The sequence below is a fragment of the Macaca nemestrina genome, chromosome 8 (genome assembly GCF_043159975.1).
Source record: "Macaca nemestrina isolate mMacNem1 chromosome 8, mMacNem.hap1, whole genome shotgun sequence".
Lineage (NCBI taxonomy): Eukaryota > Metazoa > Chordata > Mammalia > Primates > Cercopithecidae > Macaca > Macaca nemestrina.
Window position 1 is genome coordinate 115,673,642 of NC_092132.1, and position 71,848 is coordinate 115,745,489.

The 71,848-nt window shown below is 46.2% G+C and overlaps 2 long non-coding RNA genes across 5 annotated transcripts in view; one reads left to right on the plus strand and one right to left on the minus strand.

The window, feature by feature from the left end:
• Positions 1–1,040: 1,040 nt before the first annotated feature.
• On the minus strand, positions 1,041–44,921 carry LOC105476563 (uncharacterized). 2 transcript variants are annotated; one of them, XR_011607085.1, is made up of 6 exons: positions 44,610–44,921; positions 39,588–42,775; positions 37,353–37,482; positions 32,975–33,183; positions 31,587–31,687; positions 21,824–21,953 (listed from the first exon to the last, which is right to left on the minus strand). It is a non-coding gene; the product is annotated as an uncharacterized lncRNA (long non-coding RNA). The 2 variants fall into 2 exon arrangements; XR_011607084.1 differs by lacking the exons at positions 21,824–21,953; positions 31,587–31,687; positions 32,975–33,183 and adding an exon at positions 1,041–1,270.
• Positions 44,922–58,940: 14,019 nt separating this feature from the next.
• LOC105476562 (uncharacterized) overlaps positions 58,941–71,848 on the plus strand; it is an 18,054-nt gene continuing 5,146 nt past the window's right edge. Inside the window, exons 1-4 of one of the 3 annotated variants that reach the window (XR_011607082.1) lie at positions 58,950–61,889; positions 65,687–65,859; positions 68,247–69,181; positions 71,746–71,848. The exon at positions 71,746–71,848 is cut by the window's right edge and continues 1,452 nt beyond it. This is a non-coding gene — a long non-coding RNA (uncharacterized lncRNA). Of the gene's footprint in view, positions 61,890–65,686; positions 65,860–68,246 lie in introns of all 3 variants that reach the window. The other 2 variants (XR_011607081.1, XR_011607083.1) reach the window with 2 other exon arrangements.

Sequence of the window (71,848 nt, forward strand, 5' to 3'; positions counted from 1 at the left end):
ACTGTGAGCTCAAGGAGAGCAGAAGCAAGTTTGTTTTGCTCACTCCTCCATCTGCAGAACTAGCACAGGAAATAGCGCAGGATCTGCACATAGGACTCAATAACCACATGTAGATGGATTAGTCAGATTGTCTGTCTCTCTTGCTGGAATATGAAGGAACTGATCATGTTCTACTAATTTCTGAATCCCCATCTCCAAACATAATGCCTAGCATATAGTAGGCCCTCAGTAAATATGATATGATATAGTAATATATAAACAAAACTATTTATATTTTTAACCTAACTGCTTTTGAAATTAAGGAGTTCCATTAATTTCATGCCCACTGTGAAAAGATGTCTTTTTTAAAAATTCATCCTAAAATTAATAATAGACAATAGAGATTCCAAAAGGTGGAAGATGGGAGGGGGTGGGATGTGATGGGATGGGATGAGAAATTACCTATTGGGTACAATGTAAACTATTTGGATGATGCTTACATGAAAAGCCCAGACTTAACCACTACACAATGTATTCACGTACAAAACTTCACTTGTATCCCCTAAATCTATAAAAATTAAAATTAAAAAATTTGCCCTAAAATTGCCTCTTTCAAGCTTGGAGTCTTCACCCTGATCCTCAGTTTTGTAATTCTCAGCCTTGGGAGCCAAGTCTGTATCCAACATGTTTCTGCAGGCTTCACTTCTGCCACCTCACATTTGATTTTCCAATCCAAATGGACCACATCTCTGCAGTCTCTCTATATTTGGCCAGACTTCAGCCCCTAGAATACTTTATTTCTGTCTTCCAAAATTTTTCAAACCCCACCATGTATTACTAATTTTCCAGTATCAGAATGTCCATTACACTGTACTTGTCTGTTAGGTTCTTAAACCAAAGAAGGACATGGCTTTCTTTTTCCATCCCAGTCCTTGTCCTGACGTGCAAGTCAATCAAATTCTTGGACAGTCAGTTTCTTCATCTATAAAATAGCTGTGATATCTGATAAACCAATTATGTATTGCTGGGTAACAAACCATCTAAAAACTTAGTGGCTTAAAACAACCGTTTTATTTGTTCATGATTCCGTAAGTCAGCTATTTGGGTTGGGCTCAGTTGATACCTCTTCTGCTCGTCTTGCCTGGGGTCACTTATGCAGCTGCAGTCAACTGGCAGTTCAGCTGGAGGTTGATTGGTTTTGAGGACCTCAACTGAGACAGCTTGTCTGCTCCATGAGGCCTCATCCTCTGTAGGCTAGTCTATGCTGCTTCACATGATAGCAGGAGAGTTCCTGGTAGCAAGAGAAGTCAAAACACCAATACACAAGCACTTTCAAGCCTATGCTTGCATCACATTCACTAATATCACACTGACCAAAGCAAGCCACATGGCCAGGCCCAGAATCATTGTCAAAGGGGCTACATAAAGGCATAGACACAGGGAGAATGATTCACTGGGGACTGTTACTGCAACAATCTACCATACGTGTTTGCTTCACAGAGCTGTGGTGAGGAACCAGTAAGATAGTGCTTGCATATCACAGTGTACAATGCCAGTGCAAGTTAATATATTATTGACATATGTAGTCCCATCATTCTACTTTTATTCATGATATATCTGGAGTCTTTCAATGTCCCCTATTAGATTCAGGTCCCTTTCAGATGGTGTTATGGGTTGAGTTGTATACCCCCAAAAAGATATGTTACATTAACTTTTTTGGAAATAGAGTCATTGCAGGTGTAATTAGGTATGTTAAGATAAGGTCATACGGGAGTAAGGTGGGGCCTTTATCCAATATGACTGGTATCATTGTAAGAAGATAGTGTCCTTGTAACAAAATGGCCATGACACAGAAATACACAGGGAAAACGTCATGTAAAGACAGAAGCAGAGATTGGAGTTATGCTGCCACAAGCCAAGGGACATCTAGGGCTACCAGAAGATGGAGGAGGAAAGGGAGCATCCTCCCCTAGAGGCTTCAGAGTGAACAAGGTCCTGTCAATACCCCGAGTTTGGACTAGAGCCTTCAGTACTGTGAGACAAAACATTTCTTTGTGTTAAGCCACCCAATTTGTGATGCATTGTTACTGCAGCCCTAGGAACCCTAATTCAGATGGTAGATATCTTTTATCCTCATCAGCTTCATCTAAAGAGTTATAAAATAGAATAAACCAAGAGACTTTGGTTGGGAGTCAAGAGTTTAGGACCCTCACCATCGTGGAACTTGAGCAAGTCACTTCACCTTTCTGGGTCATCGCTCTCAAATCTGTTTAGGAGGAGCATTGCTGTGGATCCGTTTCCAAAGTATGGTGTGGATGCACTATGATAAGGTACTTAAGATGCTTTTACATGGGTAAATGGGCAAACATTTTTAAATTTTAATGTTTATATTAATCATGGCTATCTTAAATGTATGGTAAGGCTGGTTTTCAATTTATGTTGGTAATATAAAAACATGCAGCATTTTGAAAAGTCTCAATTTAAATAAAACCTTGAGTAAATAATAGAACAGTTGGCATATGTATATGGCAAAACTGTGAAAGACTGACATTTGGGGAAACATTGAACTACATATTCTTAAAAAAACCTTCCAGATCAGAAATGTTAGGATTCTGTCGATCCATAAGGATGCCTATTAGAATGGAACACAGAGAGGTCTGGAAGAAGACAGGTGGGCAGTTGATGAAGAAATGAGAGAAGCTTAGGCTGCTCTGCAAGAACCCAGGAGGGGCAGTAAGCCCTTGTCACTTTCAGAGAGTGTCCTCCAATTGAGTAGCTGTTTGCTCTGTATCCATCATATATTCTTACCTCTACAAGCCCCCATCTCACTAGCTGTCTTTGCAAGATATATCTTACCCTATTTCGGCTTCCATGACCAGAAGACCCAGGTCCTGAGACAAAAACCACTCCACTACTCAAGAGGCAAATGGTAATAGCTATCAAGTTGGGAAGCTGGAGAATCTTACAGTTTGACTTTGCTCTACGCCGTGTTCTGATTTTCATACTAGGGTAAAATATGGGGTCACATTTGAGTATAAGTGGCTAATGGGTGGCTGAAGACAGAGCAGGGAGCATAGACACATGAGTCATCATCTTACAGAAGACCCTTAGTGCTGGAAATGACCTCAGAGGTCATCTCTCTTCTAGTGTGTCTCACTGGATGCCTTCCAGCTCCTACAGAAACAAATCCATTGGCGAGATACCCCTTCCATGTCCAGTGGCACTTAGGGTTAGAAATGCTCTCTGTGATGGACTGCAGCCTTCCTCCCTGTAACTTAGGTTAGTGGATCTTTAAGCTGGAAAGACTCTCAAACAATTATGTGGTTTGCCCTTGCCCTTGAACTGTGCAGGTGTTGTTTTCCACATTTTTCATAGGAGACAATTGAACCCCAGAGAGGTGAATTGATTTGTAGAAGGGTCCCATCTTCCAGTTCAATAACTTTCCATCATTCCATGGTACTCTATGCACATTCTGATTGACCCCTTAGAGCTGACTGGACCAAAAACCCATCAGTCCTTGCTTTTCCCCGGTGCTGGCATCTCTTCCCCAGCATGTTTGACATGTGACCACGTGTATCATCCTCCTCCCAACCCCTGAGCAATCATCCTCCACCAATCCTAGGGGAAAGTCTAATTATCAAGTATAGCTGCCTGACTTCTGTCCCACTGTTGGCACTGACTTGCTGGGTTTGGGATTATTGCCGATCAGTTCTTTTTCTGCATTCAGTGTCTCCACACAATAAGCCCTTCTAGCAATCCTCCATCTAGTGGAAAAGATCCCCTTGCACAGCCGTACAAATCTTTTCTTTTTTGGGGGGGTTGAGGGGAGACAGTGTCTTGCTCTGTTGCCAGGCTGGAGTATGGTGGCATGATCACAGCTCACTGCAACCCTGACCATCTGGGCTCAAGCAATCCTCCCACCTCAGCCTCCTGAGTAGCTGGTCCATAGGCATGCCACCCTGCCCAGCTAGTTTTTTAATTATTGTAGAGAAAGGCTCTCACTATGTTGCTCAGGCTGGTCTTAAACTCTTGGCCTCAAACAATTCTCCCACCTTGGCCTCCCAAACTGCTGGAATTATAGGCATGAACCACCATGATTGGCCATCTTTTGTTCTCTAGACTAGATATTGCCGGTTCCCTCAACTATTCCCAGGCACGTGGTTTCCAAATCTCAGCCTCGCTGTTGTGGTCTGGAGTGGTCTTATGCAGTGCTCAGAACTGTCTAGATATGCAACAGTCTGGATAGAGGAGGCATCTATGCAACATCCTCTGAGTCTATACAAAAGTCTGGATACAGTTGGAATATCACTACCCAATCTGTCTACTATACTTCTGTTCATGTATCATTCACTTTCTGAGTAGCCACAGGATGCCCAGGACTCTTGGTGAACTTGCAGTCAACTAAATCCCTAAATTACGAACCAATGTTAGACTTCAGTTTCCATACCTTTTACTTGTACAATGGATATTTTTAGTGTAATTTTTAAAATCTCAGATATTCCTGTGGATGACCTGCTTACCTCCTTTAGGTCTTTGCATAAATGTCTCTTGGTGAGGTCTTCTAGACAAACCCATCAGGAACCCAGGCCTTGCCTCAACACACCTCTCTAGCACTCCTTGTCTCCTTCTCAGCTTTATTTTTCTCTGTAGCACTTATCACCATTTGACATACTATTATTTTACTTCATTTGTTTTTAATCTGTCTTCCCCTGTTAAAATGTGTAAGCTTCATGAGGAAAGGGCCTGTTATCTGTTTGTTCACGGCTACAACCTCAGTACAGGTATGAGTTCCTGGCACACAGTGAACACTCTTGTATTAGTCAGCTTAGGCTGCCATAACAAAAAACCATAGATTGGGTGGTTTAAACAAGACAATTTTATTTTCTCACAGTTTTGGATGCTACAAAGCACAAGATCAAGGTCTAACAGGGTTTGACTTTGGGTAAGGGTTCTTTTCCTGGCTTGCAGACGGCCACCTTCTTACTGTGTACTCTTGCACCCTTTCCTCCATGAGTGTACTCAGAGAGATTTCTTTCTTTTGTTTCTGTTTTTGTGGTTTTTTTCTTTTTTTTCAGACGGAGGCTTGCTCTGTCACCCAGGCTGGAGTGCAGTGGCACCATCTCAGCTCACTGCAATCTCTGCCTCCTGGGTACAAGCGATTCTTCTGCCTCGGCCTTCCAAGTAGCTGGGACTAGAGGAGCAAGCCACCACGTCTGGCTAAGTTTTTTTCTTTTTTTTTTTTTTTTGTATTTTTGGTAGAGACGGGGTGTCACCATATTGGCCAGGCTGGTCTCAAACTCCTGACCTCGTGCTCTGCCCACCTCAGCCTCCCAAAGTGCTGGGATTACAGGCATAAGCCACCGCACCCAGCGAGAGAGATTTCTTATAAGGCCACCAATCCTATTGGATAGGACCCCATTTTTATGATCTAAATTAATCTTAATTATCTCCTAAAAGCCCTATCTCCAAATACAGCCCCACTGAGGATCAGGGCTTCATCATATGAATTCTGGGAAGACACAATTCAGTCTCCCCAAAATTGAGGTCACCTACTGAAACCACTCATACAGATAAGGAAACTGTGGTCCTAAAATGCTAAGGCAACATCTTGTCCACTCTTCCCCTAACAAATCCTCACAAAGGGGCTACCAATGGCGCCTTGGGATTGGCGTGGGACTATGCAATGGCCCCCAAACCAGGCCCCATCCAAAAGGATACATCTGTCACCTCAGTTCTCCTTCCTGCTGGGGCCTCACCTCCAAATTTCAAGACCAAAGACCCTCCTTCCAATGTGCCCCGTGGTCTGGTAGGCCCCAGAAAACGGGTACAGTGACCATCATCCCCGGCTGCTGGAAGAACTTGCCATCTTTCTGGGAAGTCGTTGTCAATCTGTACTTACTGAGCCCATCCCAGTATCCATCTGGGCTGTGCTCACTATACAGTGACAAGGTGCTGAGAGGACAGATCTAATTTTCACAAAACTGTTAGACAAAAATTAAGTGCTAACCACGTGTGTGGCACTGAATCCAGGGCGACAGGAGTTCCAAGAAGACAGAAGTCAGAGTAAGCAAAACACATCTCATGGAAGTCGTGGGACTTGAATCAGATCTCGAAGGGTGTGTGGGACCTAGACAGAGAGAGCGAAGGAAGGGAAACTTTGCAAATAGTGACAAGGGCTGGGGGTGGTGACAGCACATTATGAACAAGGGATTGAGTCAGGATCGACCCCGAGTATAGGGCTGGGAGGGTGCTGAAGGCTCCAGCATCTGTGTTGAGATGGGTGAGCAAAGCACTGGGAAATACAACTTCTTTTGCCAAGTTATTTTGTGCTTTCTTCTTCCCTCCTCCCTCCTGGATCAGCTTAGGTGAAAAGGCTCAGAGCTTCCCTACAAGAGTTGATAGGGAGCTTCCCAAGAATGCTTGTTCAAAGCAGACCTTCTATTTTCCCAACAGAACAGGCAGCTCCTTGGATTTTCTTACCATCCTTCCTACGCAGGGGTTTCTTCCATCAACAACCAGTTCTGGGAGGGTGAAGAGCCCAAATCACTCACTTGAGCAGACTCCAAGTTCCTTGGGATCTGATGTCCAGTGGGAAAAAAGGGGTTTGGGCAGCAGGTCCCTTCCTTCTTGGATTTGACAAGAAGTGGGCAGGTCATAGGCAGCTGTGCTGAGTATTTATGTTACGCAAAAGGCCGACTCAGCCCTTCTTCCTGCCAAGGTCAGCAAACCACGTTCCCAGTGGTTTGGGTGTGTAGGTGTCTTCTGGGCTAGTAGGAGAGTCTGCCAGGAGCCCAGGCCTCAGCTTGTGCAGACCCCAAGAAGCTAGGCAGCTTCTATTCCCCCAAGGCTGCATCAGGTCTCCCTGGGAGATTTTCTCTCACCCCAGGCCCTCTGCCTTCTTTTCACTGAGCTCTTTGTTCACCAATGAACAGTACTCGGGGGATAACCTGTCAATGAGGACCCAGGCCTGGACTGAGTTGGGGTGGTGGGAGGCTGTGGCAAGGACAGGGGGCCCTGGAGAGAAGGCAGGGACAGAGCGACTACAGTTGCATATTTGTCGACACAACTTCAGTCAAAGCCCCCCTCACAGCCCCCGTCAGCCACATCCACACACGTCTTCATTTTATACTGCTGAAATTAGACTGAAATGGACATGATTTAAAGAGAAAAATAAGTAGCCACAGGATAACCTAATTGCTGAATGTGGAAGGGGAGCAGAGTTGTTTCAGTTCTTTGCTTTGGGAATTAGCAGAATCAGACACATTTGAGAATTAAGGATGTCTGATGTGCCAATAAACCTCCTAATTTACTTTGTTTATTTATTATTTATTTATTTATTTTAGAGTTGGAGTCTTGCTCTATCACCCAGGCTAGAGTGCAGTGGTGCAATCACAGCTCACTGCAGCCTCCACCTCCTGGGCTCAGGCGATCCTCCCACCTCAGCTTCCCGGTAGCTGGGACTAAAGGCAGCACCACCATGTCCAGATTTGGTTTTTTTTGTTTTTTTATTTGTTTGTTTGTCTTTGTAGAGATGGGCGTCTCCCTATGTTGCCCAGGATGGTCTTGAACTCCTGGCCTCAAGCAATCCTCCTGCTTCAGCCTCCCAGAGCTCTGGGATTTATAGGCTTAAGCTACCTCACCCAGCCCTCCAATATTATTTAATATATGTAAAGCAGATATGTCCTTGTCGCTCAGGCTTCCTCTCTGCCTATGCAAATTCTACCCATCCCTCAGGTCAGCTCTCTGGAAAGCACCCCGTTCCTCATCCAGCTCTCAAGAGTCGGGGAGCGGGCTGCTCAAAGCTCACAGTCCACATGGTACTCGGTTGGACACTGCTGAATGAAACCCCTCCCATTTGTCCCTTGGTGAAGCTCGGATGAGAGGATTCCACCACCCCGAATTTCCCTGGATCCCTGAGCACCTAAACCAACCACATTCACTGTGAGGAAAAGAGATGACCGTAGACAGAAAATAGCAGCACAGAGAGCAGGGGCAGCATCTGCAAGCCAAGCCCCTGGATGATCCCAGAGCCCAGCGAGAATTTTCTCTAAACATCTGTTTGAGTCAAAGCTCAGGGCCCATCCCAAGCATCAGCACAGGCCCTGGCCCTCCACAGCCCACAGCAGCATGAAACAGAGATTCCCTGAGCTGCATATCACTGCAGGTTGCACGAAAGAGTATGTCCAGCTGGGTGGGGCCCCGAAAGCAGGGTCTGGGGCTGAGCTCTTTGTAAGTGAGACCCAGGAGCCCCAGTTTAATTAGAATTCCTGCCTAGGATGAAGGCTCACGGCTGCCAGCCCAGGCCTTGAGCCATTGGTCACGGCTCATAAAGGCCACACACGAGTCACAGAGCCCAGGCGAGGCCGGCATCCCTTGTGGACAGAGCCTCAGAAGTGTCTGTGATCCCGCCTTCCACCCTGGGCTCCCCTGAACCCCATCAAAAGCCCCTACTCTGCAGGCCACAGGTGTAACGACACCTGATAAGGATCCAGACTGATTGTGTCCACTCAGTGGGGTCTCTGTTCTCTCCCTAGCCTTCCAAGAGGCTGTGGCTGTCACCAGGGCGCCCCCACCCCTACCCTTGAATCCCAGCTGCAGGGACTGCCATTCAAACATCCACGTGTCCAAGACGGCTGCGGCGTTGGCATGAGGACAAACCAACCTGCCTCACAAGGGCGAGTAGTTTGAGAAGATTTATATCAAACAAACACTTTTAAAACTGTGAAATGTGCTATAAACCTTGTGCCCAGTTTTCTAACGATGGCGTCGCTGGTGGCTGGCAGCTGCTCTTTTCCATGATGCTCCCCCCGGGGTTCCAGCAGAGACCACCAAGGAGAGAGGGGCAAGGCCAGGGCTGCATTCCACTCCAGCATCTGGGAGGCTGCACCCCCAGAGGAAAAAGCACTTGCCTGCCTGCCAGCGGGTGTACTCTGACCCTGAGCCTCTGAACACCCATCCCACAGCAGACACCCCAGAAGCTGCTTCAGATTCCACCTTTGAAGAAACTTCATCCCTTCCTTTAACATTCTGGATGCTGTTTACCTGTTTTCCCAGGGAGGCTAGCCCTTTAAGGGATTCATAGTCATTTACCCTTTAGTGTGAATTAGGGCGCTAAGGACAAATTAATTTAGAGACTTAGGAGTGGGGGCGCCTAGGATACCAGAGTTCTGAGGGGAAGGGAAATGAGAAGATCAGCAGAAACCGGGCTCTGAACTGAGTCAAAGGCAAACCCGGTCATTTAAGTCAGGGGAAGTTCTGCTCACTCATCAGTGATATCTTGGTTAAAGGCATGCTTTTGGGGCCAGATTTGCTGGGGTTTGAATCCTAGAACTGCCACTAACTAGCTTGGGTAAGTTACTTAGTCACTGTGTGTCTCACTTTCCCCAGCAGTAAAAGAAAGAAACTCTTAGCACCTTCCCCCAGTGTTGCTGTAAAAGATTCAATATGTCAACATATGTGTGAAGCAGTTTAAGGACAGAGACTGGCAACTGTGCTATAAGTAAATATCACAGAAGTGTCATTACAGGTTGAGTATCCATTATCTGAAATGCTAAAGAACAGAAGTCTTTTTTTTTCCCCCCCAGATTTCGGGATAGTTGCATTTATACTAATTCAGCCTCCCAAATCCAAAAATTTGAAATGTTCCTGATATGGTTTGGCTGTGTCCCCACCCAAATTTCACCTTGAATTGTAGCTGGCATCATTCCCATGTGTTGTGGGAGGGACCTGGTGGGAGATAATTAAATCATGGGGGTGGTTTCCCCCATACTGTTCTCGTGGTAGTGAATAAGTCTCACGAGACTGGATGGTTTTAGAAGGGGAAAACCCTTTTGCTTAGTTCTGATTCTCCCTTCCCTGCCTCCACGTAAGATGTGCCTTTTGCCTTCCACCATGATTATGAGGCCTCCCCAGACACATGAAACTGTGAGTCCATTAAACCTCTTTTTCTTTATAAATTACCCAGGCACGGCAGCTCACACCTGTAATCCCAGCACTTTGGGAGGCCAAGGTGGGCAGATCATTTGAGGTCAGGAGTTCGAGACCAGCCTGTCTAATATGGTGAAACCCATCTCTATTAAAATACAAAAATTAGCTGGGCATGGTGGCGGGTGCTTGTAATCTCAGCTACTCAGGAGGCTGAGGAAGGATAATCACTTGAACCCAGGAGGTAGAGGTTGCAGCAAGCTGAGACTGAGCCACTGCACTCCAGCCTGGGCAACAGAAAAAGATCCGCTCTCAAAATATATATATATACACATACACACGCGCGCACACACACACGTATATATACCCATATATGTATATATGGTAATTTATATATGTATAAATATATACATATATGGGTATATATACATATGTGTGTGTGTGTGCACGTGTGTATATATGTGTGTTTATATATATCTATATAGATAGTTAAATAGATGAACACACACACACACACTTACACACACATATAAAAATTAACCAGTCCCGGGTATGTCTTCATCAGCAGTGTGAAAATGGACTAATACAGCTCCAATTAGCATTTCCTTTGAGCATCGTGTCGGCTCTCAAAAAGTTTTGAATTTTGGAGCATTTTAGATTTCAAAATTTCAGATTTGGGATGCTCAGCCTGTATTGTTATCTACAAAATGAGGCGGGAGCCTGGCCTGCCCTGGTATTCTGCTGACAAAGTCAGGAGGCCGTCTTTGAGAGTGGCCTCTTGCTTGGAAGGAGAGTGCCTCATTCCTCCCCCAAGGAAGGCTCCTGGAGTGGGTAGGAAGAGAAATGTTTTTAAAAATCCCCAGATGGCCAGGCACAATAGTTCATGCCTGTAATCCCAGCACTTTGGGAGAGAGAGGCGGGTGGATCACCTGAGGTCAGCAGTTAAAGACCAGCCTGGCCAACATGGTGAAACCCTGTTCCTACTAAAAATGCAAAAATTAGCTGGGCATGGTGGTATGCCTGTAATCCCAGCTACTTGGGAGGCTGAAGCAGGAGAAAGGCTTGAACCTGGGAGGTGGAGGTTGCAGTGAGCCAAGATCGCGCCACTGCACTTCAGCCTGGGCGACAGAGCAAAACTCTGTGTCAAAAGAAAAAAAAATCCCTGGAGAGAGGACCCCAGCAACCCTGAACCCTCCATCCCACTGCCTGCAAAACTCTGCTCTGCACTGTTACCAGCTTTCCAACTCACATGCAAATGTGGTGCCACACTAATAAATCACTTCCCAGCCATTAGGAGCCTATAATAATCCCTTTCACTCAGCTCGTCCAACCTGTTTTACAGAGCACCTAATTAACTAAGAGCTGAGATTTGGGGCTTCTTTCTCCTGGGAGACTCCTCACCGAATCCCTGCCCCCAGAGCCCATCCCTGTCTGGCTGATGGAATCTTACAGCGTGGATTGGCCTGGCTGGGAGATGGTCAAGCAGTTAGAACGTGGGAATATGGGGCTGCTATGCTAATGGAAATGAGTGATAAATAAATACATTCAATTTAATTAACTAAACGATCCATCATTACTCAGAGTTAATGTCCTCCTCCAAGATCTAATCTTCATGTTACTGTTAAGAAAAGTCAATGCATCATAATGGTAAACCATAAAAGAGAATCTCAGCTCATTCCATCTCCCTACTTGCATATTTTCAAAATATTCATATTCTTGGAGATCTTGCCCTAATGCATTCATTTGTTATTCATCCATCCCACGGAATTATTTACTGGACACCTACTGCTTGCCAGACACCGAGCTAGGCATGAGGGATACATATATGAACCGAGAGCAGTGATTCCCAAAGGGGGTGTATGCCTTAGGGGGGGAACCAGGTGATCTGTTAAAAGTCAATAAGAAAATATTAGAAATTCCATTTCTATTTATTTTTAAGCCTGCCCCTGTTGAACTACATGTTTGTGCTTCCTTTATGATGACTAATATATGAATACAGAAGTATATGAGAGGTTTTTTTGGTTTTGGTTTCATTTGTTTTGTTTTGAAACAGGGTCTTGCTCTGTTGCCCAGGCTGGAATGCAGTGACACAGTCATGGTTCTTGACCACCTGGGCTCAAGTGATCCTCCTGCCTCAGCCTCCTAAGTAGCTGGACTATAGGTGCACACCACCACACCCAGCTAATTTTGTATTTATTTATTTATTTATTTATTTATTTTAAATTTTTATTTTTTGTAGAGACAGGGTCTCCCTATGTTGCCCAGGCTGGTCTCAAACTCCTGGGCTCAAGCGATCCATCCGCCTCTGCCTCTCAAGTGTTGGAATTACAGGTGTGAGCCACCATGCCCTGCTGGGTGCTATTTTTAAATAAATAAATACCCAAATATTGAAGGCACATACCCTAAACATTTTATCCATGGAATGCCTCATCAAAAAAGCTTCGAGACCACGAGTGTAGAGCAGCAGTTCTCAGAGAGATCTGTGTGGAGTAGATGAGAGAATCAGAATCCCCTGGAGAACCTTTTCAAAATAAATTCTCCCATCCCCTTGGAGGAACTGTCAGAATCTCAGGGGAAGAGACCGAAACATTTGTAATTGTTACAAGCTCCAAGTAGTTCCAATATTAATCCTGCCTCCTCTCTCATCCCTAGTGAGAACTGCCTGTTCACTGACTTCTAGGAAGCCCTCCTTCTAGGAAGCCTGCACTGTAACACCCTGGGGTTGCCAGTAGCATATAGGGTTCAATGCAGATCTTTCAAGACTGATTTGTAACTGCCTGCATTATTCAGCACAGTCATGCACACCACATAATGACGTTTCAGTCAACGCCAGCCCATGTATACAATGATGATCCATAAGATTGTAATACGGTACTTTTACTGTGCCTTTTCTATGTTTAGCTGTGTTTAGATCACAAATACCGTTGTATTATACTTGCTTACCATATTCTGTACACATGCTGTACAGGATTGTAGCCTAGGAGAAATAGGCTATATCAAATAGCTTATATGTTTAGTAGGCTCTGCTCTCTAGGTTTGTGTTAAGTGTGCTCTATGATGTTCACGTAACAATGAAATCTCTTAAAGATGCACTTCTCCAAATGTAGCCCCATCATTAAGCAACATATGACAGTACTTTAGAGATGACTGATATCTCAATTCTGTTGGAAGCTCCTTGGGGACAGATTTTATGTCTCCCTCCTAAATATCGGAGCTAGACACATGCCAGCACTTTCATACCTGGGTTGATCCAAGCCGAGGAGAGCCGTGGTTTCTCCTGTGTCCAGGTCTATAGGTAGGCTTACTGTCAGATACAGCACTACTGGATTTGTTGACATTGTACCTCTTTTCAGAAGGGTGGGAGAAGGGGTTGGGAGCCCTGGAGCCAAGCCAAGGAGGTGACCTGAATGCTGGCCTCCACACATCACCTTTGGCAGACATTAAGTCACTCCCCTCATTGGGCATGGGCGGGAGGGGGATTCCTGGGACTTTGTCATCATGAAAGTGCCCATGGTCTCACCTCTCCAGGCAGGACAAAAAGAGCTGAGTTAATCGTCAGCCCTTTCTCCCAACTTCCAGCCCCTCCATCTACTTCTCCAGCACTCATTGCCCTCCTAATGCCTCTTGTCCCCCAGTCCCAGAGGAATTTACACTGAGGAAAATTATAGCCTTAGCCCACCAAGGGCTGATTTAGAAAGAAAAGGAGAAGTTAGGGAGGGATGCAGAAATCACTGCAAAGCAAACCCTTAAACTGGACGTGTCTGCTATGATGCTGAGCTCATCCTGCCTGCCCATGGCCTCAGCTCAGGGAGGGGCCAAGGATTGCTGCTGTTTGCCCAGGGTGGTCTATAATCGGACCAGAGTTGAACATGTGACCAAGGGCATCCCACCCACCGGCTGGCTGGCAACTCTGGAGCAGGCCTGGAATGAAGAATTCTGCCCATCTGACGAGCTTCCTCCACATTTGGCAAAGACAGAGAAGGTTGGGAAGCTGGTCAGAAATGAGACACACCAGAATAGGAGAGGCCAGCCTGCCAGGACCGGGACACCACATGGCCCCAGAGAGCTCAGGGCGGGAAGCCAGTTCCCAGAGCCCCCTCACAACTAGCAGCTCTCTGATTCCAGAGCTCAGGCACCACATGGTCTCTTGCTCCAGGTGGTCTGGGAAAGCATTGATTCTTTGCCAATGACAGAGGCAAGCAAAAACATTGATTGTGCCCAGACAGAGTCTCTAGATATTGTTACCAAACCAAACTTGGGCCCAACTGCTCCACGCAGCAAAGCCAAACACTGACATGGGTCTGCAGCAAGAGAAAGCAAGGCATTTATTGCAGGGCACCAAGCAAGGATAATTGGGCAGCTCAGGTTTAAGACCCAAAATCCCCAATAGCTTAGAGCGAACTGTTTTTGTTCTTTTGTTTGTTTGTTTGTTTTGGTTTTGGTTTTTGATTTTGCTTTTTTGAGATGGTGTCTTGCTCTGTTGCCCAGGCTGGAGTGCAATGGCACCATCTTGGCTCACTGCAACCTCCGCCTCCCAGGTTCAAGCAATGCTCCTGCCTCAGCCTCCCAAGCAGCTGGGATTACTGGCACACCCAGCTAATTTTTGTATTTTTAGTAGAGACGAGGTTTCACCATGTTGGCCAAGCCAGTCTCAAACTCCTGACTTCAAGTGATCCACCTGCCTCAGCCTCCAAAGTGCTAGGATTACAGGCATGAGCCACCACACCTGGCCAGCTTAGAGGTAAGCGTTTTTAAAAGCGAACAGGCAGAGGTTACAAGTACAGTCATCAATCAAGTATTGGAAGCTATACATTGATTTGAGCTTAAAAGGTGGGACATCTTGAAGTAGGGGGGGCATAGATCATAGGTGGATTTAAAGAAATTCTGATTGGCTATATGAAATAGCTTATGTGTGTAGCAGGCTCTAGTATCTAGGTTTATATAAGTGCACTCTATGATGTTCACATAACAAATCACCCAAGACGCACTTCTCATAACGTGCAAGAAGTCTTTTGTCAAGGAGGAAAAGCTTTGTCTAAAACTTTAGGGTCAGCAGACAAGAATGTTAGCTCTGGCCCAGGGGCATGACCTCCTCCAGGCCCCTCAGGAAGAACTTCAAGACAAAGAACAGCAGTCAAAGTTCAGTCCTCAGTTCCCCCTTATCTGAGGTCTGTGTGCCAGCGGGATCCACTCGGTAGGGGTACAGGTTTCTGAAAAACAGCTCAGGGACATATGCTTAGATGTTATCTTTAGTTTCTGTAAGGGACAAAACATCTCCTGCCTCTCATTTCTTGGCTATTGTTTTAGGCTACTACCACCTTCTTGCTTATCGAGTTGCTCATCTACTCTCTAGGCCAGCTAGGTGCCTGGAATTTCCCTTGAAGAAACTCAAGATTTTTCTTTATTCCCATGCGGCCAATGTGGCCTGCTCAAGCCCCCACAGGACATCAGATGTTTGTCTCCATGGTCTTCATGGTGGGCCTGGACAACAGAGCTATCTAGGGGCCTCAAACCATAAGCCCTACTCTGAAAAATAAGCAGCCCCTCAGAGAGGAATCTGTGGAGCGCAAGGGTGGGAAGCTGTGAATCCTCAGAGGACATTTCCCTCGCTTTTCACTAGAACCAAGGTAAGGCTCAAGGGTGACTCTCCTCATCTCCTCACCCACCTCAGGCCTCAAGCAGAATCAGCTCTTCCATTTTCAGTTCTGCTCTAGATGCTCACAAGAGACAAGAGTAAGATTCCCCCTCCAATACTGACTGGGGGAAAGAAACATAATGAGGTTTCCACTTCCAGTCTCTTGACCGTCAGGGATTGTCTGAGACCCAGCCCTCACTGGAGGGAGCCCAAAGCCTTGATGAGCTTCTTCCTAGGGCAACCTCAGGGCAGAGCCCCTTGGGGCTGCTTTGGTGAAGCAGTGGGTGTGCCCTAAATGAAGGGACAAGATGTTGAATGGGGCTCTTCTGGTTAGCCAGAATTATGGCCAGGACCAAGGGGAAGGGCAAGAAAGAAAAACCAAAATTACGACCTCATATCCTACATCCAGAGGGCTGCCAACCAGGTCACATAGGGCAAGTTAAGAGGAGCCAGACCCAGCCTGCCCACCACAAACACAGCCCAAAGGAGGAGGCTTGAGGACAGGAAGGAGGGCCCCTGGTCTTTGGAACACTGCAGTGGGCATGAAGGCTTTCCCTGCCCAGAAGAGGAGTGAGGGGAACTCCAGGGGAACCACTAGGAAATGTTGGCGAGGCCTGAAAGAAGGAAGGACTGACCTCTCATCCCCACCAGATAATGACTGAGCTACAGCGCCTATTGGAGTGGAGGTGCTGAAAACCTCTTCAGAGAACATTCTGGAAACAGGACCATGGTGCATGGCATTTTAGTTCCCCTCTTCCACCTACGGGAGCCCAAAGGAGTGTACTTGGCACATGTTCCTTGACCTTTTGAAACTGGCGAGCAGAGACGCTGCATTAGCTTCCTAGGAATGCCGTGGCAAAGTGCTACACACAGGTGGCTTAAACAGCAGAGATGCCTTGTCACACAGTTCTGGAGGCTGAGAGTCTAAAATCAAGGTGTGGTGGGGCCATGTTCCCTCTGGAACCTATAGGAATCCTTCCTCGCCTCTTCCTGGCTCCTCACGGTTTGCAGGAATATGGTTCGGCATTCCTTGGCTTGCAGTTGCAGTATTCCAACCTCTGCCTCCATCATCACACAGCCATTTTGTCCCTGTGTGACTCTGTCTCTGTGTCTCTCCTCCTCTTTTATAAGGACACCAGTCATGTTGGATTAAAGCCCTACCCTACTCCAGGATGTCCTCATCTTAACTCATTACATCAGCAACAACCCAATTCCAAATAAGGCAAGGCATAAGGTACTCAGAGTTAGGACTTCCACGTATCTTCTTGGGGAACACATCCCATAACACATACCGATGCCTGTTTCTGAACTAAAGATTTCTGAAAGTGAGGCTCACTGGAGTGGCCAGTGGACCTGAAGGGACTGTAGCATAGAGCGTCTAGAAAGAAGATGGGGCGTCTCCCACCCCGCTCCAGTTCTCTATATGGAGGACCTTGGGGATTCCTGCAGTTGTGCAGGAGGAAGCTTCTGGTGGCCAGGCGTGGTGGCTTACACCTGCAATTTCAGCACTTTGGGAGGCCGAGGCAGGAGGATCACTTGATGCCAGGAGTTCGATAGCAGCGTGGGCAACCTCTTCTCTACCATGTGGTGGTGCATGCCTGTAGTCTCACATACTCAGGAGGCTGAGGTGGGAGGATCGCTTGAGCCCAAGAGGGGCTGCAGTAATCTATGATTGTGCCAGTACACTCCAGCCTGTACAACAGAGTGAGACCCCTGTCTTGGAAAAAAAAAAAAAAAAAAGAACCAGGAGTTCCAGGACAGCCACAGAGCTGGGTAGTAGGACACCTAAACCAGAGGGGGACAAGCACCCAAAGGGAGACTGCTGCCCACCCTTGAAGTGGTTCCTCATTTTGGAGGAAAGCAAGGTGAAGCTGAACACTGCCCCCAAGAAAGCCAGGCTGGAAGTCTCCCCACACTGGTGGGAGCTGGTCAGATAGGGAAAGCTCTGCCTCCACCCCTCCTTCCTGCCCCCCAGCCCCATCAAGGAAAGAGAAAAGGAGGGAGGGTTGCAGAGGCAGACTACACCGTCCTCCTGTTCTCCAGGCTGCTGGGAGCCAACGCTCTCACCAGCCCAGGAGGAGGGAGGACACAGTGTTGCATTGTGCTTAAGATTGAAGTTTGGAAATGTGAGCAGGCCCAAGCTTTAAATGCTGGAATGAGACTGTGTGAATGTTCCAAAAGTGACAGGGGAGGCATGGCACCCATCCAGGGAAGCATTAGGGGATGTGAAGCAGCGGGACAGAGGGTCTACACTGTATAAATGAAAGCAGCAATTGGGGAAAAGAAATCGTACCATCGCAAGCTCACACCTCAGCAGTTCAGACTCCTCCATCTAACCAGTTACAATGAGCTTCTCTGAATCTGATTTGTAAAAGTGTCACATGCAGGCTGCTGCCTCCACCAGCTGGGCTGTGCCCTTCATCCGGCAGTTGGGACCCAAGCTCAGACAGCCGTCTTCCTGCAGCAGTGACATGCCCAGGTGAGAACAGGTCCCAGCCCTCGTCACTCCAAAGCCAGACACAGAACTACACAGGCTGCAGCACAAAGAGGTCTCTGTTGGCATCCGTCCTCAGACAATCTCAATATCCCTCCCCTCAGGCTGCAAGTGGCAGACATCAGGAAACTTTATCCAAGGAGGCAAGGCTAAGTAAGGGCTGCCAGGCTACCAAGAAGCCAGCTCCACCATATATTTCACAGAATGAGGCTTTCTGGAGTGACACACACCAGGGAGGAAAATGCTATGGGCTTTCAACTTCTTGAGGTTGTTACTGCTCTAGGGCAAAGTGTGAAGGAAGCATTGTGGAAGATGCTGCACCATGGAAACCTGTTGGAAGAAGAAACGGGAGTGGCTTGCTAATAATCAATAAAGCAAAATAAAATTTGCTGGCATATGGGGGGTCAAACAACTCAATTAGAATTAATTCACCAAATATTTACGGAAACCCCATTGCATGTACGAAATAGTATTAGGCACAGTTAGGAATAGAAAGATCAGTAGGGCAGGGTCTATTTTAATAGACCGTATTTAATAGATCCCAGGCATGTACCTGGGATTGGCTGGGTGAGGTGGCTAACCCCTGTAATCCCAGCACTTTGGGAGGCCAAGGCGGGTGGATCACCTGAGGTCAGGAGTTCGAGACCAGCCTGACCAACATGGTGAAACCCCATCTCTACTAAAAATACAAACATTATACAGGCATGGTGGTGGGCGCCTGTAATCCCAACTACTCGGGAGGCTGAAGCAGAACAATTGCTTGAACCTGGGAGGCAGAGGTTGCAGTGAGCTGAGATCGTGCCATTGCACTCCAGCCTGGGTGACATAGCAAGACTCAATCTCAAAATAATAATAATAATAATAATAATAATAATAATAATAATAATAAAATGTACCTGGGATTTATTTAGGCATGATGAAAACAGCAGATCAGGAGACAACCGCCATTCAAACTGTTCCCAAGCGGAGGAAGTGCACCCACCACCCAGGGTCCCATGGGAAGCAGCAGGGTCAGTCAAAAAGAAACACAGGTAACATCCTGTGTGTGGTTATCTCGGAAAGGAATGGGCAGGCAGGGTAAGCAGCTCAACAGGTCTAGGAATGAAAAATTTGAATAGTTTTGGCAGGCTCTGGGCTTTAGAGGTGGTTGTCCAGTACCTGGCCCTCAGGCAATTCAGGGCAGGGGATTAGTGTCCTAGCCTTCAGATCTGGTGTGGCTATGGACTTGGGATTGGTTGGTTTGCATATCAAAAATGAGCTTGCAGGAAATATGGAACCAGCCTAAATGCCCATCAATTAACAAGTGGACAAAGAAACTGTGATACATACATTATATATATATATGTGATAGAATATTACTCAGCCATAAAAAGGAGTGAATTAATGGCATTCACAGCAACCTGGATGGAATTGGAGACTATTATTCTAAGTGAAGTAACTCAGGAATGGAAAACCAAACATTGTATGTTCTCACTCATCAGTGGGAGCTAAGTTATGAGGATGCAAAGGAGTAAGAACGATACAATGGACTTTGGGGACTCGGGGAAAAGGGTTGGGGGAGGTGAGAAGTTAAAGACTACAAATTGGGTTCAGTGTATACTGCTTGGGTGATGGGTGCACCAAAATCTCACAAATCACCATTAAAGAACTTGCTTATGTAACCAAATACCAGCTGTTCCCCACAAAACCTATGGAAATAAAAAAAATTAAATACTTTTTTAAAATGAGTTTACAGGAAAGTTGTGTGTTAGCTCTAGGAATTAGCTAACCCTGGATGGGGCGGTGCTTCCTGGGTCCCAGATGGCAAAGAAACATGGTCAACACAGAGTTTCTGCTCTCAAGCTAAAAATTCAGGAGGAAGGACCTAGAACATGTCCACAACCTTAACACAAGACAGAATATAATATGTGGCGTAAAAAATAAAAATGAAGGGCATGGGATTTCCCAGAGAAGGAGAAATTATCCAGTTGAGGGAATCAGGAAACGCTTCAGGGAAGAGGTAGTATTTGGGCAATGAATAACCAAATATATTTAGTTTTTAATTGATAATACATGTGCATGAGTTTTTAGAATCCAAAACAACAACGAGGGTCAAACTAAGAAAGGCAAACTACAGTGATGAGGAAGAGGTCAGTGGTTGCCAGGGGTTAGGATTGGAAGGAGGAGGGAAATAAAAAGGAATAGCACAAGGGATCTTTGGGGGTGATGGAACTGTTCTGTACTTAATTAGAGTGGTAGTTACACAAATTTTACATGTAATACCAGCGAGGCCCAGTGGCTCACACCTGTAATCCCAGCACTTTGGGAAGCCGAGATGCGAAGATTGCTTGAGCCCAGGAGTTTGAGACCAACCTGGGCGACATGGCAAGACCCTGTCTCTACAGAAAAAAAAAAAAAAAAAAAAAAAATTTAAATTAGCCTGGTGTGGTGGCACCCACCTGCAGTCCCAGCTACTCAGGAGGCTGAGGTGGGAGGATTGCTTAAGCCCAGGAGGTTGAGGCTGCAGTGAGCCATGATTGAGCCACTGCACTCCAGCCAGGACAACAGAGTGAGCCCCTGTCTGAAAATAAAATAAAATAAATTTGCATTTATTTTCTGAGTGCCACTGAGTATCTTCTCATATTATTATTTTTTTAAGACAGAGTCCTGCTTTGTCACCAGGCTGAAGTATGGTGGTGCAATCTCAGCTCACTGCAACCTCTGCCTCCCGGGTTCAAGCAATTCTCCCTGCCTTACCCTCCTGAGTAGCTGGGATTACAGTCGCCTGCCACCATGCCCAGCTAATTTTTGTGTTTTTAGTAGAGACACAGTTTTGCCATGTTGGCCAGGCTGGTCTCAAACTCCTAACCTCAGGTGATCTGCCCACCTCAGCCTCCCAAAGTGCTGAGATTACAGGCATAAACCACGGGGCCCAACCTCATGTAATTTAAGAGCCACTTGGATGTCCTTTTCTGTGAATTCTGTGCATGCCCTTTATCTTTATTGCATTGGGGTCTTTATTAGTTTGTAGAAGCTCCATATAGATTGAAGAAAGGAATCCTCTGTCTGCTGTTTATGTTGTAAATATCTTACTGTTTGTTGTTTGGATTTTGACTTGGTTGGTAGTACTTTCGGCCATGGAGAAAGTGTTAGTCTTTATGTAATCAAATGTATCCATTTTGTTTCTTTTATGTCTTCTGGATTTTGTGTCATACTTCCAATTTCTTTCCCACTAAATGACTATTATAATTGGTGGGTGAGGAGGGGGTGAACAGAGTGAGCACAGGGATCTTTATATATCTGTTATATCAAGCTTACTAATTGTGTTATGCAAATCTTCTATACACTTACTAATTTTTTGAGCTGATTGATCTATTAATTACCAAGAGAAATGTAAAAATCTACCAATGTGATTATAAATTACCAATATCTTCTTAAAAGTCTATCCATTTTTGCTTATATATATGTATATATATATAGAGAGAGAGAGAGAGAGACACTTTTTTTGTAGAGGTGGGATCTCACTATGTTGCCTAGGCTGGTCTCAAACTCTTGGGCTCAAGTAATCCTCCCACTTGGCCTCCCAAAGTGCTGGGATTATAGGTGTAAACCACAGTGCCCAGCCTCAAGTTCTTTCCTGAAGAGAGAGTTAGGCAGCACATTTCTATGTCTGCTATAACATGCATAATTTTCCTACATCAGCATTTTAATCCCCTTCCTAAATAATACTAGAATTTAGCATTATGACGCATCATTTCTGCCAATATTCAATGTAGGTGCCCAGTATCTAATCCCACTTCTTGTCACACCCCCACAGTTAATCATCATTGTTTTATTCAGTCAATGCATGTTCATATTTTCATACACAGTCCTCCCTAAGTATCCACAGGGAACTGGTTCCAGGACTCCTCTAGATACCAAAATCTTCAGATACTCAAGTCCCTGATAAAAAAAAAATGGCATAGTATTTGCATAAAACCTACACACAACCTCCTGTATACTTTAAAGCATCTCTAGATTAGTTATAATAGCTAATACTAATACAGGCCGGGCGCGGTGGCTCACGCCTGTAATCACAACACTTTGGGAGGCCGAGACAGGTGGATCACTTGAGGTCAGGAGTTTGAGACCAGCCTGGCCAACATGGTGAAACCCCGTCTCTACTAAAAATACAAAAAGTTAGCTGGGTGTGGTGGCCAGCAACTGTAATCCCAGCTACTCAGGAAACTGAGACAGGAGAATCACTTGAACCTGGGAGGCTGATGTTGCAGTGAGCCGAGATCATGCCATTGCACTCCAGCCTGAGAGACAGAGTGAGACTCCATCTCAAAAAAAAAAAACAAAAACAAAAAGCTAATACAATGTAAATGCTATGGAAATAGTTGTTATACTGAACCTTTTTATTTGAATTATTTTTTTTAATAATTGTTATTTATACAAATAAAGAAGAAACATTATAATTATAAACATTTTTAAAAATATTTTTTGAAAGTTGCAGTTATAGGTAATAAAGTTTCTCAAAATAAAACTACTATGGCACTACTGAGTAAGGCATTTCTCTCTGGATTTTTTCCCAAGCAAGGGCTGTGGATGAATTTGCACTGAGACAGCCATCACACTTGTACATGACACATTATTTCTACATAGTAAGCTGGGGTTAGGACCAAATATTTAATAGGGAGCTGTTCTTCCAGAAATCATTCATGATCGTGGTCTACTTAGTACTTTGCTTCAAGGCCTTAGGCAAGCAAGGATAAATAACAGGTGTCCCTTCCTTAAACATAATTATTATTTTATATTTTTTACTTTTATTTCCATAGGTTATTGGGGTACAAGTGGTATTTGGTCACATGAGTAAGTTCTTTAGTGGAGAACAGTGAGATTTTGGTGCACCCATCACCCAAGCAGTATACACTGCACCCTATTTGTAGTCTTTTATCCCTCACCCCCTGTCTACCCTTTCCCCCAAGTCCCCAAAGTCCATTGTGTCATTCTTATGCCTTTGCATACTCATAGCTTAGCTCCCACTTATGAGTGAGAATGTACGATGTTTGGTTTTCCATTCGTGAGTTACTTCACTTAGAATAATAGTCCCCAATCTCACTCAGGTTGCTGTGAATGCCATTAATTCACTCCTTTTTATGGCTGAGTAGTATTCTGTCACATATATATATACACACCCACACACATATATAAATATGCACACACATATATACATATACATGTGTGTGCATATATATGTGTGTGTGTATATATATACCACAGTTTCTTTATCCACTCATTGATTGATGGGCATTTGGGTTGGTTCCACGTTTTTGCAATTGCAAATTGTACTGCTATAAATACGCATGTGCAAGTATCTTTTTCATATGACTTATTTTCCTCTGGGTAGCCCATTAGTGGGACTGCTGGATAAAATGGTAGTTCTACTTTTAGTTCTTTTTTTTTTTTTTGAGACAGAGTCTCGCTCTGTTGCCCAGGCTGGAGTGCAGTGGCGCGATCTCAGCTCACTGCAAGCTCTGCCTCCTGGGTTTACACCACTCTCCTGCCTCAGCCTCCCGAGTAGCTGGGACTACAGGCGCCCGCCACCTCGGCCGGCTAGTTTTTTGTATTTTTTAGTAGAGACGGGGTTTCACCGTGTTAGCCAGGATGGTCTCGATCTTCTGACCTCGTGATCGGCCTGTCTCGGCCTCCCAAAGTGCTGGGATTACAGGCTTGAGCCACCGCGCCCGGCCTACTTTTAGTTCTTTAAGGAATCTCCACACTGTCTTCCATAGTGGTTGTACTAGTTTACATTCCCACCAGCAGCGTAGAAGTGTTCCTTATTCACCACATTCATGCCAGCATCTACTATTTTTTTATTTTTTGATTATGACCATCCTTGCAGGAGTAAAGTGGTATGGCATTGTGGTTTTGATTTGCATTTCCCTGATCATTAGTGATGTTGAGCATTTTTTCATATGTTTGTTGGCCATTTGTATATCTTCCTTTGAGAGTTGTCTATTCATGTCCGTAGCCCACTTTTTGATGGGATTGTTTAGTTTTTTTCTTGTTGATTTGTTTGACTTCATTGTAGATTCTGGATATTTGTCCTTTGTCAGACATACAGACTGCGAAGATTTTCTCCCACTGTGTGGGTTGTCTGTTTATTCTGCTGACTGTTCCTTTTGCCATGCAAAAGTTCTTTAGTTTAATTAAGTCCCAGCAATTTATCTTTGTTTTTATTGCATTTGTTTTTGGGTTCTTGGTTATGAAATCCTAGCTTAAGCCAATGTCTAGAAGGGTTTCTCCAATGTTGTCTTCTAGAATTTTTATAGTTTCAGGTCTTAGATTTACATCCTTAATCCATCTTGAGTTGATTTTCGTACCAGGTGAGAGATGGGGATCCAATTTCATTCTCCTACATGTGGCTAGCCAATTATCCCAGCACCATTTGTTGAAAAGGGTGTCCTTTCCCCACTTTATGTTTTTGATTGCATTGTCGAAGATCAGTTGGCTATAAGTATTTGGGTTTATTTCTGGGTTCTCCGTTCTATTCCATTGGTCTATGTGTCTATTTTTATACAAGTACCATGCTATTTTGGTGACTATGGCCTTATAGTATAGTTTGAAATCAGTTAATGTGATGTCTCCAGATTTGTTCTTTTCACTTAGTCTTGCTTTGGCCACCTGGGCTCTTTTTTGGTTCCACGTGAATTTTAGAATTGTTTTTTCTAATTCCATGAAGAATGATGGTGGCATTTTGATGGGAATTGCATTGAATGTGTAGATTGTTTTTGGCAGTATGGTCATTTTTACACATTGATTCTACCCATCCATGAGCATGGAATGTGTTTCCATTTATTTGTGTCGTCTATGATTTCTTTCAGCAGTTTTATAGTTTTCCTTATAGAGGTCTTTCACCTCCTTAGTTAGGTATATTCCTAACTATTTTATTTTTATTTTTGCAGCTATTGTAAAAAGGGTTGAGATCTTGATTTAATTCTCAGCTTGTTCGTTGTTGGTGTATAGAAGAGCTACTGATTTGTGTAGGTGAATTTTTGTATCTGGAAACTTTGCTGAATTCTTTTATCAGTTCTAGGGGCTTTCTGGAGGAGTCTTTAGGGTTTTTTAGGTCAACGATCATATCACCAGCAAACAGCAACAGTTTGACTTCCTCTTTACCAGTTTTGGTGCCCTTTATTTCTTTCTCTTCTCTGATTGCTCTGGCTAGGACTTCCAGTACTGTGCTGAAGAGGAGTGGTGAGAATGGGCATCCTTGTCTTGTTTCAGTTCTCAGAAGGAATGCTTTCAACTTTTCCCCATTCAGTATTACTTGACTATGTGTTTGTCATAGATGGCTTTTATTATATTGAGGTATGTCCCTTGTATGCCGATTTTGCTTAGAGTTTTAATAATAAAGGGATATTGGATTTTGTTGAATGCTTTTTCTGCATCTATTGAGACAATCATGTGATTTTTGTTTTTAATTATGTTTATGTGATGTATCACATTTATTAACTTGTATATGTTAAACCACCCCTGCATCCTTGATGTAAAACCCACTTGATCACAGTGGATTATCTCTTTGATATGCTACTAGATTCCGTTAGCTAGTATTTTGTTAAGGATTTTAGCATACATGTTCATCAGGGATATTGGTCTGTAGTTTTCTTCTTTAGTTATGTCCTTTCCTGGTTTTGGTACTAGGGTAATACTGGCTTCATAGAATGAATTAGGGAGGGTTCCCTCTTTCTCTATGTTGTGGAATTGTGTCAGTAGGAAAGGTACCAATTCTTCTTTGAATATCTGGTAGAATTCTGCTATGAATCCATCTGGTCCTGGGCTTTTTTTGTTTGATAATTTTTAAATTACCATTTCAATCTTACTGCTTGGTATTGGTCTGTTCAGGGTATCTAATTCTTCCTGACTTAAGCTAGGAGGGTTGTATCTTTCCAGGAATTTATCCATCTCTTCTATGTTTTCTAGTTTATGCATGTAAAGGTTCATAGTCATCTTGAATGATCTTTTGTATTGCTGTGGAGTCAGTTGCAATATCTCTCATTTCATTTCTTGTTGGGCTTATTTGGATTTTTCTCTCTTCTTTTCTTGGTTAGTCTTGCTAATGGTCTATCAATTTTATTTTTCTTTTCAAAGAACCAGCTTTTTGTTCCATTTATCTTTTGTATGGTTTTGTTTGTTTGTTTCAATTTCATTTAGTTCTGCTCTGATCTTGATTTTTTCCTTTCTTCTGCTGGGTTTGGGTTTGACTTGTTCTTGTGTCTCTAGTTCCTTGAGGTGTGACCTTAGATTGTCTGTTTGTGCTTTTTTGGACTTTTTGATGTAGGCATTTAGGGCTAGGAACTTTCCTCTTAGCACCACCTTTGCTGTGTCTCAGAGGTTTGGTAGGTTGTGTCACTATTGTCATTCAGTTTGAAGAATTTTTTGATTTCCATCTTGAGTTCATTTTTGACCCAATGATCATTCAGGAGCAGGTTATTTAATTTCCATGTATTTGAATGGTTTTGAAGCCTCCTTTTGGAGTTGATTTCCAGTTTTATTCCACTGTAGTCTGAGAGAGTGCTTGATATAATTTCAGTTTTCTTAAATGTATTGAGATTCATTTTGTGGCCTATCATATAGTCCATCTTGGAGAAAGTTCCATGCACTGTTGAATAGAATGGATATTCTGTGGTTGTTGGATGAAATTTTCTGTATATATCTGTTAAGTCCATTTGTTCCAGGGTATAGTTTAAATCCATTGTTTCTTTGTTGACATTCTATCTTGATAACCTGTTCAGTGTTGTCAGTGGAGTATTGAAGTTCCCCACTATTATTGTGTTGCTGTCTTATCTCATTTCTTAGTTCTAGTAGGAATTATTTTATAAATTTGGGAGCTCCAGTCTTAGATGCATATTTGCTCCACTTTTAATTGGAGCACTTAGGCCATTTACATTCAATGTTAATATTGAGATGTAAAGTACCATTCCATTCATCATGCTATTTGTTGCCTGTATACCTTGGTTTTTTGTTTTTGTTTTTTAAACTGTATTTTTGTTTTATAGACCCTGTGAGATTTATGCTTTAAAAGGTTCTGTTTTGATGTGTTTCCAGAATTTGTTTCAAGATTTAGAGTTCCTTTTAGCAGTTCTTGTAGTGGTGGCTTGATAATGGCAAATTCTCTCAGCATTTATTTGTCTGAAAAAGACTGTATCTTTCCTTCATATACGAAACTTAGTTTCACTGAGTACAAAATTCTTGGCTGATAATTGTTTTGTTTGAAGAGGCTGAAGATACGGCCTCAATCGCTTCTAGCTTGTAGGGTTTCTGCTGAGAAATCTGCTGTTAATATGATAAGTTATCTTTTATAGGTTACCTGGTGCTTTTGTCTCACAGTTCTTAAGATTCTTTCCTTCATCTTAACTTTAGATAACCTGATGACAATGTGCCTAGGCAATGATCTTTTTGTGGTGAATTTTATTCCCCCAAATATGTTTTCCAAACTTTTAGATTTCTCTTCTTCCTCAGGAACACTGATTATTTTTAGTTTGGTCATTTAAGATAATCCCAGACTTCCTGGAGGCTTTGTTCATATTTTCTTATTCTTTTTTCTCTGTCTTTGTTGGATTGGGTTAATTCAAAGATCTTGTCTTCAAGCTCTGAATTTCTTTCTTCTACTTGTTCAATTCTATTGCTGAGACTTTCCAGACCATTTTGCATTTCTATAAGTGTGTCCATTGTTTCCTGAAGATTTGGTTGTTTTTTATTTATGCTATCTATTTCCTTGAATATTTCTCCCTTCACTTCTTGTATCATTTTTTGAATTTCCTTACATTGGGCTTCACCTTTCTCTGGTCCCTCCCTGATTAGCTTAATAACTAACCTCCTGAATTCTTTTTCAGGTAAATCAGGGATTTCTTCTTGGTTTGGGTCCATTGCTGGTGAGTTAGTGTAATTTGGGTGGGGGGGTGTTAAAGAATCTTGTTTTGTCATATTACCAGAGGTCGTTTTCTGGTTCCTTCTCATTTGGGTAGGCTCTGTCAGAGGGAAGGTCCAGGGCTGAAGGCTGTTGTTCAGATTCCTTTGTCCCACGGGGTGTTCCCTTGATGTAGTACTCTCCTCTTTTTCCTATGGATGTGCTTTCCTAAGAGCCGAGCTATAGTGATTGTTATCTCTCTTCTGGATCTAGCCACCCAGCAAGTCTACCGGGCTCCAGGCTGGTACTGAAGGTTGTCTGCACATAGTCCTATGACATGAACCATATGTGGGTCTCTCAGCCATGGATACCAGCACCTGTTCCGGTGGAGGTGGCAGGGGGTGAAATGGACTCTGTGGGGGTTCTTAGCTTTGGTGGTTTAATGCACTATTTTTGTGCTGGTTGGCCTTCTGCCAGGAGGTGGCACTTTCCAAAGGGCATCAGAGGTGGTAATATGGGGAGGAAGAGGTAGTGGGTGGGGCCCTAGAACTCCCCAGAGTAGATGCCCTTTGTCTTCAGTTATCAGGGTGGGTAGGGAAGGACCATTGGGTAGGGGCAGAACTAGGCATGTCTGAGCTCAGACTCTCCTTGGGCGGGTCTTGCTGTGGCTGCTGTGAGGGATGGGGATGAGGTTCCCAGGTCAATGGAGTTATGTTCCTAGGAGGATTATGACTGTCTCTACTGTGTCATGCAAGTTGTCATGGAAGTGGGGGAAAATCGGCTGTCACAGGCCTCACCCAGCTCCCATGCAACTTGAAGGGCCAGTCTCACTCCCACCGTGCACCCCCTAACAGCACCAAGTCTGTTTCCAGGGAGTGGGCAAGCAGGGCTGAGAACTTGTCCCAGGTTACCTGCCTCCCAGCTGCAAAAGCAAATATGGCTTTCCTTCTTCCCCTGCCTGTGGAGTCTGCACACCAGATTCACGCCCTCCCCCAGGTTCTGGCCAGGAGGATTCTCCATTAGTTCAAATTGTTACAAAGTTCAGCTGGAGATTTTCTTCTCCCTGTGGACTTTTCCCAGCACTTCTGGCCACCCTCCCGAAGGACTCCTGTGAGGCCAGGCAAAAACGTCTTACTAGGGGGACCCATCAAGCTCCCAGGACTTTTCTCGCTGCTTCCTCTACCCCTGTATTTTGCTCGACTCTCTAAATTAACTCAGCTTCAGGTAAGGTCAAAATCTTCTCCTGTAATCTAAGCCTTCAGTTTCTCCAGTGGGGGTGTGCGTTTCAGAGGTGGACGATCTCCCTTCCCCACTTCCACAGTTTGGGCCCTCACAGTATTTAGGGTGTCCCCCGGGTCCTGTAGGGGCAATCCACTTCCTTCAGGGGGGTTTGTGGGTCCTCTCAGGTTCCCTGATTTATTCCTGCAGTCGTACTGGAGCAAAAATTCATGGTGTGAGCCTCCGCATGCTGCTCTGTCTGTCCAAGTTGGAGCTGCAGTCTAGTCCTGCCTCCCATCCATCATGATCTGCCCATAATTATATTTTATTGTTGTGGTTTTTGCATATTCTTTGATCCACAATTGGTTAAATCCACAAATGCAGAATCCTCAGATAAAAAGGGCTGACCATATGTTTACTGATTTATTTGTTCATCATTTCTTCTTGCATTTTAATTCTTCCTTCTGCTTTCAACTTTATTCTTCCTGAAGTATATCCTCTTTCAGGGACTGTGTTAGTGTCTTTCAGTCTTTGTTCTGAAAATGTTTTTATTTTGCACTCACTCTTTTTTTTTTTTTGTTAGATGGAGTCTCACTCTGTCCACCAGGCTAGAGTGCAGTGGAGCAATCTCAGCTCACTGCAACCTCCGCCTTCTGGGTTCAAGCAATTTTCCAGCCTCAGCCTCCCAAGTAGCCGGGATTACAGGTGCATGCCACCATGCCCGGCTAATTTTTGTATTTTTAGTAGAGACAGGGCATCACCATGTTGGCTAGGCTGGTCTCAAACTCCTGGCCTCAAGTGATCTGCCTGCCTCGGCCTCACAAAGTGCTGGGATTACAGGCATGAGCCACCGCGTCTGGCCTGCCCTCACTCTTAAGTGATAGTTTAGCCAGGTATAAATTTTTTCTTTTTTTACAAGGATTCTGAACATTTTGATACATGATTTTCAGGTTTCGATTATGACTGTTGAGAAATCTTATGATAGTCTAATTGTTCCCCCCTTGTAGAGTGCCCTGGTTGCTTTTAACACTTCCTTTTGGTCTCTGAGGTTCTGCATTTTGACCATAATGTGTCTAGTTATTATTTCATTTAATTTAGTCTGCCTGGGATCCCTATGATTTCTGAATCTATGATTCATGTTGCTCATCAACTCTGGAAAATTATCAACCATTTCCTCTAAAATATTGTCTTTGCCTCATTGTTTTTATTTTTTTTTTCTGGAACTTCTGTTAGATACATAGTGAACCTTTTTAGTCCATCCTTCATGTCTCTTAACATCTTTTTTACATTTTATGTATTTTCAAACCTTTGTAATGAATTATGGACAATTTCTTTAACTCTAGATTTAAGTTTATTTATTATGTTCTGTTTTATATAAACGTGCTGTTTTATACAATATTATATTTTAATTTTGGTGCCTATATTTTTCATTTCATGTGCCTGTCATTTTTTCATCATATTTTTCTCTTTTCTTACATTTTTCATCACTTCATTTATGTCTTCAATCTTTTTGAGCATATACTTTTATGAATTCCTATCTAGTAGTTCCATTTTCAGAAGTTATTAGTCATGGCCGCTGATACAAACTCATGATGGATTGTTTCCCAGTGAGTTTTAAATTTTGAGCCGCATCCAGCAGAATCCCATCTGTGGAAATCCTTTAAAGCCAGGGATCAGGGTGTGTCCTTCCAGTGGGATTTTGTGTTTGCTGCTGCCCGTCTCTCCAGGCCGTCAGGAGCGTCAGCCTTAGGACACTTTAACATTAAAGTCTTAGCTGGAGGATTCCTGGACCACCCAGATAGTATAAATTAGAACCAAACTCAGCCAAGGTACAGGCTGTGACTACAAATTCTCAGGGGGTCCTTCTTCCCATCCAGACCCAAGTCATAGCAGATAGGCCTCCTTGCTGTCTCCTTCTGCTGTGTGAATGAATGTATTTTAATCCATTACTTTACTGTGCATGAGGCCCACAGATGATTCTAACTTTAAGCAAGAGCCTTGGTTCCAACCCCTCTGCCTGAAGTAGGCCCAAAGCTGTGTCCCTGAGAAGGTTCAGACCCAACCCCTGGTCATCACCAGGTCTGAAAACAAGCCATGCTCCTACCAGGGCTGCCACAATCTCTGACCACATATTTATCAGTCTATTTTTCAGTTTACTCTTTAATTTTGAATTTGGGAATTTCTTTAGTTTTTTACATGTTCAGTTATATGTTGAAAGGGGTATTTGTTGTATCATATTTAGGATTTCCAGTTGTTTTGTATCAGAAGAATTCCCAAATTATATTAGGTCACCATATTGACAAATTAGCATCTGATCCTCCGGCAAATTAAAGGCTGAGGCAGGAGGATGGCTTGAAGCCAGGAGTTTGAGACCAACTTGGGCAACATAACAAGACCCTGTGTTTACAAAAAAGAAAAGAAAAAAATTAGCTTGGCATGGTGGTGTGCGCCTGTAGTCCCACCTGCTCAGGAGGCTGAGAGGATCCCTTGAGCCCAGGAGGTCCAGGCTGCAGTGAGCTCTGATCATGCCACTGCACTCCAGCCTGAGAGAAAGAGTGAAACCCTGTATAGAATGAATGAATAAATAAATAAAAGAATAAGCTTCCTTATTGTTTGTTCGGGCACTTCATGACCTCATATTCATAAGTTTATTGCCTCTCTGGGCAACATGTCAGCCTCAGTTTCTTTCTGTTAAAACACTGGCCCTCTCCATTTTTTAAATTCAAATCCCTAGGAATACGTACTTGGTTGGACCAGCTCACCTCATCTAGGCAGAGCTCCCCAAGACTTCTACAGGCCATGGGCAGCCCATGAGTTGGCTGCTTTTGAGTCAGGTCCAATCAAGCGAAGCTGGAGGAAGAGTAAGTCTCATAGCGCAAAACACTGTGGCTAATGGTGCCTCCACCAGGACCATTTCCTTAAAAAGGCCTGTGGACACAGAAGGCACTCCCAGAGACAGTCCTCCTCCCAAGCACCATCAGGGCAAGATACCACCATCCCCTGAAAGCATAGCATTTTACCCATGAACAAATGAATAAATAAACAAACAGCGAGTTGAATGGCCCATAGCCAATTGTGATGGTTTGTATAGGTTTCAGTATGAAAAGCAGTCACTAATGAGCTGCTTGGTCACATTTTTGTCAATTATTTAGATGTAGAGATCAAAGTCAGATTATAGATTGGGCACAGTGGCTCACATCTGTAATCCCAGCACTTTGGGAGGCTGATGTGGAAGAATTGCTTGAGCCCTGTAGTTCAAGACTGGCCTGAGCAACACAGCAAGACCCCATCTGTACAAAAAATAAATTAGCCAAGTGTGGTGGCCTGCACCTGTAGGCCCAGCTACTCAGGAGGCTAAGGCAGGAGGATCTCTTCAGCCCAAGAGTTCAAGGCTGCAGTGAGCTATGATTGCATCACTGTGCTCCAGCCTGGGTAACAGAGTAAGACTGTGTCTCTAAAAAAAAATTTAAATGAAAAAGAAAAAAAAGTCAGTTTATACATCTGATGCATGCCACAAAGTTGAAAGAGATAGATAACGCTTTCCAGAAATGAGGTTCAAATGGTTTTGGTTGATTACAATAAACAAGATTTAATTTAATTAGGATTAGGGAAAGCCCTAAAGTTATGTCCAAAATTCCAATGGTGAAGCACAGGATTGTTGTGTCCTGACTTGGCAGCAACTCATGGACCAAGAATCTGGGACTTTTAGTGACTGACATTTCAACCTGACCCTGACTAGTCCTGCTCAACTCCTACCCAAATCCTCCAGGCCCTGGTGAAACACGTGGGGCCCACAGGAAAAGAGCTCTCCATGGTCGCCCTGTCTCTGTGAGCTTCAATCCTAACTTACCTGTCTCATCAGCCTCAGGCTTAGCTCTACCGCTGCCCATTCTCTTCTGTACCCCAACATAGCTTCCTTAATTTTATGCACAATTTAATTTTCTGGGTCCCTTTCTTATCTCTCTGCTCATTAGTCATTTCACTTGCAGTCTTCTGGGTCTGCAATTCATACTAGGAGCTTCGGAAGAAATGAAGGATACATTTCTCCTAGAGAAGAGACTATGGGAAGCAAAATAGGACCGTCAAATGACAGACAGGATGGACAGGCCCTGCGTTGCTGCAGCCACCACTGTTAGAACCAGAAGGGAGAGAGTTGAAAGAATCAGATGTCTGTTCAATACTAGCCACTTACTGTTTCAATGAATATGTGCGAGCACTTACAATCTGCAAGGTGATAGGCGCTTTGGGCCATCCAAAGGAAGGACTTGCCAACAAATGCAATGCATTCCGTTGAGCTCTAGTGTTGAAGGGGGATCCCTGACCTGCTATTGAGAATGCTGCAGAGTTGATTGCTGCATTGGGTAAGGGGACTAGACTCACCCAGTGGCAAAATTCTGTATCTACAGTGCCATCTCCAAGCCAGGCCCACTCTCCCAGAAAGGCACTGACAAAAATGAATCCTTTTGAATGCAGAGGAGTAACAGACCACAAGCTGTAATTTCAAAGGGGTCAGAATGACCTGCAGAAAAGCCTGCAAATATTTCCCTACCTGTCCACTTGCTTCTGGCCCTTTAAATTAGCCCAACCCACTCCCAGGCTGCACCTGCAGAAGACGAAGGGTAGCTGAAAATAGCCACCAGTGTGCAGGGCAATTTCCCAGAACCTCCATTCTCTGATTTGGCTCAGATTCTATCTTAGCCTCCTCCAATCTCCTGGCTCTGACTTCACCTCGGTTATTTGAACCTTGGCTTGACTAATCCTATAGACCAGAGAGGTTTTCCAACTTGAGCCAGCATCAGAATCACCTACAAGACTTATTAAAGCAGAAGCTGCTCATCCCCAGAGGTTTGTTTTTGTTTATCTTTTTTGAGACAGGGTCTCATTCTTTTACCTAGGCTGGAGTGCAGTGGTGTGATCAAAGCTCACTGCAGCCTGGACCTTCCAGGCTCAAGCGATCTTTTCACCTCAGCCTCCCAAGAAGCTGGGACTACAGGCACGCACCACCATGCCTAGCTAATTTTTAAACATTTGTTGTAGAAATGTGGTCTCACTATGTTGTTGCCCAGGCTGGTCTCAAACTCCTGCCCTCAAGTTATCCTCCCACCTCAACCTCTAAAAGTGATGGGATCATAGGAGTGAGCCACCGTGCCCAGTCCAGAGTTTCTAATTAAGTCGGTCTGGGATGGACCCAATAATTTGCAGCTGTAACAAGTTCCCAGGTAAGACTGATGCTGCTGGTCTGGGACCAGGCTTTGGAAGTCACTGCCCTAGACCTAGGCGTGGTTCTCCCCTCTGCAAGAACCTCTAATCTAACCCAGTCCCGCAGAATCCTACCTCTGTCTCCTAAGCTATCACAGCCCCAGCCATCGCTCCAGTACCCAAGGGGGACTTGGGATGTTACCAATGAAATGATGCCTAAAGTTTCCCAGCATTTGATTCTGAAACCCAGGGTTTCTTGATCTATCAATATGCAAGTGCCCCAGAAGGCATTTTGCCATGGTTTTACAGAGATAATTAATTAAAAATCTTCTGGGAATGGTGTTCCCTCATCGAGAGTTAGCATGTTAAAAAAAAAAAAGGAAGAAGAAGAAGAAAACGAACTCTCCCAAATCTTCTTAAATCACATGAGACCCAGCTGGTGGCCTTAGAGTTGCAGACTGAAGTACCCAAGCAGACAGCTTGGGTCAGGGTCAAATGTTAACAGCTGGCTCTAACATAACTCTTATTCTGTGACAGGCTGTGTCATAAATACTTAATATATATATTACATACATTTATTTATGTATGTGTTATTTAGTTCCTCATAACAAACCTATAAAGAAGATTTTGTTATCCTCATTTCACTAAGAAAACTGGGGCACAGAGAGGTCAGGTAATTAGAATGAAGACACACAGCTAGAACATGAGAGAGCCAGGACCAAGCCCGGGAGTGGAGCCCTCAGGTCTATGCATTCCCCGCTGCACTGCACAGCCTGGGGTAACTTACACAGACTCTGAAATCTGTGTTCTGAATCCAGCCTCCTTTTTCTGCTGAAATAGGTACCCCCTGGTTGGGATCCAATTTTCAGGTGCCTGAAGTCCTCCATCCTTTCCTTACCATCCCCACCTTGAAAGAGAAGTGTTCCCTTGTCTAAGAATTTAATTTCAGGCATTGGCAAGCAGAGAAATATGGGGGAGTCACTGGGGAGGGCCTAGACCATACCAGGTCTTAGCTGGCCGCAAACATACACCTGACAGGTTCTTGACTGTTTTTCAGCAACTTAGTGAAGGTGGGATTGCTGGGAGAAGTCCCCAGGGGCTCTCCCCTAAATGGTAGGCCCCTCTGAAGTCATGGTAGGCCAAGGCCACTTACAGGTTTTGAGGATATCTCCAAAAGAAGGGTTTATAATAAATGTTTACATTAAGCAAACACATGTTTAACCCCCCAAATAAATATACTGGGAATGTACAGTTGACCCTTGAACAACAAACGGGGTTGGGACACCGACTCCTTCAGATTGAAACTCCCGGTCAGGCATGGTGGCTCACACCTGTAGTCCCAGCACTTCGGGAGGCCAAGGCAGGAGGGTTGCTTGGGCCAGGAGTTCAAGACCAGCCTGGGTAACATAGTGAGACCTCGTCTCTATTTTTTTCAATTATAAATTTAAAAAATGAAAAGACTCCTGTGAATTCAGTATGTCCCGCCATGTGATGGCAGGGCAGTCTGTCCTCTGAGGGTTGTGGGTAACTGGAGACACATCTGCAGAGGATACCCACAATCCAAAGCTGAGCACCCCCTATCTGGCCCAATGGCCACCTCTCCCATCTGTGACAGGCCTTGCTGGAGGGGCCTAGCTCTGTGGACCCTGGCTGAGGCTCCAGCATCAGTTGGGCTTCATCTCTGCTTTCTCCCACAGCACAGACCAGCCTGCCCAGCACTGTCTACCAACCAGAGGCCTCTCTCAGTCTTCTCGCTTCCTAAGCTCCAGCTGAATTCTCCCAGCTTCACTCACTGCTGCCCTAAAACTGAAAATTCATAATATTCTGGTTCATTGACCAATATTTTAATAGGCATCTAATGGGTCTTTTGCTCCTAAAAATCCCTTACCTCATATCCTGGAGCACAGCTCTAAACCTCTATATCATTTCCACCTCTGGTTGTGGAACTTGACCAAATCCACAGAGTCCTTGGCCTGCTTCTCCTTTACTAAAAGGAGGGACATGGTTTTGTTTTGAGTTTGCCCCTTTAGTCTTTCACAAGGGCCATAGGACCACATAGACACCATTCCCACCCAACGTCTGCATGTAAGACAACTGTGGTAGCAACACTGGGTTGCTTGGGCTTCTTTTTGCTGCTGCAACAATGGCTAAACATTTCCCAAGAGTGAGTGCGTCTCAGCATAAAGATAGATGCATGATGCCCAGTTAAATTTGAATTGCAGATAAACAATAAATACTTTTGTAGCATAAGTATAGCCTGTGCAATTTGGTGGATATACTTACACTTAAAAATTATTAGTTGGGTCAGGCACAGTGGCTCGCAATGGTAATCCTAACACTTTTGGAGGCCAAGGCAGGAGGATTGCTTGAGCCCAGGAGTTTGAGACCAGCCTGGGCAACATAGCAAGACCCCATCTCTCCAAAAAATGAAAAAATTACCTGGGTGTGGTATCTTGCACTTGCACAGCAACCCAGGAGGCTGAGGCAGGAGGACTGCTTGAGCCCAGGAGATCGAGGCTGCAGTGAGCTATGATCACGTCACTGCACTCCAGGCTGGGCAACAGAGCAAGACCTTGTCTCTAAAAATTAAAAATTAAAGTAAAAAGTAAAAATTATTAGTTGTTCATTTGAAATTCAAATTTAACTGGGGTGCTGCATTTTTATTTGCTAAATTTGGTAATGCTAAGCTGACATCAAATAATCCAGTTTAATGAGCGTTCTGTGAAAATATTACCAATAAATACAGGCAGCCCAACGGCCTCACTAAAGTACCTGCTTTTTGCCTACGGAACAGCAGGCATCTGATTAATGATCACAACTGACCCAGTGTCCAGTAGAAAACAGGAAATTCCCCAAAAGGACATTGCAATGCTACTTGAAAAAAAAAAAATGAAATGAAAAATACTACAAAGTCAAAAGTTAACAAGATCACCATAGTTACCAAACACCCTTTCTAAGGATGACACGGGGTGAGGTTGGTAAAGATAGATAGATCTCTCCTCTATTATAATTTTTCCAAAGGTACTTACCTAAAAAGCAAAGGGTGATTCAGGACACCTAGGTCCTTTCCTTATTCCAGGACTGGTCACTGTAGGATTGGTGTTAAGGTGAAGACCTTAACAGTAACTTCCACCCCATCCTCAGTGCCTCAATTTCACCCTAGATGCAAACAGAGACCATCAGAAGGCCCTCAGAAGAAAAATGTGTCATGTAGTCAAGGAAGTCTCCCACCATTTAAATAAACAGCCACGGTGAGGTAGCTCTGCCCCTCCGATGAAAAGGGAGGAAAATTGCCTCATTAAAAAACATTTTCAATAAAAAATTTTCATCAGAAACATTCACAAGAGGGTTTTGGTCAAATGATGCAATAATTTTAAGGCAATAATAACCATGCTTTTGAAAGTCGGTGCTGATTACCAGGTGTATTGAAAATGGCCTTGGGGAAATCTCTGTGCAAATATTTCCTTTTTAGTTTAATTTCAAAGACTACTTAAAAGGAAAAAGGGAGGATGTCTGCAGTAATAAAGGAGCAATCATTTGCACCTGGACAGGACTATGTTTCATCCCAGAATCTAGAGCATTTTGTGTACAGATGGGAGAGCCCGGGTGTGCGGCGGAGGTTGCAGGGCAGGGAAGGGACATGGCAAAAAAACAAGGTACCTCTACCAAGGTCACACGGAAACACAGGTGGACTCGATAGCACAGCTCCCACCTGAATACAATCACACAGCCTCCCTGCTCTGAAGAAAGCATGGATCACGTGATGGGAGGTCCTTCCTAGCTTCAAAATCAAAGCCTCTGCAGCTGCCACAAAGCTAATAAGGCCATGGACAAGTTTACTGAGCATCTGCTACATGCACAGCCCGTTAGGCACCACAGGGGAGAATGAAGAGGGATAGACCCTAATCCTGCCAGCAAGTGCAAGACGAGCTCAGGAGGCAAGACTGGCTTGTGCGTGTGTGCAGAGTGACTTAGTACTACCCTCTTTATGAGAGATGGAATCTGTCAGCGAGGGTGTGAGGGGGTATACAGACCTCCCTCAGGCCTCCAAGTGTAGGAGAGACTTAGATAGAAACGTGGGACATTTCATAATGTTTCATAATGTCTTATATTCTACCCCTCTCTACTAGAAAACTGGAGAACCCCTGCCTTTCCCCCAAGAAATGCAAAATAGACTTCAGGCTGGTCCCAGGCTGTTTGCAGAAAACCAGACATTGGAGGTCTCTTCCAAGAAGTTCAAAAGGGGTTCTGGTTAGTGTATCCCTCCTCTATTTGTGTTTTGCTGGTTTCTTGCCCCACCCAATCCTTTATTCGCTCCTTCTTTTCTTCTTTTCCTTCCCACAAAAGAAAAACTCATAATGAGACCACAAGACAAGGACAGCAGAGAAGCTCCTGGATTCTCACCCATTTTGCTGAACTCTTGGGGGAGCAATGGTTCCTGTTAGGGCTGAGCCATGGTCTGAGCTGGGAGGAGGGTCACAATGACCAGGACAGGACCGCTGGTGTCCACGGTCCCCCCATCCACTACATGCTTACAGAATAAAGGATTCGACAGGTCAGCAGACGGCCACTATCAGAGGGACCCGCTGTCATCCACTACCCCAGGGCTGGTCACCGAGCAGCCTGGATGTTCTGGAATAGTTTCCATTTCAAATGATATATTGACCCCATAAATCATCCAAATGGCCTGGAAATTATAACATTTCAGCATCCAAGCTACAATTTCAAAAATGGCCCCTCACATTTGGAATCGGTACAAATATCTTCCACCAGCCCAGATCTCCTGGCTGGGTTTCAGAAACTAGGATCACTGCTAGAGGCTGGTGGGAAAGTATGAAATTTGACCTTCATGATCCCCACACACCCTTTCAGCCACCTGTTCCCACCTACTGCCCAGCTGACTCCACCCTCCCTCTGCCCCTTTTTGGTGAAAACCTGCCCCAATTAGCATCCGGCAAGCATACACCAGCAAAAAGACTGAGGAGGATGTTAGGATATTTGCATCCTCACAAGAGACAGCGTCTTGAGACAAAGGGATGAAATCCTAATAAGGAATTAAGGGGTTTAAGCAAAGTGTAAGAGAATATAGAGAAGGCTGGGCTTGGTGGTTCATGACTGTAATCCCAGCACTTTGGGATGCCAAGTTGGAAGGACCGCTTAAGCCCAGGAGTTCAAGACCAGCCTGGGCAACATAGCAAGACCCTGTCTCTACAAAAACAAAAAAGAACAGATTAAAAAATTTAGTCGGGTGTGGTGGCACGCACCTGTAATCCCAGCTACTTGGGAGGCTGAGTTGGGAGGATCACATGAGCCCAGGAGTTGGAGATTTCTGATTCCTCGCCTTTTGCTGTGATACTTCCGATTGTCTCCATCTTTGGCAAACCCTGGGACACACCTTCCCTAAGTAGAATCCCCACAGGGAGATGTGTGGAATGAGCCAAGAGAGAAACCACGCTTGAAAAATCTCTCTTTTCTTTGTTCTTCTGGCCACCTGCGGAAGATGGGTAAGCTTCGCCCTTTTCCAATCCTCTAATCAAAGAGGATGCGTGAAAGTCTTTGAAGAAAGTCTCTGCAGAAGGCTGATTCACCCTCAATTTTTTCCTCCGCCTTCTCCTCCTATGGCCTGTAATTTCCACAATTAGAAATTAATTCCTTTGAATTTTTTCTGCTAAAATACATATAAGCCTGGGAAAGGAAACAGCAGTTTTATTCCAAAGCGAATGTACTTATTCTGAAAGAGTATTTTGATAAGGGGAGAAAGAATTTAAGAGTTCCTGGGAATGAGGGAATTGGGAACGGTTAAAAGGAGACTCAAAGAAAGGAGAAACAACTTTGGAATGGAAAGATTCCATCGGGAGGGGGCCAAGCCAAATTTTTCCTCTCTCAGAGCTTTGCACAAGCCAAGCAGGTCAGAACCAGGTCTCCAATCAGCAAAAGGAGGTAAAAGGTTGGGGAATATTGGAGCAAGTTCAGGCATTGGATACAAAGGCTTCCTTTCGTCTAGGCATTGTGCAAGCCCCAAGGGTGCAGTGAAAGATAAGACCCAGCTCCTGCCCTGAATGTAGAGTTCACAACATAGTTGGGAGAATCAGTACTCATCATTTGGGTTGAGGGCCTTGGATGTTCTGGCCACACACAGAGGAGGGGCACGGTCAGCAGGCACCTGATGCAGCCTGGAGAAAGGGGAGGATGGGACACATAGACTGGCTATAAAGAAAAAGACAAGTTAGAAGTAGCCTAACCAGTGACCAGGCACGGCACTTACACCTGCAATTCCAGCATTTTGGGAGGCCAAGGCAGGAGGATCACTTGAAGCCAGAAGTTCAAAACCAGTGTGGGCAACATGGTGAAACTCTGTCTCTACAAAAACTAACAAAAAAATAGCCTGGTATGGTGGCACACACCTGTGGTCCCAGCTACTTGGGAGGCTGAGGTGGGAGGATTACCTGCACTGGGAAGGTCAAGGCTGCAGTGAGCCCTGATTGTGCCACTGCACTTCACCCTAGGTGACAGACAGAGACCCTGTCTTAAAAAAAAAAAAATTCAGCTGAGCATGGTGGTATGCAGTTGGAATCCCAGCTACTCAGGGGCTAAGGCAGAAGGATCACTTGAGCCCAGGAGTTTGAAGCTGCAGTGAGACGTGATCACACCACTACATTCCAGCCTGGGTGACAGAGCAAGACCCTGGCTCTAAAAATAAATAAATAAAACTTTTTTTAAAAAAGAAGTAGCCCACTAGGAAAAGGAAAGGCATACCCAGTGGAGGAGAGCACATAAGCAAAGGCTTGAAGGAAAGCACCTTCTATGTGGTTGGAATGTAGGTCCTTAACGGGATGTGAAGGGAGATGAGGCTGCAAAGGTGTTTGGCCATCAGAGCACTGGAGGTCATGTCAAGAAGTTTCAACTCCTGGCCGGGCACAGCGGCTCACGCCTGTAATCCCAGCACTTTGGGAGGCCGAGGCGGGTGGATCACCTGAGACCAGGAGTTCGGGACCAACCTGGCCAACATGGTGAAACCCCATCTCTACTAAAAATACAAAAAGTAGCTGGGCATGGTAGCGGGCGCCTATAATCCCAGCTATTTGGGAGCCTGAGGCAGGAGAATCTCTTGAACCCGAGAGGCAGAGGTTGTAGGGAACGGAGATCGCGTCATTGCACTCCAGCCTGGACAACAAGAACGAAACTCCGTCTCAAAAAAAAAAAAAGAAGTTTCAACTTCCTTGGGAAAGCAATCACAAACTTCTGAAGAATTGTAAGCAGAGGACTACATGGCAATTTGTATCTGCCTTGTTCACCAGAAGGCAGGCAGATGATGGAATGGAGGGGAAAGAGGCTGGGGACAGGGGCGTCAGTTAGGAGGTTATGATAATAGATTCGAGATGAAGGACTCACCTGAAGCACGTGCAGAGAATATAGAGGAAGATTGGGAAGATCTGAGGACCAAGGTAGGAGCTGAGGGAATGTAGGAGGGTGACAATTGCCTGGATTGCCAGCAGAGCCACTGGGGAATGGCTAACTGTCCACTGAAAAAAGGAAGGCAGGGTTGTCATGCAGGGCTTAGGCTTGAAAGTTTGGATGAAAGCAAAATTTCATATGGCCAACATTGCACTTGAAAATCCCTTAAATTATCCATAATGTACAGTAGAGATCATCACAGGTTTGGTTGAATCAGATGAAGTTCCAAGGGCTTGTTATATGTGAAATGCAGACTTTTTTTTTTTTTAAGTCAGGGTCTTGCTCTGTCACCCAGGATGGAATACAGTGGCATAATCTCACTGCAGCCTTGAATTCCTGAGCTCAAGCAATCCTCCTGCCTCAGCCTCCTAAGCAGCTGGGGTTATAGGTGCATGCCACTGCTCTCAGCTGAAATACAGATCTTAAACCCCAAAAATCACACTCAGCATGGAGAGATGCTCATTACAGGAAAAACACAAGGAACTCCACAGAGATAGAAGAATCAGGTCTTCCACTCCTTCACCCCAGGGTTTTCAGCCATAGGTAGAATGACTAGCGGGAACTCCAAGCAAGTTTGAGTCTATGATTCTCAACCTTGGCTGCACATAGGAATCACCTGGGGAACTTTGAAAAATACAGATGCCTGGGTTTCACCCCCAGAGATTCTGATTCCATCCTTCTAGAGAACAGCCTAGGCATCTGAATTCTAAGGTGCAGACAAGGTTGAGAACCACTGGTTTAAGTTGTTCTCTCTCCTCACCCTTGCCTCATTTGAATTTCTATGAGTTAAAGGGCAAAGGGTGAATTCAGTTTTGGACTTATGGTGACTTTCGGACGTTCAAGCAAAGACATCCTCTACCCTCCACTAATGATCCCTCTGGGTCTTATAAATGTTTATCCACGCAGCCCTGGGTTCAGTAACAGTTCCTGATTGAGGGGTACAGTTGCTGGGATGGGGAAGATGCTCTTCCAGACAGTAGTTCCAGACAGCTTGACTCTGAAACACAAACAAACAGAAAATAGTCACTCTGCCTCCCAACCTGTTCAGCACTGGGGAGGTGGCAGGGTGGGGATCAGGGGAAGATTTCAAACAAGGGCAACATTTACTAGGCTTTTCCAACCACACTAGAATAGTTATTACAGCAAATAGCCGATTTGACTGCTATGAGTCTATAATTTCAACCTCTGAAGTAACATGTTCTCAGAGCTTCTGGTATCTCAGTTTGTTGATGCAATGAGGAAAATCCAAGGATAGTACTTCAGGTACGTCCCCATGCCCCAGGTGGTAGTGCCCTAGTGAGAACTAGGCTCTGCAAAATCAGGCTCCAAGACCGTCACAAGGAGCCTCCTTCAGAGTCTAGGTTAGGGCTGAGTTCTTATTTTTCTTCCCATACTTGTAATCTGCATGCCCTCTCCTTAAAATGGTCAGTGTGTTACAGGAACGCGGTCCCGATCCAGACCCCAAGAGAGGGTTATTGGATCTCGCACAAGAAAGAATTCAGGGCAAATCCATGTGAAAGCAGATGTATTAAGAAAGTAAAAGAATAGGGCCAGGTGCGGTGGCTCATGCCTGTAATCCCAGCACTTTGGGAGGCCGAGACGGGCGGATCACCAGAGGTCGGGGGTTTGAGACCAGCCTGACCAATATGGAGAAACCCCATCTCTACTCAAAATACAAAAACTTAGCCAGGCGTGGTGACACATGCCCATAATCCCAGCTACTCCGGAGGCTGAGGCAGGAGAATCACTTGAACCCAGGAGGCAGAGGTTGCAGTGAGCCGAGATCGCGCCATTGCACTCCAGCCTGGGAAACAAGAGCAAAACCCCGTCTCAAAATAAAAAAATAAAAGCAGAAGAATAAAAGAATGCCTACTCCATAGATAGAGTAGCCCTGAGGGCTGCCAGTTGCCCATTTTTATGGTTATTTCTTGATGATATGCTAAATAAGGGGTGGATTATTCATGCCTCCCCTTTTTAGACCATATAGGGTAAATTGATATTGCCATGGCATCTGTAAACTGTCATGGCACTGGTGGGAGGGAGTGTAGCGGTGAGGATGACCAGAGGTCACACTCGTCGCCATCTTGGTTTTGGTGGGTTTTGGCTGGCTTCCTTACTGCAATCTGTTTTATCAGCAAGGTCTTTATGACCTGTATCTTGTGCTGATCTTCTATCTCATCCTGTGACTTAGAATGCCTTAACCGTCTGGGAATCCAGCCCAGTAGGTCTCAGCCTCATTTTACCCAGCTCCTATTCAAGATGGAGTTGCTCTGGTTTGCACGCCTCTGACAACTGTTTCTCCAGGCATCTTCCCTGGGGCATCTTTAAAACTCTAACTCCAGAAAATCCTGACCACCCCTCTCCCCAAGAGGCAATGAAGACCGAGTCAGTCTATCCTCGATCCATAGGATGACCTACTAGCTAGCAACCAGAACAGAAGTGCCACACCAGTCCAGAGTGAAGGCCTTCAAACACAGCTGAGGGCTACCGCCAGTCACTCTACTTTGATTTGCTGGACACTGATAGGGCCTCCCCATGAGGTCCCTGAGGGAAAAAGAGCCAGTCCCAGACTTTTGGGCATTCAAATCTAGTCAGTGTTCTTTTTTTTTTTTTTGAAACCTAGTCTTGCTCTGTCACCCAGGCTGGAGTGTAGTGGCACAATCTCAGCTCACTGCAACTCCGCCTCCTGGGTTCACGCCATTCTCCTGCCTCAGCCTCCTGAGTAGCTGGGACTACAGGCACCCGCCGCCGTGCCCAGCTAATTTTTTGTATTTTTAGTAGAGACGGGGTTTCACCGTGGTCTCGATCTCCTGACCTCGTGATCCGCCCACCTCGGCCTCCCAAAGTGCTGGGGTTACAGGCGTGAGCCACCACGCCTGCACAAATCCAGTCAGTGTTCATCAAGCCCATGATGGAGGAGGCGCAGCAGGTTAGACCATCACTTGAATCCTAATGGGAGATCCCGGGTTGACCCTGATTTCCTGGAGCTGGTGCTTTAACCCTTCAAGAAGGCAGCTCTTCTGTGGAAGCCCCAGCCCAGCCAGCCCACAGCAGCCAATCAAGGGCAGGCACTTCTGTCAAGGGCAAGTCCAGCAGCCAATCCAGGGCAGACACTTCCGTCCAGGGCAGGTCCAACGGTCAATCCAAGACAGGCACTTCCGTGGAGGGCAGGTCAGGCCCAGCACTCAGCTGACACATGTTGTTTGGGTTACCCCCACCTAGGGGCCAAGGGAAACCCTTGGCCTTCTGAAGGTTCTCTGAAAAATCAACTCACAAAAGGGAGATCAATTAGAAAAAAGACATGTAAATTTATTTAACGTGTATACACGGGAGCCTTCAGAATGAAGACCCAAAGATACAGGGGATATTGTCCACTTTTATGCTTAAGTTCAACGAAGTATGGACAGCCATGTAGAAATAGGATTGGACAAAAAGTCCATCCTGATGGACTGACTGGGGACACCCAGCAAAGCCTATCTGTCTAGAATCTTCTTGGCCTCTCCGAGCAGCATTTCCTTCTGGGTGTGGGGCAGGACCCTCTCTGGAAAGGAGATCTTCTGCCCTGCTGTCAAACAAGCTCGATCAGATAATTTTTCATGGTGAGTTTTTACACAGAAAAGCAGAGGGGACATTAAAGTAACATTTTTAGGTTTTATGGCTGGCTTTGGGGAAAATGGGTTCCGGTTTCTATGATCCGCCATGGAAAAGAGGGATTCTAGTTTCTCTGGCCAGCCTCAGGGGAGAATGAGAGGCAGAGCCAGGGGGACAGGAGAGGGCCAGAGGAAAAGTTTTGCTTCTGAGGCCTTCATTTTGGGGGGGTATTGTTTTCTGAGCCCAAACACCCACCTTGGGTTACCCCAATCCTGCTAACCACACAGAAGTCTGGGACAATCATCTCCTAACCTGAGGGTAAGGGAGAGATTCCCATTCTTGTCTTTGGGATTCCTCAGATCTCCAGTGGCTTCAGTGGGTGGCTGTGAAATTCTTGAAACAAAAGCAGTTCAAATTCATTTTCACTTAAAAAGAAATTAATGCAAAATCGTAGAGCACTTTCTGGGGGCTGAGAGAAAGGAAAAGATGTCACAAAATTGACAAATTTATGTAATGTATTCATTCATCAACACCCACCATCTGCCAAGTACTGTTCAACGTCCTGGCACTACACACACGAATGAGGCACGGCCCCTGGCCCCAGCAAGGTCTCAGTTTGGTTTAAGAAGTAGATGATTGGCCTGGCACGGTGGCTCACCCCTGTCATCTCAGCACTTTGGAAGACCGAGACTGGTAGATCACGAGGTCAAGAGATCGAGACCATCCTGGCTAACATGGTGAAACCTCGTCTCTACTAAAAATAGAAAAAAATTAGCCGGGCATGGTGACAGGCGCCTGTAGTCCCAGCTACTCGGGAGGCTGAGGCAGGAGAATGGTGTGAACCCGGGAGACAGAGCTTGCAGTGAGCCAAGATCCCACAACTGCACTCCAGACTGGGCGACAGAGTGAGACTCCCACCTCAAAAAAAAAAAAAAGCAAATGATTGCAGTAGTCTGTGTTAACAACTGTGACAGAGGTGACATGGCAGCCCACATGAGGTGTTGAATTCTGCCTGAAGGTATCAGGAAAAGGTTTGAGAAGATTGGTAGGAAATCACCAATCAGGATGTAAGAACAAGCAGTGTAGGGGGAGACGGAACGTGTGAAGCCACAGAGCCATGTGAGAAGGTGGCACCTTCAGAAACCAACTTCCAAAGTCTGGGACCTCAACCTCTGTGTCCAGCTAAGGCTTTGTCTGGCCCAGGAAGTGGGCTTTCCTGACATCATCCTACTGAAGTTTCTTCTTCACTGCACCCTGAATCCATGCACATATGTCTGATAAGCACGGGTCCAGGTATGTGGCCTTGGGAGTCACATACGTCATCCTCTGCAGGTTGCTAAAAATAACTTGACCATCTGCTGCCTGCCATCACACCTGCCCAGAAAGAAGTCAACCAGGTAGGCCTTGCCAGAAAGCAGGAGTCGGCAGGGGAGGACGCTGGCAATGTTGCAATTTGACTAACTATTCATTGGTTTTCAAGCATTTCAGGAGGCAAGATTTTTGCCACACAGATACCCTGGCCTTGGAGAATCCTCTAAAGGGGAGGAAAGCATTTTTTTTTTTTTTTTTTTTTTTGAGGCAGGGTCTCACTCTGTCACTCAATCTAGAGTCTAGTGACACAATCATGACTCACTGCAGCCTCCACCACCCAGGCTTAAGTGATCTTCTCACCCCAGCCTCCCAAGTAACTGGGACTATAGTCACATGCCACCACACTTGACTACTTTAAAAAAAAAAATTGTTTTGTAGAGAAAGGGTCTCACTATAATGCCCAGGCTGGTCTCGAACTCCAGGGCTTGAGCGATCATCCTACCTTGGCCTCCCAAAGTGCTGCCATTACAATTGTGAGTCACAGCGCCCAGCCTGTTCTTGTGGAGTAGCTGGTCTCCACCCAACCATGGGTCAGTTGCTTTGTATAAGTTACTATGATCTCTACTTAAAGAGGAAATTGAGGCTCTCACACCAGCACACAGTGAGAAGGGGTGAAGTCAAACACTACCCTAAGCCTCTATAAACCCCATAGCCATGCCTGCCTTCCCAGCAAAACCCTCCTCCAGTCAAGCCAACAGCTCCGAGATGCACCCTTTTACCTCCATCCCCTGCCTACTGATTTTCGAGAGGCCTCTCTCCTGCACCATGATCCTCCCCTTCGGCACGACTCCTTCATCTGGGAACTGTCCTCAACCACACATGCAGGCCAGTTTAAGAGCAGGTGCTTTTAAACTTTCTGAACAATCTTTATTTTAAAAAATAATGGCTATATATGTATGAATCCCTGGACAGGAAGCCAATTTGTATATTCCTTTCCTAGAGAGGTCCTCGCTTGCCTGACATCAGAGAAAATGAATACATGACAGAAGAAACAGAAGAAAATGGAAGAATCAAGCTCCAAAATAAAATCCTGACAAGTCTGAGATGTAAAAATAATCCATTCATAACACCTTATTCTCCATGCAGATATCCCTGTGTGACCCTAGAATTTAGGATCTTCCAATGCTGGGGATGTGATGTCACTAGACTCCAGCCTTGTGCCCTTTCTGTCAGTGCCTCTACCTGTCCTTGGTCTGCTGAGCACTCCCCTTCTCAGGGCACACCTTACCTGCACGGTGCTCCAGGACACCTGGTTTTCCTTGTCCACTTCACACCTACCCGTTCTCTCCCAAGCCGAGGTAATGGGAGGCTCCTCAGAATCCAGTCCTCCAGGCTCCCATTCCATTCAGAAAACACGGCCTTTTCCCCCCCATTTCTCCTGAATCTTCAGTGCCACACATGCTATTGTTCCTCTGTTTTTTAGAAGTCATCGCTCTCAAGCCATCATTTTATTCTCACTCTCCTTTTTGGACTCCCCCCAACACTTCTCTCTAGTCTCCTAATTATGCTCTGTTCAAGGGCACCAGAGTTCAAGCTTGTCTTTTACACACAATGTAAAAGCAGGTTGAATAAGATGGTATAGTCGTATAGACTACAGCCTTGTACAGTCATGCACGGAGTGTAGAGGGGTGGGACAGGAGACACGTTCAGGGGTCTAGATAGGAGAAGGCGTGGGTGTCAGAATGAAGTTGGGATAGAGGTTGAAGTAGAAGTACAGAAGTAGAAGCAAGAGCTTGAGCTTTGGAGTTAGATATCACCTTTTTCATAAGCTTCAGTTTCCCTTTTTGTAAAATAGGCACAATGATGCTGGCATGAAAAAGTTATTAAACAGACTAAATTTGATGCAAAGTGCTTCACTTATATGACCTCATGCTGTTGTTATTCCTTTTCTTTCTTTCAACAAGTGAAGAAATTAGAGCTTAATGCTTATGTCACTTGCCCAAAACCACACAGTTCGTAAACAGCAGAGCCAGGAATCAAACCCCAGCTGGTCAGTCTCCATCACCCCTGCTTTTAGTCACCACGCGGCCTCAAACGACCTCAGACATTCCAATTCCCAGTGGGACCACATCCTTGCCTCAGAAATCACAGCTCCGGTGCCTCCACCAAGGAGTGAGATAGCCACACAGCTATTCAAAGTTGAGCCAGCATGGGAAACCATGTCATCCCAACTTAATCATCTCTAGGATAGGTATCATCCTCACCAGTGCTGCCCCCACCTCACCACTCTTGAATCAGTAATGGACAGGTTGGCCAGCAGCCTGCTATGTGAACTGCAGCTCTAACATTGCCAGCTCTGCCCACACCCTAGAAATGGGTAGTTACAGGCTCTTTGAGGCCAACCATGCTTCTTTCCCTTCAGATCTATGTCCTCAGCTCAGCGGGGCATGTACTAAGTGTCCAATTAAATACCTGCTTGTTGAGGTATGGGGCGAAGGTGTCTGCTGGTGCCAAGACAAGAACCTGGCAAAGGACTGGAGTGGCACATTTCTCAGGAGCCACCAGCCAACTGAGTTCACTGTGGGATCTGCCCTCTTGAAATGTGTCTCTGGCAGACAGAGCCAGTGAGCACTGTCTGAGTCCTAGATCCCACTCAGCTCCAACTTCACAGGGGACCCCCTAAGCCTAAAGCAGCCAGAGGGAGCCAGAGGGAGGAGCAACATGAATCATCCTCATAACATTTGTGTGAATATTACACATTTAGCTTTACTCACAAGTTGTAGGTTTGATAGAAGCAATCTTCAAAAATACTGTACAGTGAATATAATTATTTTCTTACGATCCATATTGATTTTAATTATGCCAACCATCCAGACACCTTCTCTTCTCTGGTATCTCTCTTGTCACATTATTTACTCTCAAATCAGCTACTTTTCAAGCCATTTATTAATTTTTTTTTCAAGCCTACAAAAAAGATGCAAGGACTTTTTTTCAAATCTGAAATATCAGATCTATTTTAAAATTCATATAATATAGAAAGAAATATTGAAGTAAACACCCAATATCTGCTCATAATCCCTTTCCCAAATATCACCACTATAATAGGCTGGTTTATACCCTTCCTGAGTTTTAATGTGTATGTAAATATAAATGTAACATACATGAATTTGGTCATTCAAATATACTGTCCTGAAACACTCGTTATACTTTGACAGTCTTCTCACAGGATAACTGTTGATGGTTATACATGTAGATTTGAGCCATAATTTTTAATAAATGCTTACTTAATATTTTCATTGAATAAAATTTCCTTTTTTTTTTTTTTTTTTTTTTTTTTTTTGAGATGGAGTTTCACTCTTTTTGCCCAGTCTGGAGTGCAATGGCACAATCTTGGCTCACTGCAACCTCCATCTCCCAGGTTCAAGCAATTCTCCTACCTCAGCCTTCCGAGTAGCTGTGATTACAGGCATGCGCCACCACGCCCGACTAATTTTTTTAGTAGAGATGGGGTTTCTCCATGCTGGCCAGGCTGGTCTCGAACCCCTGACCTCAGGTGATCCACCCACCTTGGCCTCCCAAAGTGCTGGGATTACAGGCGTGAGTCACTGCACCTGGCCCCTTTTTTTATTTATTTATTTGTTTGTTTATTTATTTATTTTTGAGGCAGAGTCTTGCTGTGTCACCCAGGCTAGAGTGCAGTGGCGTGATCTTGGCTCACTGCAACCTCTGCCTCCCAGGTTCAAGCTATTCTCCTGCCTCAGCCTCCTGGGTTGCTGGGATTACTGGCACCCCTCCCCACCACACCCAGCTAATTTTTGTATTTTTAGTAGAGACAGGGTTTCACCATGTTGTTCAGGCTGGTCTCAAACTTCTGACCTTGTGATCTGCCCGCCTCGGCCTCCCAAAGTCCTGGGATTACAGGCGTGAGCCGCTGCACCCAGCCCAAAACTTCCATTTTTAAAAATCAATACCATGTAAATGGATATTTAAGCTGTTTTCATGTCTTTGCTATTTTAAACAAGTCAAAAACAGACATTCTTCTTGATTATTTTCTTAAGATAAATTCCCAGAAGTAGAGAGATGCCTGGGCAAAGGAGTTGCATATTTTACATTGTAATGTCTATTTCTGGGCTACCTTCTAGAAAGGAGGCCTGCTGTGAAGGTCCTGCATAAAGAAGTATCTTTCTTGAGTATTACAACTCTAAAGAGCTCAGAGGATGGCAAGGGGCTCTCCCTGACTCCCCAGGCATCCCCCACTGGGAAACAGAAGTGGGAATGGCACGCCTTTTCATCCTTTTTTAACCCTTACTGAAAGCAAAATCCAGGCAAACTCTTGAATCAAGATAATTTTTTTAAATTTCTAGGATCTTTTTTTTTTTTTTTTTTTGAGACAGTCTTGCTCTGTTGCGCAGGTTGGAGTGCAGTGGCGCAGTCTCAGCTCACTGTGCAAACTCCACCTTCTGGGTTCAAGTGATTCTTCTGCCTCAGTCTCCCAAGTAGCTGGGATTACAGGCAGCGCCACCGCACCAGGCTAATTTTTGTATTTTTAGTAGAGATGGGGTTTCACCATGTTGGCCAAGCTGGTCTCGAACTCCTGACCTCAGGTGATCCGCCCACCTCAGCCTCCCAAAGTGCTGGGATTGCATGTGTGAGCCACCACACCCAGCCTTTTTTTTTTTTTTTTTTTTTTTTTCATTTCTAATAATCCCTTCGCTCATGCGGCCCAAAGATTTCCTGGTTATTTACAAATTTAGATGACATTCATTACATCTGAAAATTTTAAAAATCGGAAGAAAGTGTACAGTGCACACAGAGAGACACTATATATATTCTCATACCAATGCGAGAATGACTTGACAGAACTAGTTACAAGAAAAGGAATAACCCTCCAAGATCTCCAAGAGTGACTTAAGTCTTGTTATCTCCTCTTCCACAAAACCTCATTTTCCAAACCTGGCATTCAAGACCAGTCTAGCCCCATCATAAAATGTAAAGCCTTCTTTTTCCTAAATTCCTTTTTTCTCTAGTGAAGCAGAAACCATTGTCTTTTACTCAAACCTAATGAGCTTTCCTGCCTTATGTCTTTGTAGTTAATAATAAAAGATGTCACCCTTTATTGAATATCTACTATATGCCAGGCACCATGCTAAGTGCTTTATGGAGGTGTTGGGACTCAGAAAACAATACCCCAAAACAAAGACCTGAAAAGCAAAAGTTTTTCTCTGATCTTCTCCCGCTCTCCTGTCTCTTACTTAGTCCATTCTACCCCCAAACCTAGCTATAGAAACTAGAGCGGGTCATAGAAACCAGAACGTCTTTTCCCCAAAACCAGCCATAAAACCTAAAAACATTACTCCAACTTTCCCTTCACCTTTGCATGTAAAAACTGGCCATAAAGAAATTATCTGACCTACCTTGTTTGACGGTAGGTCATAAGACCTTCATTTTAGAGAAAGTCCTGCTCCATTCCCAGATGGAAAAGAAGCTGCTCAGAGAGGCCAAAAAGAATCTAGACAGGCTTTGTTGGGTTTTCCCACTCATAATAACTAATCTATCAGCATTAGATCAGCCTATTTTTGTCCATCATGTTTCTGCACCGCTGTCCATACTTCATTGAACCTGAGCATAAAAATGGACAATTAGCCCTGTATCCATGGGTCGTCATTCTGAAAGCTCCCCTGTATACACATAAAATAAATTTTAATGCCTTTTCTCTAGGTAATCTGCCTTTTATGAGTTGGATTTTCAGCAAAACTCTGTTTTCCCTACAGAGGATATTTTAGGTAAGCCTTATAACAATCCTATGAAGTAGGTACTATTCGTCCCCATCTTACATATGGAAAAATGGAGTTTAGAAAGGTTAAGTAACCTACACCCAGCCACACAGCTATTCAAAGGTGAGCCAGCATGGGAAACCATGTCATCCTAACACCAACACGTCAGCGTTCAGTCTCTACCCTGCATTGCCTGACGCTCTGCTCTCTCCCGCTCCTCACAATCCAAATCCTCAAGATGCAACTCGAAATCTCTCTCTTTAATAGTGTCCCACTTTCTTCTTTTTTTGTTGTTTGTTTTTTGAGATAAGGTCTCACTCTGTCACCCAGGCTGGGGTGCAGTGGCATGATCTCAGCTCACTGCTCTGACTCCTAGGTTCAAGCAATGCTCATGCCTCAGCCTCCTGAACAGCTGGGATTACAGACACATGCCACCACGCCCAGGTTTTTTGTTTGTTTGTTTTTTGTATTTTTTGGTAGAGACAGAGTTTCACCATGTTGGCCAGGATGGTCTTGAACTCCTGACCTCAAGTGATCTGCCCACCTCAGCCTCCCAAAGTGCTAGGATTACAGGTGTGAGCCACCGTGCCTGGCCTTTTTTTTTTTTTTTTTTTTGAAACAAGGTCTCACCCTGTCACGCAGGCTGGAACACGATGGCATAATCTTGGCTCTCAGCTCACTGCAACCTCCACCACTGGGGTTCAAGCAATTCTCTCGTGCCTCAGCCTCCCAAGTAGCTGGGATTATAGGCGCACACCACCATGCCTGGTTTTTTTTTGTTTTTGTTTTTGTTTTTTTCAGTGTCCCACCTTCAACCAAAGAGAGCTAAAGAGACTCTTCAAAAAGAGAGCTGAATGCTCTCTTTTGTCATTCTGAATTCTACTCCTTGCCACCACTGTTTCAGTTTAATTCATTCAGTTGATCAGTTTTTCTTCAGTCTCATCCATGGACCAGGCCCTGCCAGGTGAACAGTCCGCACCCCCAATCCTCAAGGAGGTGAGGTCAGGTCGGTCGGGTCTCCCGACTAGATGGTGAGCTCATTGGAGGCAGGGACCAGATGGGTGCCTCTCTGCATTCTCTGCAACACTGGGAGCCCAGGAGACCTGCAACAAATATTTCTATATTGATTGGTACCTTGGATGGTTGACAACTGTGCAGAGGGAGGGCTGATTTTCTCCCCGCAAATCTTCGCCTGCCCCTGTGACCGGCCTGGTCTGTGGATTCACCGCTTCCTGTTCCAGGCATTTCTCTTCCCACCAGGAGGCTGCTCGGGCCAGGTCATTTATCTCTCAGTCCTGTCTTCTTGGGAGAAGGACTGTTCAGCAGGTGCCTGATAACAAGCCCATTAAACCTCTTTCTCTGCTCTCAGCATGAGCGCTCCTGCACTCTGCAGTGTTTATCTTCCCTTCCAAGCAGATGGGAGGATGAGCAGAGTCCACCGTGGAGAGGGGAAAGCAGGAAAGAGACTGTACCTGGAGCTGCAGGTCACCGGAACAACAAGAACTGCACACAACACCCCCCGAAGGAATAGCAGTGGGGCAGAGGTTAATAGAAAACCGAACTCCATCCCATCCTTCCTCCTCCACCTGCTCCTCTCTCTCTCTCACACACATACATACATACACACACACACACACACACACACACACACCCTCCTTCCTTGCACCCCTGACATGAAATACAGGAGTAATACCCACAGCAGAATACAGGAAAGAGGAAAAGCAAAGGAAGCTACCTTTTATGATGGGAACTGGTATAGGTGGTCCCTAGTCTCCAGGGTGCAATTTGAGAGTATCAGGTGGGCCTAACTCCTCTGCCCCCTGTCACCAGGGCCTGAAAATTCCCATTTAGAGTTGTTCCCGTGATGTTTCCAAAGTCCGCCTTTGAGAAGTAAATATTGCGCAGCCAGAGCTGGCTCTGTGGCACTCGGAAGGGCCCCACACTTGGTTTAATGCTCTGCTGTTGCTATCTTGAGATCCTTAATTTTTTTTTTTTTTTTTGAGGCAGAGTCTCGCTCTGTCGCCTAGGCTGGAGTGCAGTGGTGCAATCTCGGCTCACTGCAAGCTCCGCCTCCCGGGTTCCCGCCATTCTCCTGCCTCAGCCTCCCGAGTAGCTGGGACTACAGGCGCCGCCACCACGCCCGGCTAATTTTTTTGTATTTTTAGTGGAGATGGGGTTTCATTGTGTTAGCCAGGATGGTCTCGATCTCCTGACCTCGTGATCCGCCCGTCTCGGCCTCCCAAAGTGCTGGGATTACAGGCTTGAGCCACCGCGCCCGGCCTGAGATCCTTAATTTTTTAAGGAGGAATCTTACGTATTCATTTTGTACTGGGCTTAGCAAATTATGTAGCCAGTCCTGTGGGCCACAGAGAGGAAGGGTCTTCAGGGGCAGGATGAGGACAGAGCAGGATCTCCTTGTGGGACTGTGTGCAGGGGCTGGTGAGTGCTGGCAGAGCTGTCCTGGGATTGAGGTTTCACTTCACGGGCTGTATTCAGGCCCACAGAGCACAGGAGGCCACAGCCTGCAGCTGCTCAGGGAACCTGCCCGGGGCCAGGCCAGACTTTCTGTTTTTTACCCCTCACCAGCCTTTTCCAAGTCACCAAAACCAGGGTAGCACAGAGCTGAGAGCTTCTGGGTCTCACTGTGTCTTAGGGAGGACATCAGAGGTCCCCCGTCCCCAGCTCTGAGCGTGCACAGGAGCCTCACCACACTTACACCAGGCCCTGGACTCAGCCTCCAGTCACAAATCCTTCCACAGTCACCAGAGCCCTGACAAAGCTGACTCTAAGGAAACTGGGACTGGGAACCCCCAGTTCACCAGGGTTGAACCGACTCCAGAAGGAGCTCATCAGAGAGACCACAAGAGAGCAGAGAATTCACTCCCAGCGCCACCTCCAGCAGGAGCCCTGCTGCCTCTCTGGGAAAAGCAGCACTTTCTGCAGGGTTGGCAGAAGCAAGGCCTTCCTTCAGGCCAGGACTCAGTTCCTTTGCATCCCAGTGTCAAGCCCAGGGCCTAGCCCAGGGAAACCCCTGGAAGAGAAATGGGGAAGGAGGAGAGAGAGATGATCTAGGCATGTCTATTCAGAATGGAGCCTAGGAGGCCCTCCTGTCTTCTAGTCCCCTCCAAAACAGCCTCTCAGATTCCACCAATATGATTTCATTACCTTTGCCTTTGGGGCTTGAGAAGCACTCATAAAATTCAAATGTCCCTGGAAATAGTCATTCTATGAGCTTTCTTCCATGGAGATGAAGGGTAGGTGCTTAGAGATGGTGAAGGCAGGAAGGAGGCAGGGAGGAGGGAGACAAGGAGGGAGGAGGAGGAAGGGCAGGGATGACACACAGCTGCTGCCCCCGTGGGCCCTTGGCAGGAGCACAGCAGCCGCTGGAGTGGGGAGAGGCCCTGGGCGGTCACTGAGGCCACATCTGTGGCTGCCGGGCAGACAGAGGCTGCTCCACAAGGCTCCTGATCTGCTGCTTGTTGACTTCTGTTTCTCCCAGGCTCCTTCCTGCCCTTGCTGTCCTGGGCCGATGCCTCGTTGCTTCCCTGGCGACCAGAAAGCAAGGCCTCCCCTGCACAGTGGGTGGGAGCACAGGAAAGGGTGGTACTACTGCAGAGTGTCAGAGCTCTGCCTCCTGCCTCCCCTCCCCCAGGCCCTCTGAGCATGCTGCCGCTGAGGCTGAAGCCGCACTGAGAAGTCTCCTGCCACGTCCGACTGCAGGAGTGGGAGGAGGAGCTGGAGGTGGGGGCTCTCAGACACTCATTCAAAATCCCGCCCTCCCCACAGAACGCAACCTCATTAAGACGGCCTGCTGGAGAGAGGATTAGGCATCACGGTGAGTCCTCATCATGTGGTTGTTATTATCAGTAGTTTCCATCATCATTCAGAACTCATAATTCAAAACTGGTGCCCTCTTGCCAGCCACGGCTGCCCTTGGATCAGCTGATCAGAGCCAGGCTCCCCCACACCTACATTCCCGCTTTGAACCCATAAGCATGTGGAAGCCTCAAGCACGCAGGCCTCCAGACCTGCCTAAAAGAGAAAGGGAGTGGCCCACTCCCCCAAACCAAAGGGAGTGACAGTGGCCAGGGGGAGGGGCAGCTGGTGGTCAGGGAAGGCCTCATGAGGGAGGCAGCACCAGGCCCTTGAATAGGGGAGGGGCAGAGAGGACAAACAGAGCTTCTCTCCTCCTAAAGCACCTGCCTCTACTCTCCTTCCTCGCACCCCTAATAGCCTAGAAGTTTCCCTGTATCCCCAGCAAAAAGCATTTTCTGGGGAATTCTAGGGATCAAAGTGGTCTTCACTGCCTCAGTGAACCTGGTAGTGAGGACAATAACTCCTGCCTGGTTCCTCTTCACACCTGCAGCTGCTACCGGGGTGACCTCCAGGGTCCTCACTGCCGCTCCCTCCCGCCTCAACCTGGAGAGGAAAGTCACTCCTTGGAATCATCTCCTGCAGTGACCCTAGGCATGGGGGAGCACCCCAGGAAGGCCTTAGATACTTTACAGTGTCCCCCTACAGGGGAGGCTCAGCTCAGGCTGCTGCCCTCACAGACAAGGACGCCACTGCAGGGTGAGTTTCTTGGGGTTTTTTTGTGGGATGAATAAGAGATGCTAGAAAGCTGTTAGAGGGCTGGGCACGGTGGTTCGCCCCTGTAAACCCAGCACTTTGAGAGGCAGAGGTGGGAGGATTGCTTGAGCCCAGGAGTTAGAGACCACCCTAGGCAACATGGTGAAACCCCACTCACACAAAAAATTAAAAATTAGCTAGACATAATGGCGCACACCTGTGGTCCCAGCCACTCAGAAGGCTGAGATGGGACAGGAGATTGAGGCTGCAGCGAACCATGATCACAACACTGTACTCCAGCCTGAGTGACAAAGTGAGACCCTGTCTCAAAAAAAGAAAGAAAGAAAGAAAAAGAAAAAGAAAGAAGAGAAGAAAAAAAACTGTTAGGTATTCCTGCCTAGACCTTGAACTTTACAGATTTGGAAGACAATGGCAAACTGCAGTCATAAATGAGGTCACCCAGTTTGTAAATTACAACAAGGATAAGTCACAGAGGCACACCCTCATTTAACAGAAAGGGAAGGGGAAAGGAACAATAAGAGAGAGAAGAAAAAATCAGGGCAGAAAAAGAGAGTGCATTAGGACTTCTCTGCATGTAACAACAAAGCCAATTCAAACTGACCTAAATAGTAAAAGTGATTTACAGGGACATGTGACTGGAAACACATGGCCAGATCTGGCTTCAGGTTCAGTTTGATTCAACCACTCTACCAATGGCATCAAGGATCCAGTTTCTCTCTGTCCTTCAGCTCTGCCTTCTGCAGGATTAGCTTTATTATAATGCCAGTAGCCAAAACACCCAGGTTTCTTACTTCCCCCTCCAAATTCAGGGGGAACAGGCCATCATACCCAGAGACCTCCCAGTACATCAAGGAAACATCTTACCTAGAAACTGCCAATAAATTTTTTTCCCAAACTGATTGTCTTGAATTTGGTAACATCTTCACCCCTCAACCAATTTCTGTGGCTCTTACTTCTTATGCCAAAGCCATTTTCCCCAGACTTGGAGCTCAGGATAGAGTTGATTTTCCACAAAGCACATAAACAGAGGAGTAGATTCCTCAAGTAAAAGCAGGGTACAAGAGTTACCTTATTACCAAAAGATAGAAAGAATGGGCATGAGGGAGGCAATCACAATACAAAATAACACAGGTGAGAGTTCTTATATAAGAGAAATTAGACAACAGCAGCAAAAACTATAGAGAGGCCAAGGAACACCCAAATTGAATGTGTGTCTAAGGTGGGATGGGGGAGACCTATGAGGAAATTCTTCCTGAAAAACTGCAATCCTTGAAGGGCATCAAACCGTGTGTGGACTTCAGAAAAGATGTGTGTGTGCACATGTATGCACACATAGGCTTTAGATAGGACACATGGGTGCATTGCACGTGTATGCATGCATGAGTTTTAGATAGAATGCGGGTGTGTGCGTGTATACATGCACAGGCTTTAGATAGGACACATGTATGCATGCAAAGGCAGATAGGACACATGTATGCATGCATAGGCTTTAGATAGGACACATGTATGCAGGCACAGGCTTTAGATAGGACACATGTATGCATGCATAGGCTTTAGATAGGACACATGTATGCATGCATAGGCTTTAGATAGGACACATGTATGCATGCATAGGCTTTAGATAGGACACATGTATGCAGGCACAGGCTTTAGATAGGACACATGTATGCATGCATAGGCTTTAGATAGGACGCATGTATGCATGCAGAGGCTTTAGATAGGACGCATGTATGCGTGCATAGGCTTTAGATAGGACGCATGTATGCGTGCATAGACTTTAGACAGGACACATGTATGCGTGCATAGACTTTAGATAGGATGCATGTACGCATGCAAAGGCATTAGATAGGACGCATGTATGCATGCACAGACTTTAGATAGGACACAAGTATGCATGCAAAGGCATTAGATAGGAGACATGTATGCATGCATAGGCTTTAGCTAGGACACATGTATGCACGCATAGGCTTTACATAGGACACATGTATGCACACATGGGCTTTAGACAGGATGTGCATGATACCATGCATGTGTACTAGTGCACACACTCACACCACACATATTGGAAAGGAGGGGTGTCCTGGCAACAGGAGGGTCTTGTGCAGAGATCCGGAGGCACGTCTGACAGCACAGTCTGATGGGGAAAAGCAGGAATCCAGTGCAAGAACTGGAGATGGCAGAAGATGAGGAGCCATGAGCTGGGGCCAAATTCCGGCAGCTCTCAGCAGAGTCCCCCTGAGCCTCTTGGACATAGTCCTGAAGGCTATGGAAACTGCTGGAGAGCTCCGAACGGGGGATGGCACAGCCACAGTGAAGTTTAGAAAAATCACCGTAGCCTCACTGCGGGGTGTAGTTAAGGAGCAAGAGAACAGGCGGGAAGAGCAATGGGAAGGTGATTTCAGATGTCTGGGTGGCCTTGCAAAGGTGGTGGGGGCAGGCAACATTTAGAAGGGGACAAAGCGAGATACTAAAGGGGATGAGAGAGCAGGGCTGGGGAGTGATTGATGTAGAGAGTGACAGGGGAGGCACTATGGATGTAAGAACAGGGCTGGACAGCCACAGCCACCATCCATCAGTAGAAGGCCACCATCCACTGTGGCCACCATCCATCAGTAGAAGGCCACCATCCACTGTGGCCACCATCCACCAGGAGAAGGCCACCATCCACTCTGGCCACCATCTACCAGTAGAAGGCCACTATCCACCAGAAGAAGGACACCATCCACCAGGAGGCCACCATCCACCAGGAGAAGGACACCATCCCCTGTGGCCACCATCCACCAGGAGAAGGGCCTGCCGGAACTCTCTTCCCTCCTCCCCTCCCCCTGCCATTCATCCACCTCTGAGGTGCCAGCGGTGTCACAATGTACTGCCACAGTCAGGGTGACCACCTATGAACCCCCTATGATTGTGAGAAGGAAATTGCAGGTACTTGCGTGGGAAATGCTGCAGTATCCAGCTGGCTGCACAGGTGGTGGGGGTGGGGAGCGGGAGCTTAACAAGGAAGAAAACTGAAGGAGACAGATGATCCTGATGAAATGGAGATTGGCTTTTTATTTTTTAAAAAATGCAAGTGAAAGAGAATGCAGCCCCAAAGAGTACCTGGAGCAGAATGGGATCCTGAGTCTTCGCCTCGGAGGTAGCTCCCTTCGTGTCTGGTAATTTTTCTTCTTGAAGGTGAAGGGTTTGCAGTCCCTGTTCCAAGAACTGAAACCTCACGTCCTATTTCTTGTAGACTTTGGCTTTTGTTGAATGGGAGATGCTGGAATCTCTTCCGCAGGAGACCAAACCAAGTCGTCCTCTTGGCTACACTTCCTTGGCCCTGGCTCTAGTTTTGGGGGAAAGAGGAGAGTGCTGAGGAATTGATAGAGTGGAGAACGCACAGGGGGATGCAGGAGGAGGAACGGGGCTCCTCCCAAGGGCCCTTGGAAGAAAAGCCCGGAAGGAAGCCCTGGTGACGCTGCTAATGTTCTGCTCTCCTCAGCATCTGCAGGCCTGGGGCCTGGGCCCTTGTCTGACCCCAGGGGAAGAGGAGGAGGAGGTGCTGATGCTGAAGCGGGTTTCCAAGGCCTGCTCAGCCCAAACGAAAGCCACCAATTTGGAAAACGCAAGACCCTCGCTGGCCACAGCCCACCCCTGCCTCCGCCCACCCTGGAGGAATTGCCCCACTCGCCTCCCCAGTACACTGTCCCCATCCAACCCCAACCCATGTCCACAGGAAGGCGCCAGGGAAGCTGCAGTCGACGGGATTAGCCATCGAGTGCCCAGGATGGGGCTTTGGCCTTCTCTCTGTCCCAAAAGTAGCAGTTGAGTCCAGAAGGAGCCAAACTAGAGGCCCCAGTCTCTATTTTCAGAAGATGCTCAAGGAAATCTCTTCCTCAATCTTTAAAAACCTCTCCACCCAATCGCCAGGAAGGCCATGAGGTCAAAAGCAGCCGTTTTGCTCACATCCCGCCCCTCCTTCCCCCTCGCTGAGCACCAAGAATAACTTCCTGCTGGGGATGAGGGTGGGTAAAAAAAGATTTAATTACAGCTTCTGTTTCTGACCTTGCTCCCCCACCCCTGGGAGCTGCCATGTTGCCCTGCCTGGCTGTGGTGTCACCAAGCGGACACTGGCCTGGGGACACCAACCACAGGCTAGAGAGAACCTGGGGGCTGAGGGTGGGTTCCCTGAGCCAGCTCTGATAGTACCAGAAAATCCAGGGTTGGGCTGCCTGCTAAGGCAGGTCTCCTACTACAGCCGAACCAGTGGGAGCACTCAGAGCAAGGGTGCAGAGCAGGCCTCCATGGATTGTTTTAAGAACATAGCAGGTCAAGCTCTGTGGCTCACGCCTATAATCCCAATGCTTTGGGAAGCAGAGGTGGGAGGATTGCTTGAGGTCAGGAGTTCAAGACCAGCCTGGGCAACATAGTAACTACCCGTCAATACCAAAAAAACATTAACCAGGCATGGCAGTGCATGCTTATAATCCCAGCTACCTGGGAGGCTGAGGCAGGAGGATCACTTGAGCCCAGGCATTGGAGACTGCAGAGAGCTATGATCACACCTCTGCACTCCAGCGTGGATGACAGAGCAAGATTTTGCCTCTAATAAATAAACAAACAAACAAACAAAATCACCAACTGGACATAGGGGAAATCGCTGGCTTTGGTAAGGCCAAGCTGAAGAAAAGAAAGACTCAGGAGAACATTTGGCCCGCCAGAGACCACTGAGCAGAAGTAGAGTGAAATTTCCTAAGAGCCTGGAGGGTTCCCTACCCCCATCATCCTTGAGCTCACAGCACTGATGTGGAGGAACAGCCACCACAAGATGGGCCCGAGCCACAAGCTGCATTGTGAACCCAGGTACCCTGCGCCCATGTACTACGTTGGTATCTGAGGGAACCCCCCCAATCAGACTGCCAAATTCTCCAGTGTGCCCTGGGATATCCTAAAAATTATTTCTATGATTATGAAAAATAAAACACACCTTGTGTACCACCCCCCAAAAAAAATTCTAAGGCAGGATGGAAGATGCTTCTAAAAGACAGGGTAATTTTCTCCCCAGATGTTTCCAGACCAGCACCGTCCCCACCTCCAATTTCCAAATCTCACCCTCAACCCCCACCCCATCACATTCTGACTGGCCAGATTGCTTCACAGTCATTACTTTTTCTTTTTTAGAGACAGTGTCTTGCTCTGTCACCCGGGCTGGAGTGCAGGGGTATCATTTTGGCTCATTGCAGCCTCAACTCTGCTGGACTCAAGCAATCCTCTTGCCTCAGCTTCATGAGTAGCTTGGGACTACAGGTGTGCACCATCATGCCTGGCCAATTTTTTTATGTTTTGAAGACATGGGGTCTCCCTATGTTTCCCAGACTGGTCTTGAACTCCTGGGCTCTAGTGATCCTCCCACCTTGGCCTCCCAAAGTGCTGGAATTACAGGAGTGAGTCACAACGCCCAGTGGTCACTGCTTGTTCACATTTAGTGTTCAACAGCATCAAATAAAACCTTGGCGTGCGGCCACCCATCATCGTGAACAACCCTATTCATGCGACTTCTCTGGGCCCTCCACCCCCTTCCCTGATCCGCCCTGCCTCTGCCTTCCACAGCCACCAAGCAAACATTTGCAAGTCCATCTCTGCAGACCGCAAGTGCCGAGTGATCCTCTGAAACTCTGATAACCAGATGAGGAGGGCCTTTCTCCCCATGAAACCCCTTAAACTCCTCAGAGACCCCTTTTAATCTGGTCATCAGATGTTTTTGAAAACCAGTGCAGAGCCTGGGGAAGGCATCCATGGAGCTATGTGAAAATGATCTCCCTGCTTTGGGACCTTACCCACCAGGATTCCGTTAACTTCCTTTGTTGTCCAAGAATGTAAGCAGGAATCCCTCCAGGAGACAGGAGGGGTGATTCCAGTGAAGAAGAGAATGAAAGCTTTTAGACATGGTCCCTCTGTGCCAAGAACAGCTTTGGAGGCTTACAAGTGCTCACAGGACCATCAAAGGGAGCCGGCGCTGATACCTGTTGTTGACTCGGTGAAAATACTCTATCTCAGGGTTATTGCCATTGAAAACATTTCCTCTATCTGGAATCTTTTCTACACCAAGCATACAATTGCTGCCTTCATCTCTTGGGAGGAATCTGTCACCAAATCCATAAGCTGCCTCTGCCAGCAGGCGGGGCAGGATACCAACTTGCCCGACCTCCGCCCACTGGGATGAGCCAGGATGGAGTTCCTGTGTTACTAAAGCCCCAGATGTCTCTCCTACCGCTGTGACTGCACCCTCTTCCTCCCCCACCCCACCCCTCCCCTCTCACCCTCATAATCAAGGCAAGAGGAGAGGGGTGGAAGCAGAAATTTTCACCTCAATCAATGTTTGGGGACATTTACATAGACATAGGATGTGCTACTATACCCAAGCAAAGGAAAACTAGGCTGGGTGCAGTGGCTCACACCTGTAATCCCAGCACTTTGGGAGGCCAAGGCAGCAAGGCAGGAAAATCCCTTGAGTCCAGGAGTTCAAGACTGGCATGGGTAACAGAGTGAGACCTCACCTCTACAAAAAATAAAAACTAGCCAGGCATGGTGGTGCACACCTGCAGTCCTAGCTACTCAGGAGGCTGAGGCAGGAGGATCAATTGAGCCCAGGAATTGGAGGCTACAGTGAGCTATGATTGTGCCATTGCACTCCAGCCTGGGCAACTGAGTGAATGATGCAATCCCAGCACTTTAGGAGGCTGAGGTGAGCGGATCACCTGAGGTCAGGAGTTCAGGACCAGCCTGGCCAACATGGTGAGACCCCACCTCCACTAAAAATATAAAAATTAGCCAGGTGTGGTGGCACTCGCCTGTAATCCCAGCAACTTGGGAGGCTGAGAGAGGAGAATTGCTTGAACCTGGGAGGCAGAGATTGCAGTGAGCTGAGATTGCGCCACTGCACTACAGCCTGGGCGACAGAGCAAGACTCAGTCTCTAATAATAATAATAATAACAATAATAGGAAGGAAGGAAGGAAGGAAGGAAGGAAGGAAGGAAGGAAGGAAGGAAGGAAGGAAGGAAGGAAACCCGCCTTGTACCATGCCCTCTATATGCCAGACATATGCTATGTCACACAATCTGATAGTAACACACTGAGGCTGGTGTTTCATGGAGGAGAAAATTGTCCAAGGTCACAGTGGCAAAAGTGAGACTTGAACCTAAGTCCCACCAGATGATGGCAAGAATGTGGGCAAACCACTAAGATGCTGAGCTTCGGGCCACCTGTCTCCACACTGGGAATCGCAATAGCACCTCACTGACCCACCTCCTAGCCCTGTGCGGAGGGAAGACAATTGCAAATGCAAAGCTAATTCACAAGTGTCGGTGGGCTGGGAGCACCTGAGAACAGGGAGATCCTCCACTGTACCACAGTGTGCCCAGCATCCAGATCCACTCTGGGGCGTTGTCAGCCCTCTACCAAGTATCAGCCCTCTACTGGAGTGGAGTGAAACCATGCCCACACTGTGTCCCATGGAAAGCAGAGGAGAACTCTTCTCATGGTGTGGATGGAAGGAGTGGGGGCAAGCAAGGCATCCATCACACGGCAGACCACCCTAAGCAGAGATCGAGCTCACAGTTCTAGGAGTGGGAAGCGGATAAGGGGTCCCCCAAACCTCATCTTTTGGGTCAACCAAATTCATGGCAGCCTAGTCCAAAGAGCCCTGTGGCCCTCTCACAAGAGCTAGAAATTGAACTGAGGCCCACTGCACACCTCGCTTTAATGGGACAGCTGAGCCCAAGCGTTGGTAGGGGGGGCAGGGCAAAGGGGCTGATGGTGGCCTGCTGCCAACCTCAAAGAAACCACATGGCTCCTGACACAGGGGCAGACAAGCAAGGTGTGGTGGTTCTTGCCTGTCATTTCAGCTACTCAGGAGGCTGAGGTGGGAGGACTCCCTGAGCCCAGGAGTTTGAGACCAGCCTGGGCAATACAGCAAGACCCCATCTAAAAAAAAAAAAAAAAAGCAGGGTGTGGGAAGGACAGACAAGACCCTGAGATCTGGGTTTGGCTAATCTAAGAGTAAAAATGGGCCAGGCATGGTGGCTCACACCTGTAATCCCAACACTTTAGGAGGCCAAGGCAGGCAGATCACAAGGTCAAGAGTTTGAGACCAGCTTGGCTAATATGACAAAACCACATCTCTACTAAAAATACAAAAATTAGCCAGGTGTGGTGGCAGGCGCCTGTAGTCTCAGCTACTCAGGAGGCTGAGGCAGGAGAATCGCTTGAACCCGGGAGGCAGAGGTTGCAGTGAGCTGAGATCACGCCATTGCACTCCAGCCTGGACTCTGTCTCAAAAAAAAAAAAAAAAAAAAAAAAAAAGTACTTTAAAAGGATAAAGTGCCCTGGAGATGGAGATAAAACAGAGAATCCCCACAAAACCAAGTCAGCCTTGTCGCCAGGGCATCTCCTGTGTTCTGTCCTGAACATTAGCGTCACCTCATGGAAGGCTCCCCTGACTCTTGCTGAGAGGTCTTCACAGTCCCAGGACACCTCATCTGTACCTGTGTCATGACACTAACTGCATTCAATCTTTTGTTGCAAGCATTTACATTCCTATTTCCTCTTCCTCTGGAACTAAGTGCAGGACCAGAGACTTACTATTCTTGTGTCCTTCTAGGGCAGCTACGACAGTGCCGGGTGCCTGGGGAGTGTTTGACAGATTCAGGTTGAAGAAACAAAGGCAGGAAAAGGCAAGGAAGGGAATGAGGGGACCGAGGAAGGTCGGAATCAGGACTCCTGGACCCACTGCCGCCTGCCCTACCATCCATCACCCCATCGTCCATCCCCCAGGTTCCAACATGGTCCAGTGGGGTCCCAGACACATTCGGGGGGTGGACGGCGTTTCAGGCTAGGAGGAGGCCTTTTCCCAGGCCCTGTGGCCCTCCCCACTGGCGGGAAGCGATCTTTCCAGGTGATCCTGCCGGATCGTATCTGCAGAACTACAACTGAGCCGCTCTCTCGGGTGATTTGTGTCTCAAAACCACGCCAAGGCTGTAAATCAGGTGGTAGGAAGCTCTGTCTCCTGTTTTCCTGCTCAGCCAGACGGAGACAGAATGTACTGCCACCGGCTCCCAAATCTGGAAAACCAAGTCTGATTTAAGACGAGATGTTTTAGCAGGCATTAGCTCAGGTCAAGGCTGGGGAGCCGGGTCTCTGCATCTCCCTTCCTGCTCCGAAGCAGAGAGAAACAGCCACCTCCCCCCCAGCTGGGGGCTGAGTGGGTGGAGAACCTGAAAGCCAGGTGCCTAACAAGCCCTGGGGTTCGGTAGCAGCTGCTTAGAGCTCCTCCCCGGGAGGCTCCGGAGGGGAATTTTCCACTGCCCAGTTCAATTTAGCTCAGCTATACCACGGCCTTGACTGTTTACAGTGGGGAGGGCAGGGCGGTGAGGGAGCCCTGTAAGAGTACTTGGTGCAAGAGGGCCGCGGCCGAGCTAGAGGGGTCTGCAGGGGGACAAGGTGTGGCGGAGTGGGATTCAGGCGCAGGTTTTGCTTGTTTTCACCACGCCCCCGGTGTAGCTTACGGCCTGCACCTGGGATGTTGGGGCTGCGCAGAGGCGCTGTGGGTGGGGACCAGGCCCCCTTTTGGGTAGGGAGGGGAGGAGCAGGGCCCTGGCTGCGGGGAATTGGGAGAGAAGCCAAGGCGTCTCCCACCTCCCTGTGTTCCTGCCTTTCTCAGGATGTCTGAGATGCCCAACGTGGGTGAGTGCACCCTCCCTCCCTGGCTCTGCTCCTCCCCCTCCCCGGAACCACCACCCCCTCAGCCCTGAGCTGCCGATGCCCTCGGGGTTCTGTTTTCATTCCAGGCTGTGGATCCGGTCGTGGGAAGCAGGTAGGAAACCATGATTCTGGGGGTTAAATGAAGAAATATATTTAGTGCGCACAGAAATTTAGAAATTTAGAAAGCCAAATATTGGGTTAGCCGCCAGGAATGGAGAGGGAAAAAACCCAAAGCAAACAGCAGAGGAAAGAAATTCCTACCAGACAAGGTTCTTATTCATTCTCCCAACCCCAGGTGCAGGGGCCTGCAGGGGAGAGACCCGCTGAACTTAAGACTCTGATCAAACCCCAAACTCGGATCCTAGGCTGCCCATGGGGCCGGCTGTTCATATCTGGATTGGCAATGGCACCCCAAAGCTCACTAAGTTGAGCCCAAAGCCCTTTGGGAGCCAGGGGTGGGGGTGGGGAAGGAATAACAAAGTAGAATGTTCCTGGTTTGACCTGGAAAAATCAGTTTAACCTCCCTGGGCCTCATCTACGGAATGTAAGGGTTAGATTATGATTTCACAGGTCATAGCATCCTACTATTCTGTTTCTGCCTAAAATAAGAATGCGTGTGAGGAATAAGAATGAATGTGAGGAAGACCACAGAAGTGGGACCCACCTGTTTCTGAGGCCTAGGGAGATGCAGTGATAGATTTCAGCTTATTCCCCATTCTTGGGTTTCTGTACCTTGACCCTCCATAGAGTAAACTTCTAGGTTCTGAGCTGACTCCTCGGAAACCCTAGACTCCAGGGACGCGTTTCTAGCACCTGCTCAGACTGCTACTCAGTTAACAGCCTGGCCCAGAAAGATTGCAACACCCAGCCTGGCTCCCAGGCAAGCTAAACAGGGCTTGATGATGGGAAGAGGTTAAGGGGTACATGGAGAGAAAGAAGGATCAGAAGGCGGAAACATCATAGACCTCCTGGGATGCCTTCTGCAGGATCACACAGAAGGCAAAATTTGTCCTCCTGACTCCAAGATGCCAAGACACATTTGTGTTGAGCCACTGAATTATCTACCCCTTCGGTAGATGTGGTTGGGGAAGAGCTGCAGTAAGAGGCTGGGTCCCAAGCAATGAAGGACCTTTTGAAGCAGAAGGTGTTAGGATGGGGGCAAAGGACTGAACTCTGACCAACCAGAAGAAAGGAAAAACTGGAATTCCTTTCCCCTAGGTCTGCCTCTCTTTCTCAGGGTCTCTATTTACTTCTTATGCACTTTACTCTCTGCTTCCCTCTCCCTTTCCTTTCCACAAAGGAGCCCAAGCTTCAGGTGGATCTGGCACCCCCGCACCTTGTGGGCAGGAAATCTGAGCACAGGCATTTCCTGTACGCTGACAAATGCCCACTGCAAAGAGCCCCGGCCTGAAGGTGGCCCTGTCTCCTAGTTATGTCCCTACTCATCCTTATCTCCCCAGGCTCCAGCCCTCACCAGCAGGGACTCAACAAACATTCATCTGTCAGATGAGTCATGGGACCAGAAGCTTGGGAGAAGACATGCAGAGCCAACCACTGACAAAACTGGCAAATGAAATATATGCCCAGAAACCTGCTCCATCCCCGGCATTCCTTAAGTCCTGTAAATTGTACCACCTTTCACAGTTTTCAGAAACTAAAAGTCATCCTTGACATCCATCTAATCAGTCACCTCTTATTTATCTCCCAGATTCATTCTTTTTTTTTTTTTTTTCTTTTTGAGACAGAGTTTTGCTCTTGTTGCCCAGGCTGGAGTGCAATGGCTCTATCTCAGCTCCCCGCAACCTCCGCCTCCCAGGTTCAAGCGATTCTCCTGCCTCAGCTTTCCTGAGTAGCTGTGATTACAGGCATGTGCCACCACGCCTGGCTAACTTTGTATTTTTAGTACAGATGGGGTTTCTCCATGTTGGTCAGGCTGGTCTCAAACTCCCAACCTCAGGTGATCCACCCACCTTGGCCTCCCAAAGTGCTGGGATTACAGTTGTGAGCCATCACACCCGGCAAATTCATTCGTATAATCTTGCGACCCCCACGACTACTGCCCTCATGGACCCTGGGCATGCCTCACCCGAATTACAGAAATTCCCTCCCAGCTGGTAAACATGCTTGTGTGTGGCTCTCCTTCATTCCATCCTCCCTGGTTTAGCCAGAGAAATAATTCTAAAATGTACACATCCCAAAGCATCTCATTTTCCTGCATGCAGTCTCTCATCATCCGTTCACTAACTGGAGGACAACATCTGAATTTATTAGTGAGCATACAAAGGCTTTTCATCCGCTGAACCCAGCCCATCTGCTACCATTTCCCTGGTCTCCAGTCAGAACTAGTGACCGTCCCATAAACAGGTTCTGCTGGACTTCCAGTCAAGATGGAGCGGTGAGTTCTCTATTCCAACCACAAAGCAGCAGTAAATAAAACATTCTCGCATGTAACCCAACACACACAGTTGGGCTCAAAAACAAGGCAAGCTTTCTGTGAACCAGAAGCAAGAACAGAGCCCAAAATCACTAAATGGGGCTGTGACCGACATGCTGCTGGGCTCTGAGTCCCAAGAGTTTGTTAGAGAAGCCAGGAGCGCAGTTACCTTAGAAAGGGCAGTGACTAAGATGAACACCAGGGGCCTTCTGGGGGCCAAGAATGTTCTTTTTGTGCTCTGGGGGTTTGTTACACAGGAGCATTCACTTTGCGAAAACTCATCGAGGTGCCCCTTTACGATTCATGTGCGTTTCTGTATGTCTGTCATATTTCGATAGAAATGTTTACTTGAAAAACGTTGTCCTGAGAGAAAGCCGAGAGGAAGACCCTGCTTTTAGATGCTGGAGACCAGGATAGGGTGAGGTAAGGTGGGGTGGAAATAGAGCACAGCCTCAAAGTGAGGACCCGTGCCAAGCCACCCACAGCTCCTCATCTGGATTGGCATCATTCTGGCACAGAAGAAGGAACCATGAAACAACACGTAAGAGCTGGCACTGGAACAGCGGCTTAGGAAAATGGGTGGAGGCAACCACAAAACTATAAACTGCGCATTCAGGAAGAGGAGGAAAAAAGACAAAAACAAAACAAATCAAAGGGGGAAAACCAGCACTAGAAATGGATCTGCAAATCAAAATTCCAAAACACATTTTAACAATGAAAAAGTCTAATGCTAAGAAAGATGGTAAAATCAATAAACAACATGAATTCATTCCAGTTGACATCAGTTTTATAGAGCAGAAGTCGTAAAATCTATCAGTTTTATAGAGTAGTAGTAAAATCTATCAGTTTTATAGAAGATAGGTTTTGCAGTATATATGAATTTACATTTCTCAAGGAAATCATAAAAACATATTAAAAATAAGCAATAAATATTAGATGAAAATAGGAATGGAACAAGAAGAAGTGGGAATAAAAAAGATTAGGAAAAGTCCAGGCGCGATGACTCACGCCTGTAATCCCAGCACTTTGGGAGGCCAAGTCGGGTGGATCACCTGAGGTCAGGAGTTCGAGACCACCCGGGCCAACATGGTGAAATCCTGTCTCTACTGAAAATACAAAATTAGCCAGGCCATGCCTGTAATTCCAGCTACTCAGGAGGCTGAAGCAGGGGAATTGTTTGAACGCGGGAGGCGGAGGTTGCAGTGAGCCGAGATCACACCACTGCACTCCAGCCTGGGTGACAGAGTGAGACTCTGTCAAAAACAACCAACCAACCAAAAAAAAAGAAAAAAAAAAGAACAAACTGGAAATCTTAGACAAAAATAGCCATTGAATTTTTTCAGCCTCGGTATTCAGGTTAAACTCTAGACTGAGTGAGGTCAGAGAAAAGATGATGAAATGGGGGATAGTATGGAAAAATTTATCCAAAATGGAGTACAAAGAGGCAAAGAAGGAAAAATATGAAAGACAAGACATAAGTAGATTAAGAGACTCTAGCCTAAGAGAGATCTAGAAGAGGAGAATAGAGAAGCTGGCTTTATGTATTTATTTTTATTTTTTGTTTCTGTTTCTATTAGCATCTTGCTACCCTCTTCTAAACTTTGTACCAGAGATTTGGAAGGGAGATTGGAGATGAGTCATTTTCTTCCTCCAGCAGAGGCAGTGGGTGTCTAGACTCGGTCAGACATAGTTTATACAGAGTGGCTAAACTCCATTCCCCTGCCACCCATGAACCCCAGGGATGCAAGATAAGTGTGATACCAGCAGAGATTTCCTCCAGTTCTCTGACATCTATTAATAGATGATAACAGCAACTTCTAGACTCTCTGGACCGTAGCTACAGTGGTCAATCTGAAAGTTACATGCATCCCCTGATTTTCTTTTTTTGTTGTTAGCACCCAATTCCCTATATTCAACCCCTTTCTGCTTGAAATACCTAGATTAGTTTCTATGTTCTTTACGGATAAAGGCATAATGGCTGTATTTGAAGATATACCACCCTTCCACATAACATAGACCCAAAAAATAAAGAGTTATAAAACAGGAGGAAAAGATCACAACAAGTTCAGGAGACCCAACATCCAAATAGAGTTCTAGAAACAGAACTTGGGGGGAAACTGAGGGAAGGAATTCAGCAAAAATTCAAAAAGTGTTCTCAGAAAAAAAGGACAGAAATGTGTCAATTAAAAGAGCCCACCTAGTGCACAGCACTAAGGATGAAAATGGAGCCATGACAAAGCACATCATAATGAAATTTCGGAATATTAGGGATAAAAAGAAGATCCTATAAGCATCCAGAGATGGGGACAAACAGTTGTATACTCAGTTATCAAGAATCAGAATTCATTCAGACCACTCAAAAGCAAAAATAGAATCTGGAAAATAATGAAGCAATGCCCTTGAAATTCTAAAGGAAAAATTATTTCTAACATAAAATTTCACACTCAAAGTTGCAATCACGCGTAAAGATAGAGAAAAAAATATTTTACACGTGTACAAATAATTTTTGTGATGTATTTCCTTAGTATCTTCTCTCAGGAAGCGACTGAAGGATGTGTTTTACCAAAAATAAGAAAGCAAAAAGAGGAAGCTATGGAATACAAAACCAAACCTGGAAAGAGAGAAAGA